We start from the raw sequence: 72,089 nt of genomic DNA, 5'->3' as shown, positions 1-72,089 counted from the left end.
TGTTGGAATTCCCTGACAAATATGTGCAAAAAGCTGTACAATTTAAACAATACCATACTGGTAATGAGCAAATAGTTGTTTATTCAATTAATGCATGGAGCTGTTCCATTTTATACTAACTTCATTCATTCATTTGGTACTAACTACTCAGTTCATACAGATTTCAAGTATCCAAATATCAATGATGAATATTGCATAAGGTTTACACAGTTATCACCTGTTTGTTTTATATTCATGCTCAGAGAGGAGTAAGTTAGATCTTTGTATGCGAGTTATATGGCAATTAAATCAATGGTGTGCTTGTTTGTTACAGCCGGCCACTAGGGGGCAGCGGCTCATTAGAAGTGCTGATCAGCTTAGATGTGACGGTCACTGACAGTAACCTGGGCTTATTTTAGCCAACGCGATGCTCACCAAATAACGTTATAATTAATATTATTATCGACATCACCATGGCAGAGAGAGATGGCACACACAAACTACCTCAGGTTCCTCCAGCTCACCGTCCCTCCTCTGCCCTTCTGCCAGGCTGGCTACCTGAGGCTGTGTTGAACTTGTGCCGGCTGCACTAGTATTATTGTGGATGACGACGTTGAAGCAGCAAACATGTCTGTTATTTTATTATATTTGTCAGCATCCACGACCACCTCTAGTTTTCAGATTTTTTCCGCCGGCAATTTCTCCATGTTCTGTTTCTCCATTTTTCCTGTTTCCGCATCTGTTCTTCTAACACGAGAAACAGGTGAGAGAGGGGGGGGGCTTATTAAGAGATGTGATTGGGCCGCAGCACGCATAATGGGCCGCTGTTCCCAGCCTATTGGGGGGGGGGGGGGCTTATTAAGAGATGTGATTGGGCCGCAGCACGCATAATGGGCCGCTGTTCCCAGCCTATTGGGGGGGGGGGGGGCTTATTAAGAGATGTGATTGGGCCGCAGCACGCATAATGGGCCGCTGTTCCCAGCCTAGTGGGGGAGGGGCTTAGTAAGAGATGTGATTATTGGGCCGGCCCCGGTCGTTGACCAAACGGCCCACTCGCAAATAGTTACCGAGGTCCGGACCTCGGTGACCTCATAGCTGGCTACGGCCATGGGTCTGAGTCTACCATGACACCAAGACTTAACTCACTCAAATACAGTTAGCAGCTGGATAGACCACAGATGGAAATTAGCTTCTGCTAAATCTGGTGCAAACATATTTTCATGTAACAATGATGAATTGTCAAAAAAAAAAAAAAAAAAATCATTTTTTTTGTATTTTTTTTATTTTTCTTTAAAATAGATTCGGGGCTTTTCAGAAAACATTCGGGGCTTGAGCCCAAGTAGCCACCCCCTAGCTCCGCCCCTGGGCAAGACAAATTAAAAACATAAAGCTGGGACAGAACTGGGGAGAAGATTGAAGGACACGACAACTAGATGGTATGTAGGACCAGGACATATCAGGTTAAACTAACCTCTCTTGTGTTGCTTGTTCTGTGTTTGTCAAGTAGCTTACATCGCTTAATAGTGAATTGAGTATCAATTAATTCAGTCTCTCCAATACAATAATTATCTTGTCATCATATTTACAACAACTTGTCAATAATGATTAATTGTTGGTGTTACATGATAACGTCAAAGCATTATTATTGTAAAATAAAAAATATATATTAAAAAGAATATCCATATACTGTAGGTACTCATCAATAAATACTGCAAATATAACAGGATTTTGGCTAGCCCCTTTCGTGACTTTCGGTTTGCAAGCCTGGGGCTTTTGTGACCGGAGTCACTTGCTTTTACGCCCCGATTACCCAGTAAGGAAACGACCAAGCGTCATCAAGGGGCTCGCGGTGTGTCAAGAATACATCAGATCTGAATTTCAAAGATAGCCAGCGTACAATATGGGTCTAACACAGCTTCACGATGGGGTCTGGAAGCTCGGAGTTGCTAATAAACAGTTTAAAACATTGTTACTCGACGAGTGGTATTTACAGACCGAACGTCCATCTCCGCCGTTGGTGTCACAGCGCATGCGCACCAGGCAGCTAATGCCGCGTTCACGTTACTGGGAAGAAGCGGAAGAACCAGCTTCCGACTGGGAAAAACCATTCACGTCAGCCTCCTAGTGGTAATTCCTACTAGGACATATGGGATTCTTTTATAGACCCGATATCTCCCACTTCGCGTCACGGATTGCGGAAGTATGGATGTGGGCGTTTCATCCATAGATATATATAGAGTCAAAGCGTGAAGGCTTCCTAGTTGTAGCAACGAGATGTCCTCTGGTTCTTCCGCTTCTTCCCACGTAACGTGAATGCGGCATTAGCTGCCTGGTGCGCATGCGCTGTGACACCAACGGCGGAGATGGACGTTCGGTCTGTAAATACCACTCGTCGAGTAACAATGTTTTAAACTGTTTATTAGCAACTCCGAGCTTCCAGACCCCATCGTGAAGCTGTGTTAGACCCATATTGTACGCTGGGTATCTTTGAAATTCAGATCTGATGTATTCTTGACACACCGCGAGCCCCTTGATGACGCTTGGTCGTTTCCTTACTGGGTAATCGGGTGTCACAAAAGCCCCAGGCTTGCAAACCGAAAGTCACGAAAGGGGCAGTATGGCCATATTGCGCAGCACCTCTAGTTATACTTGCAGTCAACATGTTAGATTACTAAAGTACTAGAGTATTCCTTGACATACAATGTGTGAAGTCCACTCCTAAAATTAAAACTATTATTATTATTAATAATAATAACAACTATAATAATAATCACAATAATAATAATAATAATAATAATAATAATAATAATAATAATAATAATAATAATAATAATAATAATAATAATAATAATAATAATAATAATAATAATACATAAATAAAATGAATGCTTACACACCACCATCAGATCTGTACAAAGTAGTATTATCATGAATTATTCCTAGCGGATCAATAAAGGAATATCTTATCTTATCCTATTTGCAACACTTTACTACAGTTAAAAGTCTTTAATTTCTCATTTTCATTCCGAGGAGGTAAAATGTTGCCTCATGAATGACCGCGTTGACAAACATGCATTAAGCCATGTGTTTGAAATGAGCAGATATATATTTTCGTCTGATGACTTGACAGAAGCAGCAGTGCAGGCTGAAAGAGGTTTACCTAACGTTTCTGAGTCATCCAAGAATGTAGCGGCTACTAAGTCAGGCTTTCAAATGCCTTCGAGAGCTCTTACTTCTGCTCAGCCCTGTTCTTACATCAGGCTTTAATTACCAAAGCCAATGGATCACTTTCTCTGCTCTGAATTGTGAAAACCTCCTTTTCTCATAGTATTTGTGTGTGTGTATATATATATATATATATATATATATATATATATATATATATATATATATATATATATATATATATATATATATATATATATATATATATATATATATATATATATATATATATATATATATATATATATATATATATATAGTACTGGTGTCTCCTCCTCTTCATCATATCTGTTAGTAGCAGTAGTACTGGTGTCTCCTCCTCTTCATCATATCTGTTAGTAGCAGTAGTACTGGTGTCTCCTCCTCTTCATCATATCTGTTAGTAGCAGTAGTACTGGTGTCTCCTCCTCTTCATCATATCTGTTAGCATATATATATATATATATATATATATATATATATATATATATATATATATATATATATATATATATATATATATATATGTATATAATATATATACACTTATTCTTAAAAAAGAAATTGCATAAATGTCCCTTCGTCCCCATTTGTACATTGGGTGCATTTGGAATCTTGTTTGAGCCCCATTCGGCACAGTCTTATAGGAGTCAAGTATGTCCTGTGAATATAGTTAAGATTGATTTGTTGATGATCCGGGTTCCTTGATGTAAGTCGGACATTTGCCCAGGCTCCTTGCCAATCAAAGTCATTTTCCAGGTCTGGTATATCCCTCCTCCAGACAGAGTCAAGTTGGAGGGTTTCATACGAGGACGTTAGTAATTGATGATAAAATTCTGAAACAAAACCTCTCGATGTCTCTCTTGAGTAGAAGAATTTGTGGTATCTGTGGTGTTCAATTGGTCTGTCTAATGGAACACCGTGAGACTTCAAACATAGCTCTAACTGTTTGTGAAAAAGCCATGTGGACTTGGTGAGATTAAATTTTTTGCGTATTTCTTTATCACTACAAAAACCCTGTTTGTTAAAAATATCCCCTAATGAGTGTATGCCTTGCTCTTCCCATATAGGGAATCTTATAGGTCGTTTTCCAATTAAGAGAGCATTGTTATTGAATAAGGGAGTATGGTTGTGCCATTCTTGTGGGTTAGGATTTTTTTTTTGTGATTCACGCCATATCCGGATCGCATGAGTAATTATGGGGCCAAATTTTCGTTCACAGTGCTTGATTGGTAGTTTAGTGTATGCTATGTCCTTCAGTCTATGTGGGGCTACTATGTTTTCTTCTATTTTCCTCCAAGATGCTAATGCTTGGGAGTCAAACCATGTTGTCAATGGACTTAATGAGTACGCCTTAAAATATAGGAAAAAATCTGGAAATGCCATGCCACCATCTGCTTTATTTCTCTGTGCGGTGGATCTTTTTATACGTGGTGGTTTGTTATTCCAAATAAATTTGTATGTGGAGGAGTGTAATCTTTTCCAGTAACCCTCTGGAGGGGGTAACGGTAGCATTGAACAGAAGAAGTTGATTTTAGGTAGTACATCCATCTTAACTATTGATATCCGTGCTTGTACTGTGTTCTTAAGTTTTGCCCATCTATCAAGGTCGTCTTTGATTTTGTTTTGGATTTTTGTGTAGTTGTGCTTCACCGTTTGTCTTATGGTAGGGAATATTTCCACTCCCAAGCATCTGAAATGTTTTACCATCGGTATCTGTCCTGGGAGGGTTGTATCTTTTTTTGCAGGGGTGTTAAGTGGAAGGAAAGCCGACTTCGGCCAATTTATCTTAAATCCCGATAAATCACCAAAGTCCTCAATCAACTTGAGCAGATGAGGCAATGTGGTGTTGGGGTTTTTCATGAACAATATTACATCGTCCGCATATAAACAAATTTTTTGTTGTGTGCCCTTGATTACGATAGGTTCTATGGATTGGGATTGTCTTATATATTGTGCTAACGGCTCTAATGATAGATTGAACAGACCGGGACTAAGAGGACAACCCTGTCTGGCAGAGCGTGATACCGGAAATATTTCAGAGATGATTGTGCCTGTTATAATCATGGCCGATGGGTCTTTGTATAATACTTTAATCATATCGATGAATCCTTTTCCTAACCCCATCCTTTCTAGCACTGCCCACAGATACGACCATTCCAGCCTGTCAAAGGCCTTCATAGCATCCAGGGACAGTATCGCCTTAGGTATGGTGTCCTCTTTGTCGGCATCAAGTACGTGCAGTATACGTCTTATGTTCTCAGTGATCAGGCGGCCTCCTATGAAGCCAGTTTGGTCCGGGTGAACTAAAGACGTCATATGCTTTTGTAATCTGATGGCTAATACCTTAGAGTACAGTTTGATATCTGTTCCGAGGAGGCTTACAGGTCTATAACTACCGCACTCGTTGGGGTCTTTGTCTTTTTTAAGGAGGACTGTTATGAGTGCAATATTGTCGGTTTTATGGAAGTTCCCCTCCTTGACTGAGTATAAGATCATATTTAGTAATAAGGGGCCAATTATGTCCCAACAAGAAAGGTACATTTCTGATGGGAAACCGTCTCTTCCTGGAGCCTTACCACTTTTCATTGCGGTTATGGCCATCTTGAGTTCCTCTAGTGTGATCGGTATTTCTAACTGTTTAGCGTCATCCTCTGAAAGTTTAGGGAGAATAATTTGATTAAGAAATGTGTCCATTTTGTTTTGATCGAAGGTCATTTCTGATTTATATAAATCGGAGTAGAATACTTTGAATGTATCGTTTATTTTTACCGGATCTGTTACAAGTACTTGTTGTGCTCTAATGGTAGTTATATCTGCAAATGTTGCATTAATTCTTAATCGCATGGCTAATAGGTGGCTGGGTTTGGAACCATGGGAGTACTGCTGTTGTCTTGTGCTGCGTATTTGTATTTCCGATTGTTGTCTGTATATGTCATTGATCTCTATTTTTAGTACGTTAACTTGATTTTCTAGTCGAGTTGAGTTGTTGTATTTCAGAGAATTAAATAACGTTGAGTAAAGCGTTTCCAGCTCATCCAGTTTTGTGTTTTGATTCTTGCGCATTTTGGAGGAAAAGCTATCCGTGAAGTCTTTGATCATTCCCTTTACCGACATCCATATTATTCTGGGGTCTTGCACCGAGTTTGCATTCTCCCGTTGGAATACTATAAGAGCTTCTTTGAGTTGTGTAATGAATTCCTTGTTGTTAAGCAGCAACGAGTTAAATCGCCATCTTGGGGCTCGGGAGGATAGTATACCAAATGTACCTTTAAGGAGTAAATAACAGTGATCTGATAGTGCGTTGGGTATCATTTCCACTTCATAATTATCAAATAGTCTCTGTGATGCAAAGACATAATCTATTCTGGATAGTGTCTTATGTCTCGCAGATCGACAAGAGTACTTTCGGGTCGTTAAGTAACCGCCATAAGTCCTTTACACCTGTAATCTTTGACCAATCCTTTAATGCCTTCGATGAATTCTTTTGTTCGCTGGAAAAGGCGAGGTAAGATTTGTCTATCCTTGGGTTCCAGATGGCATTAAAATCCGCTCCTATTATAAATGAGTAATCGGGAATGTCTAACATTGCATTGGTTAGTGTAGTGAAGAAATCTTCTTCGTACAAATTTGGGGCGTATACCGCTATCAACGCTATTTTCCTGTTCTTATGTTCAATCTTAGCTATAGTTATCCGACCTTCTACATCAGACCATACTCCCTTTAGTACAATATTCAACTTACGTTTAACGACTATTGCTACACCCCGAGTTCTCGTACCAATAGAGGAGTGACTGATATTATGGTATATGTTGTCCGCTAATTTACCTATGTCTTTCCCTAGAATGTGTGTTTCGCTTAGCAGAGCAATGTCCACATGTTCTTTTTTCATCAGTGTGAGCACGCTTTTGCGTTTAAGTTGGTTATTTATTCCCCCGGTGTTCCATATCATTATATTCAAACTAGCCATAGTCTATACATGTTGCATTGTAATTTTTGGTAATGCTTCTAGAGTGCGAGGCAATACTAGATATACATCCCACTAGTGAGGTCCCGTTGAGAGCCGAGCTTAAAAACATACATATATACAAATAAAAATCCCCTACCCTTCCCTCCCACCGAGAGTCGTACAGGATTGTGTTCCATGAACACAACCTTTGCGTATGACTCTCTCCCTTGCACCACCGGATATCCCAGAATGATCCAATTATCCTTAACATTCCTATGTATACCATAGGATCTAACACTCTAAATTCTACCATAAGTAGAATGTCGACTGTGGCTTGGCCACTTACCCGTAAAAAATAAATAAATAAAAATTTAAATGAGATAAACTAAAAATAAAGACCAAAAATAAGCTTCAATTGTCATGCCTTAATCACTTACATTTTATATGAACTTGTAATTTATAGTAATTTATAGTAACCCATGAATAATATGAAGGTATTGAACTGAAGAGAGAGCCTCAATAAATCAGAGAGAGCGGATGAAAAAGAAAGAAAAAAAAAACAAGTAAAAGGAAGAGAACATTAACTTAGATCTTAAAAGAGCATTGCTATGCTTAAACATCTAAAGTATTAATTGGAGAAGTAGTGAAATTATTTCCCATTAATAAAAAAACAAATTTTAAATACGTATATGCATCATTTCCCCCGACCGGGGTGGGCGATGATCGTTGTGTAGAGTGATCTTTCAGCCGGCCGGCTATGATGGCTCTGTGGTTTTGCATCTAGATAGCTGTTGATTATTCCCCCGAGGGGCTTCTGGTAGAATGAATGACCACGTATTGCTGATATTCCAGAATGCTCCATATATCAAAGAATGCTTCGATGTTCTAGATTATTCCAATATGTCATTTTTACATTGTCTGAATGTTCCAGTATGTTCTGGAGTGTTCCAATCTTAAATCCAATATGTCCGCAATAATATACACGTCGGGGAAAGCATTCAAAAACTCTGAGCACGTAGGTCTCTCTGTCCCAAATCCTCGATTATTAAAGGTTGTACTATATGGTGACCTTGCATAACTGAGATTTAAAAGGCCATTTATACACTAATCTGCTCCTGTTCAGACAGGAATTTGGCTGCCTCTTCAGGCGATTTGAGGAGAACTTTTGCTCCTTGTTTGTCGACGGCGCGAAGTATTGCAGGGTATATTAGTAGGGGTCTGTATTTCCCCAGGTATAGTTGAGACATCACCGTCTTGAACTTGGCACGCAGTTCCACTACCTCACGACAATAATCTTCAAAGCAGTGTATTGGTACCTCCATGTGTTTCAGATTGCCTTTCATCCTGCGAATTCCACGCATAATCATTTCTTTTATTCTGACTTGGCGCAGTACAACTAATATCACTCTGGGCTTAGCGTTGTTGTCACTGGAGCGTGGTCCCAATCTGAAACACTCATCCACCTCCGGTATTTTAGGTATTACATTTATGCACATGTATTGGGACTGCACACCAGTTAAGGCATTCTGGAAAGATGTGACCCAACAAATATCAAAACTCGTATCTTGGAATATACCTGTACACCCCTCGGTATTGCTGTTGAATGATGTTTTTGAGTTTGCAGTGAATCCACAGCTAAAGAGATTGGTTTTATCGGGTATCACAGTAGCCAAAAAGCTGATCGCATCACGCTGGTTTCAACCGGAAAAAATGTGCCGTAAAGTTTGGTTTCTTACATATCTCGATGTAATTTACCATGAAATATCTACAGCAAGAATTCTGGGTCTCAATGAATCCAAAATGTCAATGTGGTTAGAAGTGGTGGAGAGAATAAAAGCTAGCTTATAATGGTAGTGTCTGGTTAGGTGCGAGGGATAGTGGAGGTACTTCTCAAGGTGGGGTCCGGGAGGGGGGGGTTCGAGCTGAGCATATGTATGTAGGTTTTTTTTTTAGATAACAGGTATTATGGGTATATCTTATATAAAACAACTAACCAAAAGGTGATCCCATTGGATGTGCCCTGACAATTAATGCTTGTATATCTTATCGTGTGTTGTCATGTTTGTTTATATGTTTGTTTTAAAAAAGAATAAAAAAATAAAATACAAAAAAAAAGAAATTGCATTTGGCCTTTGGTGCTCTACAGGGACAGTCTGTGCAAGTGTGCTGGGAACTCAATGGTCCTTTAATTCCTACCTACCCCCTCGTCCCCATCACACACAGACACACACTAATCCACTCTACCCCACCCCTACTGTGCTGGGTGCGTACCCACAGATGATCAAACACACCCAGTGTGATTTGAATTTAATTACTGGGATTTTCACATGCTAGAATCACAACCTTGGGCAATGTTGGAAATGCCAGCTGTGCACGCCCACTGAGAGAGGTACAAGGCATTAATAAACTATACCTGCCAAGTAATTGTGTGCCTTGGGTTGTCAGTGTCACACACTAGGCAATGTGTGGCGGCTGTAATTGTGAAATGGAGAGGCTGGAGGAGCGGGTAATAACAGCTAATTGGTAAAACTCTTTCCTTTTTTCCCCACTGACGTCCAGGTCCCAGGACCCCCCCTCCCCCCAATGGGAATTACATTTTCAGCTCACAATGGTGATGCTTGTGATTATGTTCTGTTTATCATGTTCTGTGTCATGGGTATACAGTATGTGACATTCTCAGCCATTAATGTTTATATTTGGCTTAGTGTTCTGCGTGTCAAATGAACAATGGATAGGGTCTAATAAAATCTTCATTATTTTTTCTGGATTCAGATTTTCTACAAATTTTACATTTGACTACCAAGTGAGTATAAATTAAACATTGCTAAAAGTAAAATCTTCTTTGCTAAAAAGTGACACTTTCCCTCTTTCTGAACTGGAATTTTGATTGTGCTCACAGCATGTAGGCCCCTCTCTGGTTTCAGTCAAGTTGTTGTCCTAATATTAAAACAATGAATACATAATAAATAAAATAAACTATCTCAACACCCCCCTTTAAACAACGTGTCTTTCTCTCTATGTTGCTTGTTCTCTTAAGTGTCTTTCTCTATGTCTCTTGTGCTCTCACTTTCTCCCACACAACACAGACACACAACGGTAGTGAATCATGCCACATTAGTTAGACAGATGATATCTCTACCACTCGGATGTTGCTTTTCAGTTCAATTCCCCTCTCAATAAAATTTCATTAGTGGCGTATAACAATCTCCGCAAGGCAATTTGTCTTTTAGAGTACCGTATTCTACAAATGGGAGATGGGTATAACAATTAAGGCAAAGCAGGCTTGAGATGGCAGTAGGAGCGAAGAGAGAAACTTTTTTCCAGGCAGATTATTATGCTGATGAAGTTTCTTTCGTTGGTTATATTTCATAAATGCTTGTGTGGCTGTTGAATTACAATAGAGCCCCCCTGCCCTGTTGTGCTGCTGTCAACACAATAATTAGCAATAGTCCCTGACGTGTACAGCAACACAGAGGACGATGACCAGGGCTCTCAAACACAATGCCCTACATTAACTCTCAGCTCCCATAATCCACATGGGCAGATTTTTTATTTTTTTTCACCTGGAAGGATGCCAGCCAGAAGGATTTCTCTGATGTTGACAACATTACACCCCCTCATTCAAACATGTGGCTCAGCTAGTCCTGCTGAATATTACTCATTGGATACACGCTAACATTTTCTGTGTTTCTCCTTGAATGTAGGGTAACAAACAAATGACGACAAGTGAATATTTATGATAGCCTACTTTGTTCATCTGTATCAGTGGATTAAGGGAGCCCATTTGGGGAGTGTATTACAAAGGACCAGAGAGGAATGCGACACTGCCTTTGCAGGGTTACACTCAATGTTTGTCCTTTCATTCCTACTGATATCACAGTGAAAACCACTCACAGTGAATACCACTCCCAGATCTGTCACTCTCTTCTCTCGAATATCATGCTGTATCTGTCTCTAATCCTTTCAATCTCACCATTGTTACACTCTATCGCCCTCCAGGTCCGCTCGATCACTTCCCAGATGAGCTGGACATGCTTCTAAGCTCCTTACCGGAAGATGGTACCCCCCTCCTTCTATTGGGCGACTTCAACCTGCCTGACTCATCTCAGTCGGACACAGTGGTCTCCCTCCTACAATCCTTTGACCATGCCTCCCACACACAAAGCAGGCAACTCCTTGGATCTCATATTTTCCCGTAACTCCAGCATCATTAACACCACGGTAACTCGCCTGCATGTATCTGACCATTCCTTCATATCCTTCTAACTAACTCTCATGCTTAACCGAAAGGCCTTCACCCCAACTCAAACCGTCTCACTCAGACGCAACCTGCCCTCCCTATCCCCCTCCACCCTCTCCTCTGACATACTATCCGCTCTACCTTTGAGTGACACCTTCTCTGCTCTCCCCACAGAGATGGCAACCTCCACCCTCCTCTCAGCCCTCGCAACCTCCTTTGACAAGCTCTGTCCCCTTGTTGAGAAACCTGCCCGCCGTTCCCCACCCAGTCCATGGCTGACGGATGCAGTGAGAGAACAAAGACAGGTCCTGAGAGTGGCTGAGAGGAAGTATAGAAAGTCACGCCTCACTGCTGACATCGACACATATCACAACCTCTTGTTAACATTATCCAAAACCATTACTAATGCCAAAGCTTCTTTCTTTCACCATACTGTAGGATCGAGGCCTCTGCCAAGAACCTTCGCAAACTGCATGCTACCATGTCCTCCCTCCTCACTCCACCCCCCACCCCCTCCTCCCTCATCTTTCTCTCCCAAAGACTTTGCAATCTTCTTTGAGGAAAAAGTGGAGAACATCCGCAGCTCCTTCACCCAACCCCCACCCATTCCAAATACTGAATCGAGAACCTCATCCTTCACTCTGTCATCTTTCTCTCCCATTACAGAAGCCGAGACCCTGACACTGGTAACGTTGAACCGTCCAACTACATGCCAGCTGGATCAGCTACCCTCCCCACTCCTCCAGACCATAGCACCAGACATCCTCCCATTCCTAACTGCAACCATCAACTCCTCCCTCAACACGGGGGTGGTCCCCACCTCCCTAAAACAAGCCAGAGTCACGCCGCTCATAAAAAAATAAAACCCTGAACCCCACCGTCATAGGCAACTATCGTCCTGTCTCTCTTCTCTCCTTCCTTTCTAAAACACTTGAACGTGCTGTATCCAACCAACTTACTGCTTATCTCTTACAGAATGACCTCCTAGACCCTAATCAGTCAGGCTTCCGGACTGGCCACTCCACAGAAACGGCCCTCATTGTGGTCACAGAGGCACTTCACTTAGCAAAAGCGAAAGGCCTCTCCTCTGTCCTGATTCTCCTAGATCTATCTGCAGCCTTCGACACAGTCAACCATCAGATCCTTCTCGCGGCCCTCGCAGGAATGGGAGTGGCTGGCTCTGCGCTGACATGGCTGACATCATACCTCAATGACTGCTCCTACCAAGTGTCATGGAGAGGGACCCTGTCGGCCACCCGCCCCCTGCGGACGGGTGTCCCCCAGGGCTCGGTTCTAGGACCCCTTTTCTTCTCCCTTTACACTAAATCACTGGGTAACATTATCACGTCTCATGCCTTCTCGTATCATTGTTATGCCGATGATACTCAACTCTTCCTCTCCTTCCCTCCCTCAGATATCCACGTCTCTGAGCGGATCTCGGTCTGTCTGTCCGACATCGCCGCCTGGATGACGACCAACCACCTCAAACTGAACCTAAGCAAAACAGAATTGCTCCACCTGCCGGCCAAATCCTCCCCCTTGACCAACCTTTCCATCACAGTCGAGAATGCAGCTGTGACCACGTCATCCGACCGCCAAGAACCTTGGTGTTGTCCTCAACGACCAGTTGAACATCTCTGCTCACATCGCAGCGACAACCAGAGCCTGCAGATTCCTCCTGAGCAACGTCAGAAGGATCCGCCCCTTCCTGACAAAAGAAGCCACCCAACTCCTCGTCCAATCAACAGTCATCTCCCGCCTCGACTACTGCAATGCACTGCTTGCTGGCCTCCCGGCCACTGCCACCAAGCCTCTTCAACTCATTCAGAACGCAGCGGCCCACCTGATCTCAAACCTACCGAAGTCGGCCCATGTCACCCCACTTCTTAGGGACCTGCACTGGCTCCCCATTGCTGCACGAATCCGCTTCAAGGCCCTTGACCTGGCATACCGTGCGGCAATAAAATGAATGAATGTTGATTAGAGCCTTGACGTAAGTGGTTGTAGCTATGGCTGTGGGGGTGCTGAAGACATGATCCAATATACCTTTTTATTAGTGGTGGGACTCAGTAATTTTTTTTTAATTAATTTGAGACTTTATAGTTAATTAATCGCATTTTAAATGCGTATCAATATTTGATGCGAAAAGCAAATATCTAATAAAATCTTGTTTATTAGCTACTACAAAGACCAACAGATCAATAATAATATATATAGCGCACTTTCGAGGTAAAAGTAAAACACAGTACTTTCAAGTGCATTCCAGAACAGTTGACCATTGGAAAAAAACGTCTTGATTGATCAAAATGTATCAAATTTTTTCAATATTCTGTATGAACAAACCAGACTAAGATAAAGGACCAGAGCACTGTTAGCCCCCTCGTTATCCTCTGAAGCAAACAGCAGGAGGCTCTCCTTCTTTGCTGGCTCCTCTGTCGGTTCTGGAGTGGCCCTGTTGGGTTCTTCTCACAACAGTGCCTCAACACTGGTCCACACCCCTTCCACACCCCTTCTCGCTCTCCTCTTGGTAGACACTTTAAATCCTTAAAGCGTGGGTCAGTCACATATCTGCAGTAGATAGTTTAGGAAAGTGATACATTATTGTACCAATTAACAGTTGATAAAAAAATTGCAACGTTTACTATCGTGATCAATATTCAGTACATTTAATTTAGGAAAAGCTATTTATTTTATATTTCACTAATTCACAGTCAATTCACAAAGCTTTAATGGACAGTAACTTGTAATACATCTCATTAACAAAACAGCTCTTGTTGTGGGTGGGTTTTTATTTACCTGCATATGTAACGGAGGTACCGCGTGTCTATCCACAGTAACGATGGACTGTGTATAGTGAAGTGGCTGTGGACGTTAAGCGGTACTGCAAGTAAACTCACTCCCCAGAGGCATCCAGATCCATTAATAAGAGGTGAATTCACCTCTTGGTATAGTGGTCTGTGATGCCGCCCGCGGCACGGGAGACCGGGGTTCAACTCCCACTCGGGGCATGTCAAATGAGACCGGTCACAGTGGTGCCCAGTGACCCGGATGCCCTGGGTGGAGTAGGTTAGGGGGGTGAGTGTAACGGAGGTACCACGTGTCTATCCACAGTCACGATGGACTGTGTATAGTGAAGTGGCTGTGGACGTTAAGCAGTGATTACTAAGAGGTGAATTCACCTCTTGGTATAATTGTCTGTGACGCCGCCTGCGGCGCGGGAGACCGGGGTTCAACTCCCACTCAGGGCATGTCAAATAAGACCGGTTACACATAGTTCAAGGAGGGTCTCCAGCTTCTGTATTACGGCAATCCAGCGAGCCAGTGTGTTTGTTACTTCGTTAGACGTGGTCTGACTCATCTTGGCTCTGAACCCTGTCATCTGATCTAGTGTGGGTTGGCAACCCTGCTTGCTCGTACTAGGGCTAACGTTAGCCTGACCAGCGTTATCTCTAGCATCCATGCTAGCTGCGCCATGCTTAGCATTGAGGTGATACCGTAGGCTTGAAATGCTCCGGTGATATGCAAAGTCTTTGCAAGCACAACCGTTCTCATATCTGTTTTTTTTTTATTATATCTAAATATCCAATTCAACGGGCCAAGCAATGCAGTCTCAACTTGTTCCATGTAGCCTACAACTGTCTGTAACTTGTAATACGCTGTGAAACTGTATAAACGGTATGCCTGGAACTCGTCCACTGAGAAACTTTTAGCTGTGTCTGGAGTGCAAACAAATTATAAAGTGCAATAAAATGCGTATATTTTTTTTAACGTTTAATCTTTTCTGTTATTAATTAATCTAAATGAATGCGATAAAGTACCAGCCCTACTTTTTCGCTTTTCCGCACCTATACCCCAAACTCTGCATGTGCAGATTGCCCAGGGAATCTCTCTGGATTGTCCAGGGACCATCCCTGGGCAATCTGCACATGCGCAGGTTCATGGACCAGTGGACCGGTTTCTCTCCTGAAAATACCGGAAGTGCTGCAGTAGTCTATGGCATGGAATCCTCTCTTGACTGTTTAGCAGGGGTGTAAAAAGTACCCAGAAAATATACTTAAGTGAAAGTATGGGTACCGTCTCAAAATCTTACTCAAGTAAAAGTCAGAGTATCTGGCTAAAAACACACTTGAGTAAAAGTCAAAAAGTTTCTACTTTTAAATGTACTTAAGTACTAAAAAGTTAAAGTAAAAACTTTTTTTCTGATAGCAGGTGTTTAATTAAAGATCCCCGCTTTCTAGTCTTGCACAAGGACCAATCAGCATGCTGGGCGGATACATTTTCCATTGATGGGGATTTGATTGGCTGTTTTTAAATAAAATATGGCCGCAGGATTAATAACGTTAACGTTAGTTCGGCCAGAGAAACTAATATACTAATTAAAATGGTTGGACCTGCAAGATTTGTACTTTGTACTTTGTAGGTCTGCATTTTAAATGTAAGGAGTAAAAAGTATGTTTTTTTTTCTCTGAAATGTAATTGAGTAAAAGTACAAGTATACCAACCTAATAATACTAGAGTAAAGTACAAATCCCCCAAAACAGTACTTAAGTATTGTAACGAAGTACAATTACTCAAAGTACTTTACACCCCTGCTGTTTAGTATATGGGAATTGGATGTATTGTGTGGGCAATATGTGGCACTATATACTGTACCCTTGGGGGCTTTGAATCTCTGTGCTAACTATTGCAACTAGAGATACGTAAGGAAGGGGCAGGACCAGATAAGCTTTGCTTCATTCTGTCCCTTCTCGAACAAAACCATTGTCTTGAGCTATGCTGATTATTGCTGCCATGTCTAGGAAGATATATTTTATTTGTATTTAATTTGATTTAGTTTTATTTGATTTAGTTTTTGTTATTTTTTGTTATTACAAATGTGTGTGTTTGTTTTATGGTTGAAATGTTCAAGATAAATAAAGATCAAATCAAACCATGCCTCTCAGTTCACCTTTCATCCTTTCACTCCTAATGATGTACTTGTTTGCAACTTTGATTCAACTGGAGAAGATAAATTGGATTATGTTTTCCCCTAAAACATTTGTATCTCAACGGGTAGATTTCCTAGTGTTTGTAAATCTGCCCATGTGATTTCTTTACAAGAGATTATTTTAGATTATTAGAATAATTACTGCCCAATCTCCAAAACACCCTGCTTAGCAAAAACCCTGCAACATTTGGTAAACTAAAAACTAAAGAGCTGGTCATAGACTACAGGAGAGGGGGAGAGAAGCTGGACCCCATCACCATCGACGGGGCTTCAGTGGAGAGAGTCAGCAGCTTTAAGTTTGTCGGTGTCCACATCACCGACAAACTCACCTGGGACGTCCACACAAATCATGTGGTAAAGAAGGCCCAACAACACCTCTACCACCTCAGGAGGCTGAAGAAGTTCGGCATGACATCCAAGATCCTGAAGGCGTTCTACAGAGGGACAACAGAGAGCGTCCTGATGGGGTGCATCACTGCCTGGAGGGGGAACTGCACCGACCTCAACCTCAAGAGTGCTGAACAGAGTTGTGAGGACAGCACAAAAATCTGTGGATGTGAGCTTCCCTCCATCCACGAAATATATGACAAGCTGAAGAACAGTTTTTTCCCCCAAGCCATCAGACTCGTCAACAGAGCCCATTGACCCCCCCGACCCCCACCCCCCCCCCCCCCCCCGGACAACACTTGAGAAACACTGCTGATGCAAAAAAAAATTATTGCACATTGCATTCTACACACTGCTAAAATGTGCACATTGCTCATTGCACATCACACAACATACTTTTCTGGAACTGTACATAGCCATTTTGTTATTCAAATTTCATATAGTATAATATCTACATCGTGATCTGCAATGCACACTTTTTTAGAACTATAGTAATCTTTATTTTAGTCATCTTATTTTATTCTATACAAAATGTATTGTATTGCACTGCACACTTTTTAGAACTGTATATAGTAATCTTTATTTTATTCTATGCTAAAATTATTGTATTTTTATTATTGGAAGCTGCTATAGTCGAGGGACCACAATAAATAGATTTTCACTCTTCTTGCTGTAAAGTACTGAAATAAGTGACAATAAAGGAATCTGAATCTGAATCTAAACAACCAACCAAGTATTGTCTTTCAAGTCACAGTATGTCCCGATTGTATGATTGTTGCTCATATATGTGCACACATACAGTATTAATAATTTACTTTATTGAATATTATGTTTTGTAATGTACAGTAGGCTGACAAAAATACAACAAGTTTCCCCTTTCTCCTGTAGTACAGGGAAGTTGTCATCAATCTAATTAGCATACATCATCTTTCCATTTGCAACAAGGCTAACAGTAGCTTTACTCCTAAAGCCAGCAGCCAGCAAACAAGTTGTTATTTTCCATGGTTACTGTCATCCTTTAACTTGCGCTAGCACAGCGTACTGTGAAGATAGGTGACAAACCAAAACTAGCATTACAAGCCTAACATTACTCCTAAAGCCAATAGCCAGTCAGGAAGTTGTTCACAGGGTCCATGGCGGCGATGCACAGGATGATTTAACATTATTACAGAAGCTGGCAGAGAGGAATATCATCTGCTTTTCTGGATCAATGGAACAAACTGGATTTGGTTATAAAGGTATAGCTGCTGTCAAAGGAGAGTGGAATTAATGTATATTGCTATTGCTTCAGACAGGTAAGAAGTTATATAATAAGCTAATACTTACAGAGGCTGACAGAATAATTGTGGTGACTTGGAAAACGTATCTGATAGGTCATCGGTCTCCTAGCTTAGCCCAGTGTGTGTGTGTGTGTGTGTGTGTGTGTGTGTGTGTGTGTGTGTGTGTGCGTGCGTGCGTGCGCATTGGAGCAGATAAAGTGAATAATGTTAGTAGAGGAGAGTTCCTCCATTTTCATAGTCAGAATACGATTTTAATAGACTTATGCACTTTACACATGTAGATAAATCTGCATATGTACAACAATCAACAATCAACAATTATTTCGAGTTTTAAAATGATGTTGTTAATAAGTATGACAATTATTGGAGGGAATTGTCCGCTATTGAAGGATTGAAGGTATTGCCGGTTTGCACAGTGTTCCACATATCTTAAAAGCATGTTGTAAATTAGTTTAGCAGAGCACACATCATTGTCTCATCACATGATTGAAATTATATTTCTCAAGAGAATATGCTACATTTCAAATAAATGTATTCTCACTCACTGTGCATTTGGCACTCTCTATTGGCAACATTTAGGAATCCTTGTTAGTAGAGTAGACCCAGTAGGGTCCATTTGATAGATTTGGTAGTTTATTCCATGGAAGCAAAACTTTTTTTAAGTGGAAAATAAAGTGGCATTTGAGCTGACAGGCATAAGCAATCGAGCTGGTAGGCATAAGCAATCAACCGTGATCTGACTGATCTGATCACGCACCCAAGAGTATCCTGAGAAAAGGCCAGGGCAGCCAAATGGGCTGAAATGTTGGTGGACGCTTATGATACTCAAGTTCGATATGATATATACATTTGACTATTTTAGGCCAGTTTTCAGAACCTTTAATGCCCCAGCCTCTTAGAATGATCTTCAATACATGCAAAAAAATCAATACAATTTAAAATCATGTTCACAAACCTCCCTGCTTCAGTAGCTACGTAACTGTTTTTAAATTTGATTTTCCTTTAAATGTTCATGTGTTTCCCTATTGATTCAATGTCTAACTGTCTAAACTGCTAAACTATATTTGTGTTTTGACATTTAACATTCTGTAATGAGGGGAAACCTCAATGACTCATTTGAGAATAAATACAGTTTTGAATGAATATCTATGATTATGTCACACTCTTTTGACTGGTAAACCTCTGACAAATATTTTATTGGGTGCAAAGGACATTCAACCACATGGCATAAAAATGCAAAACATCAATGTACTTTAAAGCAACAATAACAAAAGTGAGTCTTACTTTGCCAAACCCTGCCCCACTGTTGCAAGTGGATGCTTAAAAACTTGCTTTTAAAAAGCAATTCAAAAGGGTTTGAATTGTCAGCAAACAAAAGCACATATGGTGCTAAAAAGGCCATTCAACATTTGAACAAAGCATTGCTGCTAATGATTCTGCATCTTTAAATAATGAGTCCAGAGACGTGCAGATGGGAATGCCCTGAGGGTTTGAGCTCCCCTCCCCCATTGGTCAAAGTGCCCCTTTTCCATTAAATAATATTAAAAAAATCGATCATAATTGTTATGACAGTTGTTATTATTACATTCTGCATATACTTAGTACACAAGTAAAATAGTTACATATAAAAAGAAATCTCAGCCATGAATTCCCTCTCTCAACATTTTTAATTGCATTGGATAAACTCTGGTTGCTACTGGTAACAACTGGCCATCTGTAAAGATACCAGCAGCAGCATACTGTAGCAAAAAAAGAAACAATAATAATGATAATAATAATTTGATGTAAAATCCAACATATCTACCTACTATATAGCAACTTTCCACCCACATCTATCTCCCTGTGTTTGTTTTATACTTTCTTTTTTATTTGAGCCCTCATCTCTGAAGTCCCTGCACGTCCCTGAAGGAGTTGCTGATGAACAAAAGTCATGAGCGTAAAAAAGCAAGAGAAAACACCCAATACTTTCTACAGGAAATAATTACTTGTCAGTATTACATTGAAACATGAACAAGGACACAACGTGGAACAAGCACAACATGTTTCGGACATATTCAACGAGTCATCAAAGCGTTTGTGACATATTCAACGAGTCAACATGTTTGTGACATATTCAACGAGTCATCAAAGCGTTTGTGACATATTCAACGAGTCATCAACATGTTTGTGACATATTCAACGCGTCAACATTTTTGTGACATTCAACGAGTCAACATGTTTGTGACATATTCAACGCGTCAACATTTTTGTGACATTCAACGAGTCAACATGTTTGTGACATATTCAACGCGTCAACATTTTTCTGACATATTCAACGAGTCAACATGTTTGTGACATATTCAACGAGTCATCAACATGTTTCTGACATATTCAACGAGTCATCAACATGTTTCTGACATATTCAACGAGTCATCAACACGTTTGTGACATTCAGCGAGTCATTATAATGTTTGACTGTGCACTTTTCTTTTTAAACATTCTGTGTTGTCCAGTATCCTGCTGTATCATGTTTCTCAACAACTCCCCCATGGGGGCCATGGCTTTTGTACTGGAGTCCATAACTGTAGGTAAGGATGTCCCCCAAGGAGAAAAAAAGACAGAAATTCTAGAAGAAATACCAAAGTTGATCCTTTGTTGTCCTTGTTGCCTCTCTCAAGTTTTCTTTTTTTCTCCAAAGGGGGATTTAGTGCCAGGCGTTGTGGTATCAATGTCATTTCACCATTAGTCAGATATGAACAGCATTGAAGACACATCAATCTACAACACGACATTCAGGATTAAGTTGCTGGCAAAGAATTAAATGCATTCACGTTCATCAAGTCATAGATGGTCCCCTTGGTCTTTTTTATACAGTATATATCTTGCCCGTGAATTTAAACCTTTCCTCTTCAATGACAAGGTCAGAAAAAGGAGAAAGAACAGCACAGGCAACTTTTATGCAACATTCATATGTCCATAGAAAGCTGTGACCTATTATGCTTAAGCTTGACTGTGTTCTGCACTCAAATAAATTATGATGCACAACCAAAAGCATCCTCTCGGTCTTAAGAAGCGCCTACTCACTTGCAGCTGCTCGATAACAAATAGGTTTCATCCACTCTCACAGCCTATACCTCATTCAAAACACAGATAAGTACTATACAGATGAGGGATTAAGGACCTTCCGCTAAGGTCACGCCCGGTCCCTCCCTCCCTGTGCAGGTCGCTGGGCTCGGCTGCTCCAGAGCCCTGTCTCCCGGTCCTGGGCAGCTGTTACGACTTTGCCTCTCCAACCTGAACGCGGCCCGCCAGCAGCTGCAAAGCTGATCAGGATGTGGCAGCGGCTCAAGGGGGGAGAGACGTATTAAGCGTAGATTTGCAAGAATGATAATGTCCTCCTCCCTCGCTGGTTAATCTCTGTGCCTTTTACACGCAAGGAAGAGCGTCACCACCACCACCACACACATACGCACTCTTACATAATTTCATTGTGCATACATACCTGTACATGCTCGCTGGAACACACACACACACACACACACACACACACACACACACACACACACACACACACACACACACACACACACACACACACACACACACACACACACACACACACACACACACACACACACACACACACACACACACACACACACACACACACACACACACACACACACACACACACACACACACACACACACACACACACACACACACACACACACACACACCGTGTCTGCATATAATGACAGACAGCATGCACCGGCACGTTTATCCTCATCTCACACTCACACATGCATAATGTTCTGATCCCTCATAGTGATCAATACTGACTGCCTGACAGTCCCCTCTCTCGCCCTAATAGACATTCACTGTTATCCACGGTGCCTCGGCCTCAGCACCCCTGTTGCTCTTCAAACAAGAAGATAAGCTCACATCATATTAGTACTCTGCCATGCAACTCAACAACAGTGTTCAGTAGCACATCTAAAGACTCACTATCACCAAGACAACAGCGCAGCGCTGGCAGTACAAGGAACATATCCGAAAGGGTCTCTTTTTTTATTATAATTTTCTTTTTAAAGGAATCAATAAAAAGCGTATCTAGTGAATGGAAAAGACAGAATGGCAGTAGAATCAGATCAGTAGAATAATTGGAGCAATAGAGTCCACAAAGCAAGTCCTCAGGTGAGCAGCCCAAAATGAACCCTCTCTATATAGTATGTCTAGAGAATCACGTTGAAAATGGGCATGAACTTGTGAACCATCAAGCTGGGTCAATGAGACCAGACCATGTAGAAAATGACGAGACCCGTGCACCAAAACTCTCATTCTCCAGGGTCTAACAGAAGCAGCAGTCAAGAAAAAATGTATTTGTTTATCAATCCCAAGTGGCCACGTTGGACTTTGTCACACTAAGAATCCTTTAGGAATCGAAGGCGCGATCCTCACAGATCTCCAGAGCAGCTTTGGTGGCTCCGCCCAGCACTTCCACATTAGCATCAATCCAAGGAATCACGTTACCGGGCATGTAGGCGGAGCAGTTAGCCATGCCCATGATATCCACAGGTCGCAGTACCCGGTCCCACATGTTGAACTGGCTCATCTCGCCCACAAAGGCCTGCGTGGCATCAAAGCGCCCACCTACTATGTCCTGTGGGGGGTGGGGGTGGGGGGTGGGGGAGACAAAGAGAAAATTAGGGTTCCATGACGCATCTTAGAAGGCTTCGGTTAAACTCATTTGATTATTATTGATTCCTGCAACAGGAACTGACTGCAGCATCCTATGGCAGTTTCAGATGGGAAGTGATAGCCGCCCAGAAATCATTCATTTTCAATGGGTGAGCAGACAGGGAGGGAGGGAGGCGCGGGCCATCTGGCGGGGGGAGCCACAAGCTGGACCCATCCCACAGAACTGCCACATTCATATTTGTCACACACACACACACACGCACGCACGCACGCACGCACGCACGCACGCACGCACGCACGCACGCACGCACACACACACACACACACACACACACACACACACACACACACACACACACACACACACACACACACACACACACACACACACACACACACACACACACACACACACACACACACACACACACACACACACACACACACACACACACACACACACACACACACACACACACACACACACACACACACACACACACACACACACACACACACACACACACACACACACACCAGGGGCGTCATTTTGGTATGGCAAGGTATGGCACTCGCCATACCTTGGCAAATTAAAAATATATATATATTTTTTTTTTTTTTTTTTTTATACATTTTTTTTTATGTTGATTTAGAATTCGAATGTCAACATTATGAACGAAGCTTCGAACTATTCGGTACAGCCCTAGCATGTTTTGATATTGTCAATTATCTCAGTTTTACTAAGTGACTTTTACTATGCCACACAAAAAAAGGAAAATGGACATACAGACGTTTTTTTTTATCAAAGGGCAGCAGAGACAAGTGATACAGGGACACAGGTAAGGTCTTACAATGGCTTAGTGATTATAACAGTGCAGTTCAGCATTCAGTAACCCATACCTTTTGTGAATGAGTTTTTATACTACATTCTGTTGAACACACACCTCAAAACCGTACCTAAGGAAAATTGGCTCAATTGCAAGACAAATAATAGACAGTTATGATATTACATTTTGCATAATTTGTATGCAAAATATTGTGGTTCCCTGCTTTAGTCTGTTGACACATTTCTATACAAAAAATGCTTGTGTAGTCCTGTGTCATACCTAAATGTCATATAAGTGAATTGTATAGAAACAACTCACCAAAAGTGACTATTACGCAACTGATTTGACAAAAAAAATCCACCAAGGGGGGGAAACACCCCCCTTCAACCCCCCCACCCTCCCTAATTGCCATACCTTGGCTTTTACTGAAACGACGCCACTGACACACACACACACACGCTCGCTCGCTCGCTCGCTCACTCACTCACTCACTCACTCACTCACTCACTCACTCACTCACTCACTCACTCACTCACTCACTCACTCACTCACTCACTCACTCACTCACTCACTCACTCACTCACTCACTCACTCACTCACTCACTCACTCACTCACTCACTCACTCACTCACTCACTCACTCACTCACTCACTCACTCACTCACTCACTCACTCACTCACTCACTCACTCACTCACTCACTCACTCACTCACTCACTCACTCACTCACTCACTCACTCACTCACTCACTCACTCACTCACTCACTCACTCACTCACTCACTCACTCACTCACTCACTCACTCACTCACTCACTCACTCACTCACTCACTCACTCACTCACTCACTCACTCACACACCTGCCAGCAGCCAGAGTTTAAATGCCTTGAACTTCTAAAGTTAAATGTGCTGTGCCTCAGTCACAGGAGGAGTGAAGTGAGGCTGGGTGGGTCATGTAGGCGTCCTCTCCAGCCTGACATGAGGCTGGGTGGGTCATGTGGGCGTCCTCTCCAGCCTGACATGGAGGAGTGAAGTGAGGCTGGGTGGGTCATGTGGGCGTCCTCTCCAGCCTGACATGAGGCTGGGTGGGTCATGTGGGCGTCCCTCTCCAGCCTGACATGGCCGTTAAAGATGCACTAACTTAAGATTTCCAATTATTTGAAATGAGGACCATGTAGACTTGCTAGCCAGAGGGAACGAGGAACTGCAGGACTCAACCACTAAATTACATGCTTATTCCACATAATTATACAAGGTCGGGTCTACACACTATCATTTCAAATCATCGACAGTATTAGTTAATACAGTACATGTGTAATGAGAAAATGTCATTTGATCATTTATTTTAAAGTTGACTGTCCCTCATTTTACACAACCTCCTGCAAGTTGACTTTAATGGCAGTATTCAAACACAAAGCCATAAAGCCCTAATCCACCTAATGAGACCATCAAAGCTCATGTCATGTGTATTAATAGAACTCTATGGGGGTCATTCATACATCTATAGCGTCATGCATTGTTGCCATGGAGCTATCCGGTTGAGTGGTCCATTAATGCATCTCCCAGAGGGGCAGCAGGGTATTGTTTAGGGGAAGATGTATGAGGTAATCCAGGTAGGCTGGTCATAGCGTGCAAAGAGTCTCTCCACCTGCCGTCCCCTACTCCCCTCTCTCTGATCTGCGCTACACACACACACGCACGCACGCACGCACGCACGCACGCACGCACGCACGCACGCACGCACGCACGCACGCACGCACACACACACACACACACACACACACACACACACACACACACACACACACACACACACACACACACACACACACACACACACACACACACACACACACACACACACACACACACACACACACACACACACACACACACACACACACACACACACACACACACACACACACGCGCGCGCGCGCACACACACGCACGCACACACCTCCACCTCCCCTAATTCCCTCTCCCCCTCTCCAGTGATCTCACCTGCTCCTGCCCCAGGATGATAACCCCTCCCGGCTTAATTGGGTGCCATGGGGCCAGGTTGTCCCCGGTGCCCAGGCGCTCTCCATCTTGGTAAGCCTCCCAGAAGCCGTCCCTGGTCGTCCAGGTGATGCATATGTGATGCCAGCGCCCGTCACTCACCGACAAGGGGAGCTGGGCCACCTGGGTGGGGGAGGAAGGGTGTGCCCCGACCGGACACAAAGAGGTATGACATGGGGGATGGGAAGAGTCGAGAAAGGCGAACGGTTAATTGTGGTGTGGTAGAAAAACTAGAGCGGCAATTAGGTGAGCGCTTCAAAGAGACTGCACTCTGCAGAGAATTCACCGGTTGAACCAATGTGACATAAAAAATGTAGATTACCCAGGTGACATCATCAAGGCATGGATCATCATCGTTCAAAGCTGCACGTAGCCAACAGCAAAACAGTGGCCTCTTGTGTTTTCTTTTGTGCTTTGTTCAGAGATCAAAGCAAAACAACTGGTTGCTTCTACTGAGCCACCGCGATGACATCACCGCCCATTGAGGATACCACACAGCTGCACCGGAGAGTATGAGAGGAGAACTCATTAACTTTTCATGGGGAAACATTCTAAGCCTCAAACTACTCCACTATGCATTTCTGCCCTCAAAAGGCATTTCTGTCAGTGTATGTTGTTCCAGCTAGGCATAATCCTGTCGTTGGGGGAGCTGTCATGAACACTAATGAAGCCAAAGCCAATCACAGAGGCTATTGACCTGATTAAGCAGCCTAGTGGCGTCTTGAAGCCAGTTGCAGTATGGGATCAATAGGGCATGTGTTTCTCAAGCCTGCCAGTTTAGGAGAGCTGATCCAGGATTACTATCAAAGTTTAATTGACCCTCTCATTATTTATCATGTTAGAAGCAAAGCTGAGATATTCTCAAAAACTCAATATAAGCCAGGTTAGATTCTATAAAGATGTAGAGCTTCATACCAAAACACTGACACCATAAAGCAAGGTGTGCTGCAAACTGCCATTCATCATCCTGGAGATGTGACTAATACCTTTTAAAATATTGCTTGCTGAAATGATTGTTTCAGGCATGGGGTTCACATGCATGGTAGGCAGGGACTACAGATGAAAACTAGCTCATTAGCTAATTCTGGCACATTTACATTGATGTCGGTAACTGAAGATGTTGATTAATGTGCACTGTCCCTGGATAAAATAAATAAACTAAGATGGAAATGGTAATTTAATGGTAATTAAACTCTAACTAGCTACAGGCCAGGTACTGCAGCACACATGCAAAGCTACAGTGTGCAGAGCTTTGGCAGGAAGAAGTCAATAAAACCCTGCTGCCTCAAATCACTGGTATCCCTTAGTGTCATCTATTAAGCATGCATGGCTGCTGGGAAAGTATTGATAATAGTTATCCCTCTATCAGTTTAGCTAAAACCGGGCTTTTCGACAGCAGACCACATCAAAGCAGAACCACCGTCGCCATCATTTGAATTTGAATTTAGAACAAACTAATCCACATAGATTTACTCGTCATCTTTCTAAAAATCTACATTTGGAGAATGCTGGGACAGATTTGCAAAGGCTTTGCACATCAGATTACTACAGACACACAGTTTCAATAGTGTTAATGTACAAAAAAAAATTATTTAAACTCTTGTCACGGCCGTCTAGTTGGAAAACAGATGCCATTAGCCAACTGGAGAGTTTTTCCTTAACCTGAACCTACCAGATTGAAAAGAGCTTTCAGGCAATGAGAACAACAACTCAATGCAACCAAATAGACTGAAACGACAAGGAATTCGCTTTTATTTGTCTAGGTTTCAAGGACATGTTCGTATTTGAAAACACATCTGTTTAAACTAGCTTAAGACACGTTACGCAACCCAGGTTTAAATAGACACATTACTCAACCCAGCTTTCAAATAGACACATTACTCAACCCAGCTTTCAAATAGACACATTACTCAACCCAGCTTTCAAATAGACACATTACTCAACCCAGCTTTTAAATAGACACATTACTCAACCCAGCTTTTAAATAGACACATTACTCAACCCAGCTTTCAAATAGACACATTACTCAACCCAGCTTTCAAATAGACACATTACTCAACCCAGCGTTAGAATAGACACATTACTCAACCCAGTTTTCAAATTGACACAGTACTCAACCCAGCTTTAGAATACACATTACTCAATCCAGCTTTAGAATACACATTACTCAACCCAGCTTTTAAATAGACACATTACTCAACCCAGCTTTTAAATAGACACATTACTCAACCCAGCTTTCAAATAGACACATTACTCAACCCAGCGTTAGAATAGACACATTACTCAACCCAGTTTTCAAATTGACACAGTACTCAACCCAGCTTTAGAATACACATTACTCAACCCAGCTTTAGAATACACATTACTCAACCCAGCTTTTAAATAGACACATTACTCAACCCAGCTTTTAAATAGACACATTACTCAACCCAGCTTTCAAATAGACACATTACTCAACCCAGCGTTAGAATAGACACATTACTCAACCCAGTTTTCAAATTGACACAGTACTCAACCCAGCTTTAGAATACACATTACTCAACCCAGCTTTAGAATACACATTACTCAACCCAGCTTTTAAATAGACACATTACTCAACCCAGCTTTCAAATAGACACATTACTCAACCCAGCTTTAGAATAGACACATTACTCAACCCAGCTTTCAAATAGACACATTACTCAACCTAGCTTTAGAATAGACACATTACTCAACCCAGCTATCAAATAGACACATTACGCAACCCAGCTTTCAAATAGACACATTACTCAACCCAGCTATCAAATAGACACATTACGCAACCCAGCTTTAGAATACACATTACTCAACCCAGCTTTAGAATACACATTACTCAACCCAGCTTTTAAATAGACACATTACTCAACCCAGCTTTTAAATAGACACATTACTCAACCCAGCTTTCAAATAGACACATTACTCAACCCAGCTTTCAAATAGACACATTACTCAACCCAGCGTTAGAATAGACACATTACTCAACCCAGTTTTCAAATTGACACAGTACTCAACCCAGCTTTAGAATACACATTACTCAATCCAGCTTTAGAATACACATTACTCAACCCAGCTTTTAAATAGACACATTACTCAACCCAGCTTTTAAATAGACACATTACTCAACCCAGCTTTCAAATAGACACATTACTCAACCCAGCGTTAGAATAGACACATTACTCAACCCAGTTTTCAAATTGACACAGTACTCAACCCAGCTTTAGAATACACATTACTCAACCCAGCTTTAGAATACACATTACTCAACCCAGCTTTTAAATAGACACATTACTCAACCCAGCTTTTAAATAGACACATTACTCAACCCAGCTTTCAAATAGACACATTACTCAACCCAGCGTTAGAATAGACACATTACTCAACCCAGTTTTCAAATTGACACAGTACTCAACCCAGCTTTAGAATACACATTACTCAACCCAGCTTTAGAATACACATTACTCAACCCAGCTTTTAAATAGACACATTACTCAACCCAGCTTTCAAATAGACACATTACTCAACCCAGCTTTAGAATAGACACATTACTCAACCCAGCTTTCAAATAGACACATTACTCAACCTAGCTTTAGAATAGACACATTACTCAACCCAGCTATCAAATAGACACATTACGCAACCCAGCTTTCAAATAGACACATTACTCAACCCAGCTATCAAATAGACACATTACGCAACCCAGCTTTAGAATACACATTACTCAACCCAGCTTTAGAATACACATTACTCAACCCAGCTTTTAAATAGACACATTACTCAACCCAGCTTTTAAATAGACACATTACTCAACCCAGCTTTCAAATAGACACATTACTCAACCCAGCGTTAGAATAGACACATTACTCAACCAGTTTTCAAATTGACACAGTACTCAACCCAGCTTTAGAATACACATTACTCAACCCAGCTTTAGAATACCCATTACTCAACCCAGCTTTTAAATAGACACATTACTCAACCCAGCTTTCAAATAGACACATTACTCAACCCAGCTTTAGAATAGACACATTACTCAACCCAGCTTTCAAATAGACACATTACTCAACCTAGCTTTAGAATAGACACATTACTCAACCCAGCTATCAAATAGACACATTACGCAACCCAGCTTTCAAATAGACACATTACTCAACCCAGATTTCAAATAGACACATTACTCAACCCAGCTATCAAATAGACACATTACGCAACCCAGCTTTCAAATAGACACATTACTCAACCCAGATTTCAAATAGACACATTACTCAACCCAGCTTTCAAATAGACACATTACTCAACCCAGCTTTAGAATAGACACATTACCAACCCAGCTTTCAAATAGACACATTACTCAACCCAGATTTCAAATAGACACATTACTCAACCCAGCTTTCAAATAGACACATTACTCAACCCAGCTTTCAAATAGACACATTACTCAACCCAGCTTTAGAATAGACACATTACTCAACCCAGCTTTCTAATAGACACATTACTCAACCCAGCTTTCAAATAGACACATTACTCAACCCAGCTTTCAAATAGACACATTACTCAACCCAGCTTTAGAATAGACACATTACTCAACCCAGCTTTCTAATAGACACATTACGCAACCCAGTTTTCAAATTGACACAGTACTCAACCCAGCTTTAGAATACACATTACTCAACCCAGCTTTTAAATAGACACATTACTCAACCCAGCTTTCAAATAGACACATTACTCAACCCAGCTTTAGAATAGACACATTACTCAACCCAGCTTTCAAATAGACACATTACTCAACCTAGCTTTAGAATAGACACATTACTCAACCCAGCTATCAAATAGACACATTACGCAACCCAGCTTTCAAATAGACACATTACTCAACCCAGCTTTAGAATAGACACATTACCAACCCAGCTTTCAAATAGACACATTACTCAACCCAGATTTCAAATAGACACATTACTCAACCCAGCTTTCAAATAGACACATTACTCAACCCAGCTTTAGAATAGACACATTACTCAACCCAGCTTTCTAATAGACACATTACTCAACCCAGCTTTCAAATAGACACATTACTCAACCCAGCTTTCAAATAGACACATTACTCAACCCAGCTTTAGAATACACATTACTCAACCCAGCTATCAAATAGACACACTACGCAACCCAGCTTTCAAATAGACACAATACTCAACCCAGCTTTCAAATAGACACATTACTCAACCCAGCTTTAGAATAGACACATTACTCAACCCAGCTTTCTAATAGACACATTACTCAACCCAGTTTTCAAATTGACACAGTACTCAACCCAGCTTTAGAATACACATTACTCAACCCAGCTTTTAAATAGACACATTACTCAACCCAGCTTTAGAATAGACACATTACTCAACCCAGCTTTCAAATAGACACATTACTCAACCTAGCTTTAGAATAGACACATTACTCAACCCAGCTATCAAATAGACACATTACGCAACCCAGCTTTCAAATAGACACATTACTCAACCCAGATTTCAAATAGACACATTACTCAACCCAGCTATCAAATAGACACATTATGCAACCCAGCTTTCAAATAGACACATTACTCAACCCAGATTTCAAATAGACACATTACTCAACCCAGCTTTCAAATAGACACATTACTCAACCCAGCTTTAGAATAGACACATTACCAACCCAGCTTTCAAATAGACACATTACTCAACCCAGATTTCAAATAGACACATTACTCAACCCAGCTTTCAAATAGACACATTACTCAACCCAGCTTTCAAATAGACACATTACTCAACCCAGCTTTAGACTAGACACATTACTCAACCCAGCTTTCTAATAGACACATTACTCAACCCAGCTTTCAAATAGACACATTACTCAACCTAGCTTTAGAATACACATTACTCAACCCAGCTATCAAATAGACACATTACGCAACCCAGCTTTCAAATAGACACATTACTCAACCCAGCTTTCAAATAGACACATTACTCAACCTAGCTTTAGAATACACATTACTCAACCCAGCTATCAAATAGACACATTACGCAACCCAGCTTTCAAATAGACACAATACTCAACCCAGCTTTCAAATAGACACAATACTCAACCCAGCTATCAAATAGACACATTACTCAACTCAGCTTTCAAATAGACACATTACTCAACCCAGCTTTCAAATAGACACAATACTCAACCCAGCTATCAAATAGACACATTACTCAACCCACCTTTCAAATAGACACAATACTCAACCCAGCTATCAAATAGACACATTACTCAACCCAGCGTTAGAATAGACATTACTCAACCCAGCTTTCAAATAGACACCCAACCCAGCACAACCCAGCCCCAACTCCTACAATCTCAAAGTCTTTGATAAGTTTCTTTATATATTGCATTTCTACCGTGTTGCTACATATTTTATATGTTTGCACTTTGAGCTGCTTCTTGTATGAAAAGGCCCTATAGATATAAAATAACTGTAACCTTTAACGAGGTGCTGCATCTTCTTTTCGGTTTTGAACATTTCACTCTGGGCTGCCGCTCCTCCGGCAGGGGGAGAGACAGACGTGTTCTGCAGTGGCGTGTGGATAGAAGCGGTGAACACCAGATCCAGGCAGTGTGCACTTCCTCTATCTCTCCTTCTCTCTCTTTCTCCATTTACTTCCACTAAAACAGCATGCACAATGTGCCCCAGTGGACCTTGTTACCACAGTGAACACATTCAACACATGTGCTGTGCTACATACAGTAATTATATTCAGTCCTGTCTCACTCTCAACACACTCTCCTACCACTCACTTCCTCCCTCTCTCTCTCTCTCTCTCTTCTGCACTCTCTCACCCCTCGCTTCTGCTGGATTTTCTTCTATGTCTCTGCAACGTTGTTGTCCCCCCAATCCCTGCCATCCCTCTTGCTGTCTCTCTCTCTTCTCCTGTCCTCCATCCTGCATGTTGTCCCTCTGACTTAAACACATGTATAATGCACAGCGAAGAGGAGAGTGGTGGGAAAGACCCGTCTTTTAAGATAAAACACGAAAAAAAGAAACCAAAAAGAAAAGCGTTCTCAGCAGGAGGGAGCTTTCTAACTCGTTGCCAAACAACAAATCCAACAGTACGTGACTACAGTACCATCCGCAGGCCTGCGCCGCCACAAAGAGGAGAAGACACAACGATTAGCAAAGCCTAACGCACACGTCAGTCACAATGTTATTTTTTTTATGGCATACCATTGAAGACAGTAAAAGCCATGAAATATTCATCCTGTGTTTCTATTCGGTTTGTTTCAAATCATCTCGAATCATAAAAGCCTTCGTTAGCCAGATTGAAATGACTCAGTGGTACACAAGAAAGAACAAAGGTCGAGATGCAGCCTTTGAATTAGAACGCCACATTCCCTGTCGAGTTGCCGTTGTTGCATGTGCCCGGAATATGGGTCAACAACGATATTAAAATGTTTACAAGGTTCAATATAAACTATTCATAACTGACGACCAGTGAATGGTCTCAGCTATTCCTTCATTGTATATATAAACACAATAGCTCCTCACCACACAGAATAGACCCAACACTACATGGCCTTGTTAATATTCTGTACATTTTATCTCTATGGATTTGACAATCAATTCCGTGAATCTATGTTATTATAGCCACTGAAGAAAGCCAAAGAGAGGTTAGAGAGGCCAACTAGTGACTTGAAATCACAAGCGGAAATCATTGCACCACAAATAATAATAGGAGTAATCATAATAGCAGTTAATCATAACAGGAGTACTCATCTTATGAGGAGTTAATCATAATACGAGTAATCTAATAGGAGCAATCATGATAGGAGTAATCATAATAGGAGCAATCATGATAGGAGTAATCATGATAGGAGTTAATCATACAATTAGTTAATCATGATAGGGGTTAATCATAATAGGAGTTCATCATAATAAGAGTGGTCATAATAGGAGTTAATGACAATAGAAGTTAATCATAATAAGAGTAATCATAATAGGAGAATGAATATAAAATGGTCTCTAAATAACAGACAACCTTTTTCTTGATCCTCCACTCAACTGTCCTGATCAAAAAAAGAGGGTGGGTTTGAGATCGATACACTTCCATGGCAGTACTGGGCAGCACCCAGATTTGACTGACATCTGTATAACGCTTGAAGTATCAAGGGGTCTAAGTTCTGTTCTGATATACAGAACAGCTTAACCTACTCTGCGTTGTGTGTTTGTCCGGTACCAATTCCCTTGTACTTTCAAAAGGCCAGGAAATGGCCTTGTTCGACGGCAGAGAGACGGCGGTTGAAATGAGGAGGCAGAGAATTTTGCTAAAGTTCACTTTTTATTTCACAAGCAAAGTGAAATAACAAAAGGCTTGAATGAAAAATGGTGCTATGAAACAATCAAAGCATGAGACTGTGCCCTCAGCTTGTGTTCCAGACTAAGTCGCTACTAGCAAAGTATCTATCTCGTCTCGTCTCCTCGTTGGTTCGATGGTTTCCGTCTCAACTCGTCGTCCTGCACGTCCAGTAGGGGAAAAAACATGCGTCCGGTCGTTTGTGTTCGTTCTGTTTTTTTTCTGTCTCACAGCACCCCCCTTTTTATCCATGAGCGAAATCCCGGCGTGACGTCACCAAGTGACCTCACCCCTATGATTTTCACCCAATCGCAAGCCTTCATAGTTGGTATTTGAAAATGAGGTGGCCTCTAAGCAGACCAACTTACTTACGCCTTTTTTAAGTCAGAGAGTTGAATTGCCTAAACTAAACTTAATACCTTTTAGTATTTACGCTTCAAGATATATCCAATTGATTTGAGATTGATTTTCTAAATACAGACATATTACTTTTAACTAATAGAATCTTTATATGAGATGAGAATCACCGTCTGTTACCATCAAGCCCAGTTTCAAACCTAGGTAAAAATCCAGTTTGGTTTATATAAAGGCTTGATTGTAACCTCGATGACTTTCTGTCATAAAGACAGCATTTTCATATCATTCTGTTCAGCATAATTAGTCCAACCTAACAGTAATATTTACAGGTATTTCACATTGATGTTTCATTCAGGATATGAGCATTCATTTAACAGTATGAGTTCTTCTGTAATCCTGAAACTAGGTCCTCCTATGTTCCAGCGGCCTATTTCGGTGTGACACTAGAGCAGGGGTCAGCAACCTTTTTGACATGGAGTGCCTGTTTGAAATATAGTTGTAACTAGTGTGCCTCAACAATATTCCATGCATCGTAATTTCTTTTTTCTCATAATCAGGTCTTTTTAATGATAATTTTTACATTATTACATCATTATTGTTATTGTTATTATTAACAATATTATTATGATGGTTGTATCAACCCTAAATCTGAGTTGGGGGGGGGGGGGGGGGAATGCAATGCAGACAAACAGCTGCATACAGTGCGACCATTTCACTCACATTTGCCCATTCATTTTTGGACACATCACACACCATCGGTGTGTGTACTGTACGTGTGCTGTCATAGCTCCACCTACAGGCCTAATGGAGAACACCAGGAGAACACCAGGATGTGAATGGAGGGTGAATGTGAGGTATATCGTGTAAATAAGTTTTGATTGATTGTAAGACTACACTGTAAAAAAAATTATAATAATAAGTTACCAGAACTTACAAATATTGAGTTCAGTTACTGTGCATTAAGGTTTTCAGTTTTCAATCCATAATAAGTTAACAGAAAAATAAGTACACAACCACATTATTTCAACCTAATAAAACTATGTTTATTGTCATTGTTTTAAGAACACAAGTTGACTTGGTTAAGAACACAAGTTGACTTGGTAATACTCACATTGAGTAAAAAAAATTGCTTTTAACATGTGCAATGTTCAATGAAATAGACAAATAAATAATAAAATGTGTTGATTAATCCCACTGGTCACAATGGTGACCGTAATAATGTTTTTGTTATAAGGCTCTGCAAATGTTACTGAATGATGTAGCAATGTATTTCCAGCTAAATTGAAATAATAAACAAATAAAGGGTCTCAATTAAATATGTGGTAGTAAAAAGAACCTGTGGGAGGATTTCAACAAGATAAATGCGACAACAGTGCAAATTATTTCACTATAATATTTCAAAGCAAAAATAAAAAAAAAAAAAAAAAAGTATAATATTTTTTTTATTTTTTTATTTTTATTTTAAATTTTTTTATGCTGCCCCCTGTGCCTATGAAAATGCCCCCGCGTGCCTATGCAGGCACGCGTGCCTAGGGTTGCCTACCCCTGCACTAGAGACCCCACAGATAACAGAGTCATGTGATGTGCCCCGCTCATTGTTTTAGCTGTTGGCCCACACCCATTGTAAACATTTCTTACAAACTCTCACATTTCTACATTTCTACTGTCTCTCACATTCCAAGCTGCTTCCCACACACCCTGTATAAACAGTTTCTGTTGTAATCCTGTACCTAGTTCCTCCTAGTAAACAGCTGCTTGAAGGAGACATGTTCTTTTGTCATTCTCAGTAGATCCCAGTATAGTTGATTTCAAACTGTTACACTTTGACTGTTTCTATAAGACTAGACACATGATCCATTCATTTTGCACATGATTTAATGATTAGTTACTGAGTTCCTTAACCTAGAAAGAGACATCCTTTTCTCTTATCTGTATGAACACAAGTTTCAGGCAGGATGTAGCTTTGAGGGTTTTTACAATCTAGTGATCTTTTATGACTTGCAGAGGACAGCTGTCTTCTGACCTTCTGTGCTTAAACCTTTTCTTTTAGGAACATTTTCCAGTACATTTTAGGATTTATGGTTATCAAATAATACTACACGCTCCCTATTTATTATTATTATTAGATGCCACGCACATCCCGGCAATGGCACTTTGCTTTACATCGATGACGATCGTTGTGCCTGTGTTAATCACCATAGGTGGATGAATGAGGCAAGGACGAGTGAATGGACCTACCTTATCATTAACTAGCAGCTCAATGGGGTTGTTCCCCCATTCGATGAGCACTATTTCGTTCGCCTGGCCTGGTACGCCATAGGAGAACGGGGTGCCGATGCCAGGGCTGGCGCTGGACTTGATCCACATGCACACGGTGAAGGCGTACATCTCCGGCAGGCTCTTCTTGATGCGTCCGTACAGGTAGTTAGTACGGAGCGGGAGAGACACCTTGAAGTCCTCGGGGGACTTGAATGCATTGTTACCTGTTGATAGAGAGGTCGATAGATTAGACTAATATTATAGTATGTTTATGGTGATTATTAGCCTGGTGTTAGAACCTGCTTGGTATTCAGTACTGATCACAACACGTTCTGAAGCTCTTATGATGATTATGATGATAAGAAGATGATGATGACGATGGTGGTGGTGATGCTAATGATGATGATGATGTTCATGATGATGACGATTGTTTACATTTAATGGAAATGATGGATGAAGATGGTGATGATAATGGTGAGGAGGAGGAAGAGGGAACGAAGGAGGAGGGGGATGATGAAGACGGGGAGTGGAGAAGTGTTAACATGCTTTAGAATCACTCAGGCTAGCCTTATATCAACAAACAAGCCAGTGAGAAACTGTCTAGATTTGTCAGTTAAAGCGAGACCACAAGAGTAGAAAATGAAACACGAGGCAGTCCACAATGCACAAGAAAGAGAATAATCAATACATCACGAGTGATCAACAGAAAGTGTGCATGTGCGAGAGAGATGAAAAAAATCATCCTTAGAAGAGAGGATGCTAAAGAAATAGAGTTGAGAGGAGTGATAAACACACACACACAAACACACACAAACACACACACACACACCTACACACACACACACACACACACACACACACACACACACACACACACACACACACACACACACACACACACACACACACACACACACACACACACTGCTGCCATAGTAACAGTTGATATGTTTCTTAGCAGCGGTTTCAGGCCAAGGAGACATGCTGCACATTCTAAATAGTCTTGGCATTGGGAGTATTATCATTGGACCCTGTCTATTGTCATCACCAGCAGGAGTGGTGGCTGCTGCAGAGCTGCAGTACTGTCTGTTTAGGCTTCATCCGATGTAGAAATACTGAACCACAGCATGTGACATGTGGTAGCCTGGTGGGGGTAGCCTATACGTATAACGAAGGTTATCCTACTATAACCCTAGTTATATGAATATGGCTTTACGCTCTGCTCCATTGGAACTGTCCCTTTAATCATATGCTATCATGAAAACGTTCAACCACATGCACTCACCTACACCTGCCTGACCACGCCCACATCCGCTCAATTATAAGCGGCGTCATGGGCATACTACCAGCTCCTTCCACAGTCTTTCACCGCCGAAAAGGAAGACACATGGGGTCCTCAGTGAATCAGAGCAGAGAGCTCGCCATATTCATATAACTAGGGTTATAGGATAACCTTCGTTATATTTCATATGGCTTTACGCTCTGCTCTATTGGAACACAAGAGCGGAGCAGAGCGGAGAGCCCGACAGATGTACCCGCTGAGGTCCCCTACAACCATCAGAATACCGGGGAGGATCCGGGCCCCCCCGCCCCCCCTAGTGAGGGACGGGAGGGAGACCGGACCCGACTGTGCGAAGAGGGAACAGTACCTCAACGCACAGGGAGAGCAGACCGCGGGACTCACCTTTGTTTAGAAGGGCCCGCGACTACTCGGTCGCGCATCCCGCACGCCACCAGGGAACGGACGTGAAGCAAAAAACCCAAGCCACAGCCCCCCAACATCGCGGGGTCGGAGTAAAAAAACCCAGACCCAGTGGCAAGGCCGTAGCAGCGGGGCGCGGAGGAGGCCCCAGCCCCAGGCCACATCCCGGGGGCCAGGACCCCCCGAAAAAGGGGCCTGGCAAGGTCAACGAGGCTGCGGCATCGAGACCCCACCAGACGGTCACTGGTGACACCACCCCCCACATCGCCAGCGTATCGGACAGGGCCTACAATAGGTGAAGGCCCTTCTCCACCTGGCACGCCATTCCGAAGCGCTCCAAGGAGGCTTCCCCCCCACAATGTCATGGGGCCAGCTGGCGCACCGGGGAAACAACCCTCCAAGGAGGTTGATCCCTCAATCCAGGCCGACAGGTCTTAACAAGAGCAGAACTCGACCTGCACCCGGAGCACTGCGGACTAGACAGGCGCCTAAGGGGCTAACTGTAAGAACAGTATCCCGGCGGAAAGGGTATTCGGTATGCCGTGCACCATGGCACAATCTCATGGGGTCACAAACCTCGTGGAGTCGGAGTTAGCCAACTCCTCCAGCAAACAGATTCCACCACGAACCCTGACCCTGCCAATTTAGCTAAAGACAGAAAGGAAAACACTATAGGTATTTTTTTAGACTTATCAAAGGCATTTGATACAGTCAATCACAATATCCTCCTGCAGAAGCTCTCACATCTTGGAATAAAAAACAATGCACTGCTATGGTTCACCAGTTACCTTAAAGATAGACGTCAGTCTGTATCCTATAATGGGATAAATTCTCCTTTTCTTCCTTTACTTTGCGGTCTGCCCCAAGGTTCAATTATTGGGCCTTTGTTATTTTTGTTATATATCAATGACCTCCCTAACGTCTCAGACAGGCTGTCGAAAATTTTATTTGCAGATGACACGTGTGTATTCTATTCACATAAAGATCCGGATACCATCATTAGGGTCATAAATGAAGAACTTAACAAACTATCAATTTGGTTTAAATGCAACAAATTATCACTAAACATTAAAAAAACGAATTTCATTTTATTATTTTATTTTATTTTATATTTTATATTTATCTTGATATAATGTAATTTTGCTTCCTGGTGAATGCCACATGCAAGCCCCTTGAGGGTTTTTAGGCAATTCTCCTACACATCCCTTGTGGACTATATTGTATTATATATGTAACTGTTTTTATATGTGTAAATAAACAAACAAACAAACAAACAAACATGCAGGGGCATACTCTCGGTCATCCAGGGTCAGACCCGGGCTCAACCGGAGAGTCGACTGCTACCAACACACCGGGGAGACAACCACCCCCCTATGTTTATTAACAGAAAATGGTTGCTCCCTTAACCCATTAAGAAACCCCGGAAACATAACTGCGTGTATACACAGCAGTGGAGGTTTCTCTATGACAACACGTGAAACACAAATTCACTCATAATTCATAATAATTATTAATTTACATATATATATATATATATATATATATATATATATATTAAATGAATAGTACAAACACCATGCCATCTTTCAAAACATACCGGTAATCTTAACCAGCCAATGGCATGGTAAAAGCTATAACAGATATACACCCATCAATGCGTTCACCTGCTATTAACCTCAAAGCCATCAAGGTCAAGCCAAAGCAGACCTCCTCTAAAGAAGTCCAACAAATAAAATTAGCCCTCCTAAATGTCAGATCACTGAATAATAAAACATTTTTAGTAAATGATCTGATTAAAGAAAATAACTTAGATTGCATTTGCCTAGTAGAGACATGGCTAAATAATGACACAGCTACATCAATAATGATAGAGGCTTCTCCACCAGACTATAATATAATATTTATCAAATACCCAGAAAAAATAGAAGGGGTGGCAGAGTTGCAGCAATTTTCTCCTCAAAACTCTTGTTTAGAATCACGGAACTAGGCAAGTTCATGTCGATGGAATATCTTGCCATTGAGCTCAAAACAGAATCAACCATTATTGTCACAATATACCGACCACCCAGACACTCACCAATATTTATACAGGAGCTCTCTGAACTGATCTCATTATGTGTTACCGGATATGATAAGGTGATCCTAAATGGAGACTTGAACATCCATTTTAATAAGAAAACAGACTCCAAAACTATAGAGCTAGAAAATCTACTGGATAGCTTTGACCTAACACAACATATAACAAATGCAACTCACAAGCTTGGAAATACATTAGACTTAGTTATAACAACAACTGGGCTAAGCATAACAAATGTCTCAATAACTGAATTACCTGTCTCCAACCATCACTGTATATTTTTTGATACTCAAATAACCCTTACTAAAACAAAAAAATAAATCATAGTTAAAAAGAGGCTCCTAAACGACAAGGCTGAATCAGATTACATGAACCACACAATCATGACAGCTCTCTAAATGAAATGGTAGAAAATCTCAATGATGCACTGTCATCTGTATTAGATTCTGTCGCCCCACTAAAAATGAAAAAGAAAAAAACCAGAGCCTTGCCCTGGCTGAACTATAATGCTGTCAACAAAGAAAAAAGGAAATGTCGTGCAGCAGAGCGAAAATGGAGAAAAACAAAAACCACCATATGCTGTGATATATACAAAGATGCTTTAACTGCTTATAATAAAACCATCCGCTTAGCAAGGAAATACTACTTCTCTAAAATCATTACAGAAAATGCTGGAAACTCCAGAATCCTTTTTTCCACTATTAATCTACAACTCAACACTGCCCCTACACCTCCTCAGTCATCAACGGTTAAGTGTGAAGAACTTGCACTATTCTTTAACAACAAAATAACCTTGATCAGGGCCAGCATTACTCATGATGGAAATAAAGCTGATTGCAGCAAACCGTGCAATGTAACCATGAGAAGTTTCACATGCATCACATTAGATGTACTCTGCAAAACTGTCTCAGAATGTAACTCCTCCACCTCAGACATTGACCCTATACCTACAGCTTTCTTCAAACGGGTGTTTAATAGTGTTTCAAGCCCTGTGCTAGATATCATAAACACTTCCCTTAGAGCTGGTATTTTCCCAGATGCCTTCAAAACAGCAGTTGTAAAGCCATTACTAAAAAAACCTAACTTGGATAGTAATGAAATGGCAAATTATCGTCCAATATCCAACCTACCATTCATTAGCAAAGTACTTGCAAAGATAGTTTCAGTTCAAATAAATTCCTTTCTTGAAGAAAACAACATCTTAGAAGAATTTCAGTCGGGATTCAGAAAATATCATAGCACTGAAACTGCCCTCACCAAAATAATCAGTGACCTCAGGCTAAACTCTGACGAGAATAAGATCTCCATCCTTATCCTGCTAGATCTCAGTGCAGCATTTGATACAATCGATCACGATATTCTAATCGATCGTCTTGAAAACCTTGTCGGTTTCTCAGAACATGTGCTAAGCTGGTTCAAAACATACATCAGAGTGAGGAAATTCTATGTTAGACTAGGAGAGCACATGTCTGATATATACGACAACAACTATGGAGTTGTACAAGGGAGTTGCTTAGGTCCTTTACTCTTCTCCCTTTACATGTTACCGCTGGGTGATATCATCAGAGAACATAATGTAGATTTCCATAGCTATGCGGATGATACACAACTGTACATATCTGCTGAACCAAATTATACAGCGATTAGCTCCATTACAGACTGCTTACTGGCAATAAATAAATGGATGAGTAAGAACTTCCTGAAACTAAATGAGAACAAAACTGAAATTCTAATTATCGGCCCCAAAACTAAAAAAGAAACGTTAATAAAGAACCTAGGAGGACTAACCCCTTGGATCAAATCTGAGGTCACTAGTCTCTGGGTTATCATAGATTCAGAACTGAACTTCAATGCTCATATTAGCAAAGTAACGAAAACAGACCAGGCTGCAGAAACAAATTAGTGGGGGGGCATAAAATGTTCTCGGGGGGGCACAATGGTTTTTCAACACAGGTTCCCTTTTATACGTTTCAGCTGGGACAACGGCGCTGTGGCTTGCTTGGCGCTGCCCACAGTGCTGAACTAAACAGCAGAGAGGCAATTGAAAAATCTAATTTCTCTCTATCTTAAGAACATTCACTTATACAAAAACAGACTGAACGGATATATATATAACAGACCTGCTGGGGCAGCGGACTGAGAGCAGGGGACACAAACAGGCTGGATAAGATGGTCAGGAAGGCCAGTAGTGTAGTTGGGGTGGAGCTGGACTCTAGCGAGGGTGGCGGAGAGGAGGAACCTACTGTACACCTACTGTAGACTTCAGTATATATATATATATATTTTTTTTTTTTTTTGTTAAGATTTCTTTTTTGGCGTTTTATCGCTTTATTTCTACTGGGCAGTCCAGTAGGGAGAGACAGATGAGGAATGGGAGACAGAGTGGGGGGAAGACATTCTGCAAATAACGACAGGTTCGGGAGTCGAACCCGGGTCGGCCGTGTCGCGGCTGAGCGCACTATGTGGTTTGCCACTGGGGCACCCCGACTACAGTATATTTGTACTGTATTTATTTACTGTATCTTTTATTCTATTTGTATTCTATTTCATTTTATTCTATTCTATTCTTATGCCATTTGTTTTGTTATTCTTATTCGTGACTTGTTCTGTCTAAATGTTTAATGTTGAGTGATTTGCAGTGTCAAATTTCCCTCAGGATAATACATTTCTATTCTATTCTATATCTTTGAAAAGTCTCCATTTATTCAACACTTCTGAATTCACTGACAAACTGAACTGAACTAACTAAAATAAGGTGCATAAAAAAGCAAACAAAATTCCTCCACAGGCTACTCACCATCATTAGTAGAGCGGCAAGCGGCGTTTGGGGACAGAGTGAAATCTTCTTAAAACACTGCCCCTCCACTCATTCCTGAACTTTTTTGTTAAGTCCTTCTCAAATGCCAACTGAATTAAATTGGCCTTGCGTCGATGAAGCATACTAAGGCGATGTTCTGTAAAGACGTTCTTGAGGGTAGAAAACGAATTCTCACAAAGTGCCGTGCTAGCTTCAGTAGTGTTGTTGTTGACATCAGTCCCCACTAGGGCTATCCCCGACTAAGGATTTGGATAGTCGACTTTGATTGACAAAAATTATTATTATTTCTTTTTTTGTTTTTACCAGGGTGGGCACAGCTGACTCAGTGGGCGGGCCCGGCCCCCTAATGCCCGCCCATGGCGCCGGGTCTGAACGAAAACATCGTTCTTCCATCTCAGAAATATAGCAAAAGTACGACCATTTATTAATCAGAACGATGCTGAGAAGCTAATTCATGCATTCATATCTAGCCGGTTAGACTACTGTAATGCACTTTTCACAGGTCTCCCTAAGAAAACCACAGAGAGGCTTCAGCTAATCCAAAACTCCGCAGCCCGACTGCTAACTAGAACCAAAAGGAGAGAGCACATTAGTCCAGTCTTAGCTGCTTTACACTGGCTTCCTGTAACATTTAGAATTGACTTTAAGGTCCTTCTCCTTACATACAAAGCTCTAAATGGACAGGGACCTATCTACATCACCAACACTCTAATAAATTACACGCCAGCAAGAACACTGCGATCATCAGCTGCTGGACTACTAGAGGCTCCCAGAAACAGTCAAAAGAGGATCGGTAATGCAGCCTTTATCAACTATGCCCCAAAACTGTGGAACAAACTACCCCAAAACATCAGGGAAGCCAACTCGCTAGACATTTTCAAAAGACAGCTTAAAACCTATCTCTTTGCTCAGGCATTTCAATGACTTACCTGCACTATTCTTACCCTGCCTACTTTTCTATGCTAATTTTATCTTATTTTACACTGCCTATCAAATTCATGTGTCGGTTATCACACTTTTTACTTCTTACTGATGACTATTTTTAAACTGAATCATTTTAAACTATTTTTCACACTTTTTACTGTAACCTTGCTATTTACATTTTTTACTGTTGTTGTATGTCCGTTCTATTTAATAATTTTTTGACTATTTTTAAACTTAATCATTTTAAACTACTTTATTATATGTATTACTGAATAGAGAGCCTATTAGGATGCTAGATCCTAATGTGAAACACTGTGATTTACCATACCCTGCTATGCTCACCCATGCCTGTATTTTTACTGTTGTGAAGCACTTTGAACTGCAACCTCTGTATGAAAAGTGCTATACAAATAAAGTTATTATTATATATATATATATATATTTTTTTTTATTATTATTATTTTTTTTTTTTATTCGAAATGTTTTCATCTGTAAAAAATGCCAGTGAATTTTTTTTCTTCTTCAAAAATGGCCAAAATTGACAGCTCTGAGCAGGCCTGCACTGCAGTAATGACTGCAGTAAATATTCGTGCAGAATAACTGCACAGGTTGACCCAGGATTAAATAAATAATAAATAGTAGCCAATCAAAATAGGCTATTAACGTCATCTAAGCACGGTCCGTGCATTTAAACTCTTGCCATTGAATGCGGGATTGAATGATTGACAGCCTTGACATCCAATCAGAGTATGGCTCCTACTCTGCAGCTATGTAGCTACACGGAGGTTGAATGATTGACAGCCTTTAGTTCCAATCAGAGAATGGCTCCTACTCTGCAGCTCTGTAGCTACACGGCTGTTTCTCCCCTCGCGGGATTGATTGATTGATTGAACATTTTATTAACAGAGCAGCCACATTCGAAACCTCTAAATTAGTGTATCTAACATTTAGCACTTTAATAGCAACTTATTTTTCGCCGGCGGGACATTTACTGAGGACCAGCACAACACACCTGTGGATATTATGATTTAACAAGTCTATCTGTCCAGGAGGATGACAACATTATTGCAGATACTGTAAGCAGGCAGCCTAGCAGTTTCTAGCTTGGATGCTAATAACTACTAACGTTATCACGCTAGCTTGGATGCTAACTAACGTAATTAAGCTGGTCATGGTTCATGGTGAGCTGTTTGTGTTATAACGAGACAGCAAATTAATGAATGAATGAAAACTTTATTTGGGTGAATCGCTTGGGTGACTGTCTGAGTGACCACCTGTCGGAGTCGGAGTCCCGAAAATGGAACGTGTGTCACGCATCAACAGAACAATGTTTAGTGGATTTGGACAGCATCCTCACGCAAATGAAGGATCGATTAGATCACAAAAGACTGCTGCTGTTTGTTGCATTGCTGGATTTGCAACTGCAGAGGAGGTCATTGAACGTTTCATCAGAAAAGAGCGAAGGATGGATTTCATTTACAAGGAGCGACAGGGACACTATTTCCTCCTAAGAAGTAACGTCGTCAATGGTGAGTGAAATTCTTTTTTTTTCTCTCTCCTCTCCTCCCCTCCTCCTCCTCCTCTCCTCTCCTCCTCTCCTCTCCCTCTCCTCTCCCCTCCTCCTCCTCTCCTCTCCCTCTCCTCCCCTCTCCTCTCCTCTCCTCTCCTCTCCTCTCCTCTCCTCTCCTCTCCTATCCTCTCCTCTCCTTTCCTTAATCAGAGTTTCCAACGCTATAGGTCTATATGACAGGCGTTGTACTCTTAAATAGTAATGTATATTTTTAGATTTGGTATGTCATAAATGTCTGGATGTAGCAGTACTGTCTATATCTCTGTATGTCATATATAGATGTAGCAGTACTGTCTATCTGTATGTCATGTTATGATGAATTGAAAATGGGGGACCCTGATGTAAACAAGACGAAAGTCTTTCTCTGATCTGCATCCCCTTAAGAATTGTGTGTATTGAGCCGTACTGTATTGTACCCATTCTGCAATCTGTTAAATAAAGTTTTCATTCATTCATTCATTCATTCATTCATTCATTCATTCATTCATTCATTCATTCATTCATTCATTCATTCATTCATTCATTCATTCATTCATTCATTCATTGTCCTTGTGTTACATAAAACCCATCTGTGGCCTCGTGCAGAGGAAGGTGGTAAATACATGTTAAGATATTCCAATGTACAGTTTTGCATACCATTGACTCAGAATGGTCTGTTTTATTGAAATCGTCACAGCAGTATAGTTTGTTTATACTTCAGAGGTATGATATTTAAACATGGTCCCCAAAATGAATGGAAGCGAATGAGGAGCCTGACACCTGGGAGGAATGGGGGTGTTGCAGCGTTGGGGATGTTTAAAAAATATAATTTAATATATAATATAACATAATAATTTGTGCTTCACCTAAACATTTGGTCAGCAGCCTCCACTGATACACAGGCTATACAATGCAGTTCAAGGCGTTTCAGGTTTAAAAAGGGTTAACCCAGGCCAACAGGTCAACGAGGGCAAGGCCCGACCTGGGCCTACACAGGGATGCATAGAGGAGTTGACAGAAGCAGCCTCCCCGACAGCCCCCTCCCATCCCCGGTTTAGCAGGGAGGGAGGGGTGAAAACAAATGGAGAAGGACCAACCCACCTAACATTGTGAAAAAAGGTACAACATAGTATGGACCAATGCACACCACTGTTAACACATCTTGTGCCAAGAACGAGTTACGCCGTTTTTGCCCGGCATGCGTTGAACGCCAAGAACGACTTACGCCGTTTTTGGGATCAATATAGTTTTTTTTCGCCATGGCATTCATAATTCATCCAGCCAACCTCCGGACTCCAGCGGGACCCTGTATGAGATTGCAATGCCTCAATACCGCCGCCTGGTGGATGGTCGGGCGAGTTACACTCTCTTGTTACGGGACTCTAGACAAACCCTATAGTGCATTTGGATCGCTTTCTAAACTTAATAATCTATATGATTTTGGCGTTTATTGCGCCATACAAACCGGAAATGGATGTAGGAGATCGGCGTCAAATAATTGGGATATTTTTCCTCCGGTGAACGGCAAGAGGACACTAACGTTATTTTCAGCCCGATTGTTTATTCATTTCACTGCAAACCATCTGATCAACGTATCAACCCATAGTAAATAAAGCCGTTACTGACGATCAAGGAATTAGGAACGACCCCCCCCCCCCCTTTCCTTCACGCATGATGAAGCATAATGTATACAGATCATATACATTTAAATGTTTTAATATAGCATGTATAGGAAAGAAACGCCAATCGATAATCTATCATATGCGTCAGGGCCTATAACTATACTGTTTTTGGAATTACAGCAGAAAAGATTAAAAACATACTTATATTCTAGAAGGTATTAACACAACAATGTATGAATGAAAAAATATAACGTTCCCACATCCTGAACGATAGATAATCGATGTTGAATGGGCCATAGTAATGTCAATATAGCAATCAAATTTAAAAAGTTATAGCCCTGCAAAGAAGGTAAACATCTCCATAGGCTTTCAACGGTGGCATACTGGGTATATTGATGGATATAACCCATGGCGCCCAATGTGTTAAGGGCAACTTGTAGTGGCATCTATATGACACACACATTCATGTCATCAACCCCTGTGACGTCCGGCCCGCCCTGGCATTTTCCCCCTGGAAAAGCTCAGGGTCCTTCGGGGTACCAGAACTTGTCGGCGCCCCGGCGGACAACAGGTTAAACTGATCCGGTCCGGCGCGACCAGGACAAGTCCCGTGCCCTTGTCATGCCGCCGCCCCCAGTCACAGAGGGCGCCACCAAGACGGTCAGTACGCGAACGCACCGCTCCCGGTGGCCTACCCAATGGGCGTGAAACCCCCCTGCCAATCTACTCTGTCATCTCCCCCCGGAGATGTACGCGAGTCCTCGAGTCTAACCTAGTGCACTGGTGCTCGGTAGAGATAAAAATCTCCTTCCCAGCCGACCGCATAAAAAACGTTTTTATGATGTTGGGCAACCAAGGCTCGCCGGTCCCAAAAGGCTGATTCAATCATTGAAAAACACCCTGGGCCAGCGCTGATCGGTCTCGTAAGACCAAACACTGACACAGCGTGTATGCTCGTAAAGAACCCGAGAACAGTGACGGCGAATTTCTAACAAGAAAGAGCCCCACAATGTTTCCCCTCGCTGTCTGGGACGAGCAGCAGGAAGCCTGTACTAGAGACACAGACACGGGATCTTATACGACGAGCCTGGGAATAAAAACTGCGTCAATTCTGCTCTTTATGTAAAAGGGGAAGACAGCGGTTTTCCCAGAGAGACCTCAACGTGAGTGAAACAATTGAAAAAGGTTCATGTAACAGATTGGACTAAGTAGACAAAACAGCCCAATATACACTACTGTTAGAGAGCAGAGCAGAAGGACCAACAGTCTCGACTGCATCGCATCATCTATCCTTTACAATGACAGCGGTCTGTAGCACAGGCCCTGTAACTCACGGACATGTCTCTTGGCCAATAAGAAAAACGCGCCTGTGACGTCTTCAATGGCCGGGGAAATCCCGTGTCCCACTATCCTAATTTGGTGTGGGAGACAGGGAACCCCCCCTCCCCCATCCCTGTGACGAGAGGGAGACTGATAGGTAGAAAGGCACAACCTCTCGGCCAATCAGTTTCGTAAAGGATATAACTATATCCGGGGGGGTATTTGTCCACCCCCCTCAACCACCTCACCCATGATACAACGCAATAAAAAAGGCAGAGCCGTGACACCAGTTGTATAGTGCGCTAAATGAAAGCACATACACTTGTAGCATAATAGCTTTACATCCTGCACGCCAACCACAGCTGATAACCTTGTTTGTGTAAAAAACGGGTTTTATCCACGGCTCTGGCTTATGTGCGAAAAAACTTGCCACTCGCTATTTTTTTATCTTTACCCTTAAGCATAGAAAAAATACCAGACTGAAGAGAGGGACTCAAAAAATCCTTGGTTTACATGCTACTATGTACAACTCTGTAAGCTAACAATAGCACACCAGTTGCGGACTCAAATGCTACGTTTTATCCTAAAGCGTATTTACTGTACATGAAACACACAACCCTCATCGTACAGCGAAGCCGTCAAGTTCACTTTTACCACGTAAGAAAGAACACTGGCTTAGGTAGAGAGAAAGGACATAAGCCCTTGGCTAAGTGCTAGAAATACAGGCCTTGCAAGTTATACAAAACAGCAACCAAAGCAAATTTCGGAGAAAAACAGTCCCCCTTTAGGAGAGACCCTTTATGTTATTACAGTAACCAAAATCATTTGGGGGGGGGGGGGGAGCAGAAAGGGTAATGAAATGATTGGAGCGTGCACTGTTTGACGAGTGCTTTACAGGAACACACACCATGCTCACCCATGCCCCTCTGACATGCAGGAGCTTGGCCGAGAGCGTTCTGCATTATGCGAGAGCGTTGGGCATCTCGACAATGGTGCGCCCCCCTGTCCTACCTGTACCCCCGGGTCGCAGGACGACTGGCAGCAACAATGGTGGTCTCCCCGTTGATGAGGCCTCTTGCTGGCGGGGCCAGTAGTGGCGACGGCTGGAGTCCTGCTCCGGCGTTTCGCCCATATCCTGCGGCCGGCCGTGGTGCAGGCTGACGACATCTTCTGCCAGAGACGCCGCCGAATCAGAGTGTCCAGGGCCCGCTACCTCCCCACGGCTACCGCTAACGGCTAGCTACAGGCTAACGGCTAGCTACAGGCTAACGGCTAGCTACTGAAGCTGCGTAAGGTGGAGTGCAGGCCTGGTCACTCCAGATAGCCAACTGCCTAGCCCAAAGAAAGGGCAGACAACGCTCGCCTCCCTCACAGGACAGCGTTGCCAGAGATACAGTGGCGTCGGCAGCGGAGCCCCGTTTGTACGGGCCGCTGCCGCCCTAAGCTCGGGTACAAAAAACACGCAACTCCCTTGCATACTTTCCTCCGTCTCGCTCGCATCCCTCGCAGCAGGAGGCTCAACTCACTTTCTCTTTCTGATAGGCGGGAGCCAACGTCCAGTGTGGATGGCAGTAGGGCATCCCGTCTCGGAGGTGGGACTTGAACCCAGACTCGGAGTACGGGGCTCCCAGGAAAACAAAGCACACTATGCCCGAGGGGAGAGAGCTCTGTCTTCGTGGGACGTCAAACAAGAACTCCCCGCCCCCTCCATGTAATCCTAATTGACCATTGGACGCTACAGGCTAACGGTTAGCTACCAGCTAATGGTTAGCTACAGGCTAACGGCTAGCTACTGTAGCTGTATCGGACGCGTGTATACCAAACCCAGCCGCATTTCTCGGAGACGCTCTCTGATTGGCACTGACTGACGCTCTCTGATTGGCCACTGACGCGTTTGCCCAATCTGTGACGAGCTGTGTCTTTGCCCATTTCCACGTCAAACAGCCTGCAAACTACCTGGCGTTCTATCGCCATGCTCTAAGACAGTGGTTCCCAAACTGTGGTGCGCGCACCCCATGTGGTGCGCGAGCGCCCTCTAGGTGGTGCGTGACATGAAAAGGCTAATGGTGGTAAATAAAAAAAAAAAAAAAAAATTCTTTTTTTTTTACAATCAAAGTTCATAAAAATCTTAGTCAAACCTTTAGTATTATGGATATTAAACATTCTGGCAGAGTACAACATTTTAATTAAATAAAGAAATTCCCTATCCATAGTCGCCGTGGGAATTAGATAAAATAAAAAATAAAATCTGTGCACGGAGACCAGCAACAAACCCGTTGGGGGGTGCGTCAGCTAGGTCGGGAGGTGACAGGGGGTGCACGGCCAAAAAAGTTTGGGAACCGCTGCTCTAAGACAAACTCTAACCTTAACCAACTTCGAAAGAGTGCCTAAGCTTAACCGTCGAAAGAACTTGCCGTCACGCTCTAAGACAAACTCTAACCTTAACCAACTTCGAAGAGTGCCTAAACTTAACCAGTGTAGAAACAGGCGTCGGCCAATCAGAGAGCGTCTCCGAGAAATGCGGCTGGGTTTGGTATTCACGCGTATCAGACGCGATGGAGAAGTAACGGAGGAATCCTCGCCTGGAGCCGGCTGTTCTGCGGGGCCGTATGCCTGAGCAGCCGACCCCGCACAACTGACATCTCCGTTTAGACCGTCCGCCCCCGCCGCTCACTGCCAATTGACGTGAGCGAGCAGAGGCGGAGAGCCCGTGCCGCAAGACACCACCCACCAGAGAGACCGTCGGACCAGCCGACTGCCTCCCGCAGCAATTGTATCCAGCTGCACAGCCGGAGAGCAACGCTGGCAGGGGAACTGCCCAGCGACGTGCACTCCCCTCCGGGCGCCGCTGAGGCTCACCTGCCTGCCACAAACGTGGAGCCGGAAAGCCCCACTACGCCCCGAGGAAGCCCGAATGTGAAGCGCCGGTGGAGGTCAGAATAATCTTCTAGACTCTCCGGTGGTGACGACATTATTCTTTCTTTCTCCCGAAAAACAAGAGACAATGCCAACACAGCTCCTATAACTAACTAACTACTTCAGCACTGATCTGAAAAAGGTGCACTGTAGCACGGACTTCCAGGTGGTAAAAGTAGGGAAGGAGCTAGTAGTATGGCCATGACCCCGCTTATATGTGAGCGGATGTGGGCGTGGTCAGTCAGGTGTAGGTGAGTGCACGTGGTTGAAAGTTTTCACGCTAGCATATGATTAAAAGGACAGTTCCAATAGAGCAGAGCGTAAAGCCATATGAAATATAACTTAAGTGTATCCAAATGTCGTTTTTTATGTGCTTTTCTTGAGGGCTCCATGCTTGTGCTGGCTCATGACCAGTGATGCCACTAACGCGTTACTAAGTAACGCGTTATTGTAATCTGATTACTTTTCCCCGAAAATTGTAATCTAACGCGTTAATCTTTACAAGCCAGTAATCTGATTGCAGTTAATTGTCCAAGTGGCTGTGCGTTACTATTTCGTTACTATCTCATCATAATGCAGGCGGAATGCAGTATTTTCTTTCGTTTTTGACAGTCAAATATACGTTTGGAAAGCTTTTCCTTGTATTGGGGAGTGACGTCACAGCACGCAACCTCGCGTGTTGAGCCATGCTGGTGGGCGCGGCTGTTATTGTTATTATCAGGCTGACCTGCGAGCTAGCAGGGAGACGCTCGCGCTCGTAACGCTTTCTTGCACTGGAAGTTCACTAGTCTACTTAACGTTTGTGTAAGCTAAGCCGGGTGAAAAAAACATTCACTTTGCGGAAGAAACAAAATACTGTCTACCGCATATGGAATATACAGCACAGCACGACCATCGACTTCTACAGGACTCGGAGCTGCACCAGGCTCACCAGCCAAACAGTATGTTCCACCTTTGAGTTAAACATCTTTTGCATTGCACTATTCATGAACATGGAACACCATACTGCAGTATGTAGGTTGTCTTCCCTCCCCGCCGTATGTATATTTCCCTCCCACCCACCCACCCACCCCCTCCTAATGTACAGTCCCCTCCCCATCATATGTATATACTCTGTCAGGATCTAGGGGTAACAGTACTGTATATTTGAATACCGCTTATGTCACAAATGTATCAGTACTAAATACCTATATGTCCCTATGCCATAAATGTCATGTATGTTGTGTATGTCATAAATGTCTATATGAATTGAAAATGGGGGACCCTGATGGAAACAAGACAAACGTCTTTCTCAGGTCTGCATCCCCTTAACAATTGTATGTATTGAGCCGTACTGTATTGTACCCATTCTGCAATCTGTTAAATAAAGTTTTCATTCATTCATTCACACAATAATAAATAATAATAACGTAGAACCATATCTGAATGGGGCAGGCCTCAAAGGTAGGCTACATATCAGCCTACATGTGGTGTTATTGACCATTTATCTTTTGTGAAATCTATAGATCTATAGATAGCAAGATAGGCCTACCTGCCCTATTAGTACATTTTACTCAAACTGAGTACATTTTACTAATTTTTTTTTGTCATTCTTATGTTGTGGCAGCAGCAGGGACGACGACTTCGTAACCTAGTTACTTTCAAAGTAACTAAGTTACTCTGATAATCAAGTAATCAGTAAAGTAACTAAGATTACTTTTTAAAGGAGTAATCAGTAATCAGTAATCAGATTACTTTTACAAGTAATCTGTGGCATCACTGCTCATGACAGGCACATGCTGATTAGCAATTCCATTGGGCACAAGGTGAATTATTTCCAACTGCGCCTGTTTGGTAATTTTGTGACTTGAAGGGAGCCCACTTGCACCGCACGTGGGTGGAGTGGTGTAGCGGGGGAGGAGGGGGGGGGTCAATACAAATCTGCTTACGCAGTACAATTTTGGTATCTATTTTGTCATAAAATCACGCCTCTGCCCGCTCGCACCACATGTAAGTGCAGATGCTGGAGCTCTGAGCTGTTATCATGCCGATAGCCTAGCACACAGGAACATCTGTTCAACAAGCCATTTTTATGGATGTTACACAATGCATCCCACTTTGAGGTAAATCCCTCAACTGAATGGATGGCCTTTTAATCAACACATCACAACAAGCTATTTAAGCTTTACACTTGTGGTTATTGAATTCATGCGTGAATCTGAATCAGTCGATACAGATAATAACACATGGAACACCTCACGACACTAGTTATTCTACCTAAAAGAATCCAATGCAACAATGAGCACAGCGCACTAGTGGAGAAAAGGACCCGTCAGGAGAGTGACAGATGACTAAATAGTAGTCCTCGAATTCCGGTAGAAACCTAATTAAGAGTAGTAGTGTGTCTTCTCAATCTACTGTCTGATCTGCAGTAGAACACTCCTCACAGTGGCAGAATTAGTCTACACACCTGCGTCTTCAAGACTGTGAAATGTGTGAGTGACAGGAGATATGTTACATCTTGTGAGATAGACCAGCCTGTAGAATAATGATCCTGTCATATATATTTTTGGATTTATATTTACTTACTGTAAATATGACAAAACCAATTAATGAAAATGATGGTTTTGATAGTTTATCAGTGAGCTGGATACAATCCTACCTGGAGGGGAGGGAACAGATGGTGGAAGTAAACGGTACCCTATCCCCCCCCCTCACAGTGAGCTGTGGTGTTCCACAAGGAAGCATACTAGGACCGCTACTATTCCTAATTTATGCAAATGACATGTCGTCAGCTTGTGACTGCAACTTGTTCCTGTTTGCGGACGACTCAGCCCTGCTGGTCTCTGACAAGAACAAGTTACAGGTTGAAAAAGCCCTCAGCTCGGAACTAGGCAGAATCTGCATATGGCTCGCCGACAACAAACTATCATTACACATGGGCAAAACAGAGTCCATTCTCTTCGGTTCAAATAACAAACTCAGCAAGACCGACGGCTTCTCGGTTACAGTGGGTGACAATATTATCACAAGGAAAGATGAAATTACCTACCTGGGTTCCATCCTAGAGGCTAATCTTTCCTGTGACAAAATGGCATCCAATGTAATAAAAAAAGTCAACCAACGAACGCGATTCTTGTACCGGATCTCCTCTCTGGTAAACAAGAATACCCTGAAGACTCTAGCAGGAGCACTCATTCAAGGGTACTACGACTATGCTTGCACCTCATGGTACCAAAGCACCTCAAAGGCACTAAAAAACAAATTACAAACATCTCAAAACAAGCTAGTCAGACTACTACTTGACCTGACTCCTAGAATCCACCTCACCCCTGCCCACTTTGACAACCTAGGATGGCTTAGAGTAGACGACAGAGTACAGCAACTTGCAATGGGCCTGGTCTACAAGATACACTACGCGACCAAGGTACCCATGTACATGTCAAAATACTTCCCAAAGGTCAGTGAATACCACGATCACAACACCAGAGGGAGCTCCACAAATCATGTAAAACCCAGATTCGGCTCAAACAAGGGACTAAACACGTTTCGCAATTATGCCACATCAATGTGGAACGCCCTACCCAAAGCTGTAAAGGAATGTGAATCACTACCCACTTTCAAAAACACTCTCAAAAAACACCTACGTGAGACTGCAATTCGAAACTGGCCTCTACAAATGTCCTAACCTAGTTGTACAGTAAATGACCAAGTAAGGCTTTGTCAATATTCCAATGTACAGTGTAAAATGTGTGTGTGTCCCCTACCCAACCCCCCCCCCCCCCCCCCCCACCTCCAATGTACAGCACTCACCCAACCCCACCCAACCAACCTCCTCCAATGTACAGTTTCTACGCCAAATGTATATACACTCCTTTTCTGGACACTTTTGTATCACAAACAGTACTGTATTTGCAAATCTGATATGTCATAAATGTATAGATGTAGCAGTACTGTCTATCTGTATGTCATGTATGTCATATATGTTATGATGAATTGAAAATGGGGGACCCTGATGTAAACAAGACGAAAGTCTTTCTCTGGTCTGCATCCCCTTAACAATTGTATGTATTTGAGCTGTACTGTACTGTACCCATTCTGCAATCTGTTAATAAACTTTTCAATCAATCAATCAATCAATGGTTTCAATAGGTGTAGTAGGATATGGAACACATCAAGTCTATGACACTAAAATAAATCATCCATTCATTTATAATCGGATGATGTGGGATGTATAGCCTAATATATAATATAATTGTCTACATGCCCATATTGCCATTGGGTCTCTTTGGCCTTGGTTGAAGTTATTCTAATGTAGCCAGGTATGTGTTGTTCTTAAGTGAGAGCAGCTGATTTGATCATAATTTAAACGTCCCATGCATTATAAATGGCCTTTTCCAGTGTTTAGCATTGTTTCTTAGCAATGGGGGATTATATCAATGTGGTCTGTGCGCGCAGTAGGGTGACCAGGTGTCCCCCTTTTGGTTGTACTGTCCCACCATTTGACCAAATGTCCCGCGTCCCTCATATTGAGAGGATGTCCCTCTTTTCGAAGCCAAAAAAAACATGCGTCTAAAAGCCCCTCCCTACAGACAGTAAACGTAGCAACCCGCCTCTTGTCCACACACATTGCTCTGATTGGTTATAGTACTTTAGCGCGCTGCTTGCCTGCTTGTGACGTGACTGAGTCGTGACGCTACCTCATATCGCAGATCTGATTGGTTATAGTAATTTAGCGCACTGCTCTGCTCGTGAGAGTTGAACTTGTGACGCTACCTCATATTGCAAATCTGATTGGTCAAAAAAAACACAACAACATTACAAGCGAACTAGTTCAAGATGGAAAGCAGTAAAAAGAAACGGACCTGCAGTTACAACCAAGACTGGCAAACGACACATGACTGGGTGAGGCAGATGGCAGGCAATCCGCAGCAGGCTTTCTGTGTTTTGTGTCATAGTTCGTTTTCAATTGCGCATGGAGGAGAATACGACTTGAAGCGCCACAGTGGACGTGAGTCTCACTTGAAAGTGGTTCACCAAAAAGAAACATCCAGATCTATGGATACGTTTCTTTTTAAACCAAACAATGATAGCCAGACGGACAAGGTCACTGCAGCTGAGATAACAAGTGTCTATCACACAGTACAACACTCCCATTCATACAGGTCAGCCGACTGTGGTATGAAACTAGCTCCTGTCATTTTGCCAGACTCAGTTATTCTAATAAAAAAATGTACATTATCTATCTGTCCCACTTTGTCCCACCAAAATCTTACTGTTGTCCCACTTTGTCCCACCAAAATCTTACTGTTGTCCCACTTTTGGACTTTTTGCATCTGGTCACCCTAGCGCGCAGGAGTGTGTGTAAAAATGTGTGTGCGTGTGCCGCGGGTATGGTCTTCTCTCACACACACGGAGCATTTACACAGGTTGTGTGTAAATGCTCCGTGTGTCCCTCTCTCTCTCTCTATCTCTCCCTCTCTCCCTCTCTCTATCTCTCTCTCTCTCCCTCGCAGTTGGGAGCACTAGCTTATCACTGTCAAAATATCTTTGCGCATGCTCCCACTCGCACGCCCGTATTCCGATCCATGCAATAATAATCACAGAGGTATATATTGTCATTTGAAACAAGTTACCAATGCATTGTCCCGTGGCATTATGCCCCCCGCGGCGAAATTAATTAGTCTCCCCCTCAATCTCTCTCTATCTCTCACTGTGCCAGTCGCAGACTGTGTGGTTGACTGTCACTCAAATCGCTTATTGGCGGAGCCCATCCAATAACAGCCTGAATTCCAAAGGGAGAAAAATTATGCTTTTGAATACTTGATTATAAATATAAAACAATGAATTTTTTTTTTTTTTATTATTACAGATGTGTTCCATAGACTCACAGGAATTGTGTAAAGTTGCCCAAATAGTGCAAGGAATAGCAATGCATGTCCCCTTTAATAATTGAAGCTAGCCCCAACTCCACCTGCTAAAAATGTATTCCTCCTACTCCAGCCCTGCACTACGCACATGAATGCGCTTGCTGCTCTGGTAATCAAATTACCAAAGATAAGTTGGACACAACCACGTGTGCCAGTGCCCAGAGCTTACACCTGCACTTGGGCCTAGATGTTCCTGAACAACCTTGAAGCGGCTAACATCAACTACATTTTTTATCTTGGAGAACTACCCACACTAAATTACCCACATTAAAGACGTATTAACTCCTGGTACTCGGGTGCTCTAAAGTGACATACATTACTACTGTGTACCATCATTACCTACTTTGCTACCCACTGCAGCTCAAGTGCTATACGCAAGGATCATACACTGATCAAATCTAAGCTAAGTAAGGAGTTCGGTGACTATGAGGCAGGTGCTGGCTTCTGAATTCACACAATGAAGAATGCAAAGCTGTTTTCTATTCCAACTTCAAAGCACGAGAACAGAATTAAAGCAGAATGCCCCTGAATTTAAACAATGTTCTAACTTAGAACACTGGTCCCAGGTCAGCGAGTAATAATCTCCAAAAATATATTCACTAAACCTTGTTTCTTCAACACAAAAGCAATCAGCCAGGGGGACACAGGCCCTAACAGGAAAGAGTACCCAATGGCTGATGATGAGATCATTTCCCCAAAAAAATTTCTCCCCTTGAGGGGCCGTAAAAAGTTTATCGCTATGTCCTGTTATTTTGACATCTATCATCAAAGTGATACCCTGGGGTCTGGTGGGATCTGCACTCCAATACTACTTGAAATTAATTAAGCACCACCGTTGCCTTCCAAGCCTCGTTTTCCAGATCGAGGTGCTGCTCCAAGAAAGGCTCTGGGAATTTTCCACTAGGATGGCCTAATTAGTGCTAAATCTGGCAGTGAAAAAAAACGAAAAAGAAACAGGTGCCAAAGTCTAGCTGAGATCTTCCAACGTTCTTCCAACTCTTTCCTATAGGTACGTCATGGATGTGTTGTGTGGTAGAGTGGGTATGTAGGTATTGTTGTTTTAGGTGCTGCACAAACCAATCTCGTTGTACTGCATTGTGCAATGACAATAAAGCATTCTACTTTCTACTTTTTCTACTTTACTTTTCTCCAGCTCAGTGATCCTCTCCAGAAGAGAGCTGAGGGTGTTCTCGGTGCGCTGGCGATGGGCCGCTGTCTCGTTATACAGCTGGCTCTTCTCCTCCTCCAGCTCGGAGACCTTCCGGAGGAGCTGGCTCTCCAGGGACCCCAGACGCTGCCGCAGCAGGTCGCGCAGCTCCGCCGGCAGGGGAGACACGACCAAGACGCCCCCCGCCGTCGACGACGCGTTGCTGCCGGGGAGACGCAACTGCTGCTGCTGTGAGGCCAGGAGGAGGGTGGGGGGGGATAGATGAGAAATAGAGAGAAAGAGTAAGAGAGAAACAGAGAGAGAGATGGAGAGAGTATGTGATAGTGGGAGAGTGAATGAGTGAGAGAGTAAATGAGGGAGAGTGATTGAGAGAAATAGAGAGACAATGGGAGTCACAGGGATATGAGACAGACAATGACAGGGAGGGGGGGATAGAGAAAGAGAAAGAAAGAATGAGAGAAACAGAGACAGCCAGAGAGAGAGAGAGAGAGAGAGAGAGAGAGAGAGAGAGATGGAGAGAGTATTAGATAGAGGGAGAGTGAATGAGTGAGAGAGTAAATGAGGGAGAGTGATTGAGAGAAAGAGAGACAATGAGAGAGACACAGGGAAACGAGACAGACAATGACAGGGAGGGGGGGATAGATGAGAAAGAGAAAGAGTGAGAAAGAAACAGAGACAGCGAGAGAGAGAGATGGAGAGAGTATGTGATAGAGGGAGAGTGAATGAGTGAGAGAGTAAATGAGGGAGAGTGATTGAGAGAAAGAGAGAGACAATGGGAGTGACACAGGGAAACAAGACAGACAATGACAGGGACATTTAATCCTGTTAATCCACACTCAAACAGGCACTCTGTAAAAATACCTAGATTGAGGGTAGACAGACATAAATCTTCTCTATCATTTGGGTCAAAATAACCTTTTAGCACTCTTGTCGTTAATTATGGCCGCAACCCACGGGCGCGTCCCCATGGGCGAATTTGACTCTGTGACCTGGCAAACCAACCACCATGGCATGGATGGGTATTAAGTGAAGTGAAGTGAAATCAAGTGTTCCTTGATTAATCCCCTTGGGAGGATTCGGCCAGACACCAGGACTGTGTAATGTGACAGTGCCAGTTCACACCAGGCTTCCGCACAGATGGCTTTTGAAAAGGGCACAAGCGCAACAATAGGCCGCCATTCACATAGCGTCTGCATGACAACTTTATAGCGCAAATAAGAGCATCAGGTGTTCATGATTGAATATGCCGATGACATTGCCCCTGCTGTTGAACGTACCCCGAGAGTTAAACACTTTCTGACACTTCACCGTGGTGATTTATCTCGCCTGACACAATGGCACAACATACTGAATAATCCAAATGCCGCACACAGCCCCGCCCATCTTGCCTATTGGCCAGGCTGAAGCAAAGGCTCCAGGGACTTTAAATGCTCCTTTTCCACCCAAAGTCTGATTACTCATAAGGCGTGTGCATACAGTGCTGATCCCACTTTGAATAGAGGTCATTGCACCCGGGGGAATCAAATCCTATCAGTAGCATTGATCTTGCAATAGCCAATATGTAAAACAGGTTAAAATCGATAGAGATGTGATTAAAAAAGTACCACAATATGCCATCCCCCACTGCTGCAATATATCCCTCCCTTATTCGATTGGGTCACTAAAGCTCTCAATCAAGCATTAATGTGCAGGGTGGTGGGGGTTAGGGTTAGGGTTGGGGGGGGGGGGGTGGCTGTACAGTATAAACAATAATTGCATTAATCTATAAATAGGCTAAGCATTAATGTGATTGTTTATCTTATAAGGTTGTCACGTTGTGAAAAACGTGTTTCTAATGCGTATATAGCACAGCAGCCAATGCTAAATATCAGTCATTATACATGCAGTGAACATGACCTCGGGATCAGTTGAATGTCACTAAGCCATTTTACATCAATTCATACACTAGAATTAAGAAGGGGCTGCCTGGCTCCCACACAAAGCTTTGAATGTATATAAATAATATTATATTCAATTACCATCATTATAAATAGGCCAATCTCTGCAATTTTCTTCAAACGAATAACAGCGTCAATGACGCAGGTGAAAAATGCCTTGTGGAACGAATTTCATCAGTAACTTTGCATAATTAGTCACATGATTGCCGGAAAAAACATGGCGTATAGAACACATCTCATTACTTATTCAAAAAAGAAGAACTATCACTGCAACACACGCATAAAATATTTTACACCGATTTGTGTTGCTCGTTTATTATTTATGACTCAGAGATTGGTATCCGCAATACAGCTTTGGTTATTCTATGCAAGGTTACGTGCTCATTAGGTGACCCTTTGATCTCGGATTTCCTGTGTGGTCTGCAGCGGAGACGCGTATTGTTACATGGTTATGTGTAATTGTGTGTCTTGCTGCATTGGCAGTAAACGCTTAAACCCCCGAGAAAATAACAATTTTTAATATTCCGGTAGTTTATAATCACTCCTTAGATTACACATCAATGTGCGTTCTTGAGAAAAGACCCATGGTTTTACGCAGTTATGCGCTCCATCTCACCTCCAAGTTCTCCAGGCGACCTTTGAGAGTCTGCATGGTTTTACCCAGCTGGTCAATGGTCTCCCCGGGATCCCGGGGCAGGTCCCCCATTGTATTCTTCCCGTAGTCCTTTCGCCTGGAGCCTTGACCCCGGGACTTGCCCTGCGACGACTCGTCGGCGGCCGCCTCGCAGCGGGCCAGCTTGGAGTTGAGCTCCTTGATGGTGCCCTGCTGGCTGACGATAGTTTCCTTCTGTTGGAGAATGGTCTCCCGTAGCTGGATGATAGTATTCCGCAGCTCGTCCTCCACGGGGCTGGAGCTCTGGACACGGTTCCCCGTGGGGCCATACCCGCACCCTGGCTCTGCGCCTGGGGGGATAGCGTTGCAGACGAAGCGGCTACCTGTAGCATCCTGGGCGCGCACCGTGCACCCACTGACCAGGTATACAAGTCCAATTACCAAAGTGATCATAGCGACTTGATTGCAATAAATCCAGGTGTAAAAAAAAAAAACAAAAAAAACAAAAAAAAAACAAGAACGTTCACTGACTTGCAGCCGTTTGAATCCCCGTTGAATGGATTCAGATCAAAGAAACTTCTCTCTCTTTCAACACCGACTTATCAGGTGCTTGTGGGCATATTTCTGGACTTCGGAACTGACACGAGAGCATTTAAAAAACCTCGTCAAGTCTCAAAATCACGACATAAAAATTACTCCACAGTCACATATTAACTCACATGATTTGACCTGTTTGAAAATCGGAATCAGAAAACCACAATTACCTTCCAAATGTGAAAATACTGCGGGTATTTTCCAGTTTGATCCAAAGAAAGTTCAAACTAAAGCAGTTAAATGTTGAGGGGGGGGGGGTCCTCAGTTGGTTGCAAACAACTGTCTCTCCCCTTCTCTCTCCGGTTGGTGCGTGTGTCAGTGCGTGGTGCTGAAAAGACAGCGACACTGGAACAGATTAATATAGGAGGCGCGCGGGCGCGTCCGCTCATCATCTGTGCGCTCGGGCAGTCGAGCTCCGGACGACGTCATCATTTGATCCCAGCAGATACGAGCACAGACACGATCATGCTTTTGTAAAATGTCCCCCGACTCTTTACCTGTTATAGTAGGAATAGTAGTAGTAGTAGTAGTAGTAGTAGTAGTAGTAGTAGTAGTAGTAGTAGTAGTAGTAGTAGTAGTAGTAGTATGCGTAATAGTATACACTCCATGCATCCATACAAAAACACTTTTAGATTAGGCACTTCACAAATCTTCCAGTTTCCCAGCGTGTCTTTATATAGCGTATTTTATCATCACTTAATTTAACACAGGCGTAACCAAGAAGGCACTTTATTAAATGCAGTAAATTCCAACGTTTGATGATTTTATGAGGAAGATTGTCTCTATATTGCTAAAGCTTCCCGAGGGCTGATATCTCCGGTCTCAATCCAGCCGCCCTTCCATGTTACAGAAAGGCCATGCTGTAAAGCGCGCTCGAACGCTCACATGCAGTAAACATTTAGGTATAGACAAAAACAGTCACGAATAAATATATATATCATCATTGAATCAGTAAAATTATATTAATTCCTATGGATATAGGCTACTGTTTTTTATTTGATTACCTACTATACTATTATATTACCAATGATGGTGTTGATTGGTAGATTCCTTTCTCAGCACAATCCAAGCTGTTCCATACACTAGCTCTGGTTAGATATAGCCACAAACCAATGCAAAGTCAATGGGGTCGAGCTCCTGTCTATACAGGCTGGCTGAGGCTCATGTAACAAATTAATTTAATTATTTAACAACACATTCATGATTGGACTTGTTTCTTTTTCTTTTTCACCACTTTCTAGCTCTATTTTAGTCCTATTTTAGCTATTTTTATCCCTGTGTACTTGTCCATCTTGTTTTTAACACATACTAATAAGTGTATGTTATGTATGTTATGTATTAACTGTTTTTTAAATTGCTGTTTTTAAATTGTTGTTATGCTGTTTATGCTGTAAAGGACATCTGAATCTCCCCTCGGGGATAAATAAAGGTTTTCAATTAAATTCAATCCACGTTGTGTGCACTGTGGAGTTGATCCAGCTGTCCTCAGCCAGCTTGCATGGGTTTGTGGCAATTGCACAGAGAATGACTCTACCAATCAACACCATCATTACATTACATTACATTACAGTACATAAGACTTAGGGCTATAGGGGTTCCAAAAATCTGAACTATCCTTTAACATATACAGTTCTCATAGTGACTCAGATACGTTTTTTCCATGACAGCGTGAACAGCACAAATCACATTGAATCTGATATTTTCAACTTAGATTTGGGCCACTTTCATAATGTGGTCCTAAATCAGATACATACAGGTCAGATTTCTTGGAATGTAACCTCAGTCTGAACAGTCATGTCGGAATTCATGTGACTTTTACACCATTCTAAATTGACATTCACCACAATTCTGTGGCAGGAGTCACTTGGTGAATACAAACATGGAGGGAGGTGTTTATCTTATTTGTGGTGATACTTCTGTCCAAGCAAAACTTGAGGAGATGTATCATAAGCGGTCTGTGTTTGAAAGCATATTTACATTTACATTTAGTCATTTAGCTGACGCATTATCCAAGTTCTGTACGACAAGTCATCAGGAAGGGCACAACTCTATCAGCTGAGTAACAATGTTCATCAAAGTGTTGAGTGCTATAGTGTAGGTTAGTTTATTAGGACAAGTGCATGACAGTAAGGTTAGTTAGGGTTCGATTTTTCTTTTCTTCAATTAATGGTTGTGCGTCTTTAGTCGACGCCGAAAGATTGGACGGGTTTCGGCTGTCCTAACTGGGGTGGGTAGTTCATTCCACCATTGTGGGGCAAGGACTGAGAAAAGGCAGGGTCTCCTTGATGATCCTCCCGGTCCCGGAGCTTGGATAGGAGTGGGTCTGAGACGGCCAGAAGATGCAGAGTGTAGGGGTCTTGAGGGTGTGTAGTTAGCGACCATTGACCGGAGGTAGGCCGCACGGTATGCCAGGTCGAGGGCCTTGAAGCGGATTCGTGCAGCAATGGGGAGCCAGTGCAGGTCCCTAAGAAGTGGGTGACATGGGCCGACTTCGGTAGGTTTGAGATCAGGCGGGCCCGGCGGGCCGCTGCGTTCTGAATGAGTTGAAGAGGCTTGGTGGCAGTGGCCGGGAGGCCAGCAAGTAGTGCGTTGCAGTAGTCGAGGCGGGAGATTACTGTTGATTGGACAAGGAGTTGGGTGGCTTCTTTTGTCAGGACGGGGCAGATCCTTCTGACGAATATATTGAAAGAAGAAAATGGCTCATCCTCATTGTCATCTGGTCACATTCCACATCAACTCCACTCTACATCAACTTATAAATTAAATCATAAACTGTGACTTCAGTGTCCTCCATGTTTACTTTCATTCATCGTTATTGTTCATTTCCGGATGCAGGAAATTCCAGCGTTCACACTGGAATCTGATATTGACCACATTTAAAAAATAATGTGAACAGCCAAACAAAATAAATCAGATCTGAGCAATACATCAGAATTGAGCACTAAGGCTTACAGTGTGAATGTAGCCAAATTGTTTTGCATGTGGGAGCCAGAGCCTTCTAAAAAGAGAGTTGCGACACTCTCATAGGCTTCCATTCAGTGGCGGCTGGCCACTAGGAAGCTCGGGCGTCGACCCCCCTGGTTAACCCTGGTTAAAAGAGAGAAGAATACGATTTTTTTTAGTTTTTTAGTTTTATAGCCCTATAAATAATATAAACATGTTTAAAATGAATAATATTTACTAATTTTAAGTATGTTTGTGTTTCCAATGCACAATATAACGTTAATATATCAAATATAAATAATCGTTTTCCTGTCTGATAGCCGCATTTCTCCTCGCCGCATTTCTCTCGGGCTAGACGCAATAGCGATTTGAGTGCGTGTGCACGCCGTGCACTGTTTCATCGCTGTATCCGTTGCAGCCAATCAGTGCGTAACGCGCTGTGCGTTGAAATATGATGTATTATGATGGAACACGGGCGCGTTTTGAAGCGGTCTAAGCAAGAGGCGTCTATAATTTCCGTAGCCGCATTTCTCGGAGACGCTCTCTGATTGGCCGACGCGGCGACGACAGTACTTTTCCGTACCCGCATTTCTCAGTTTTGCTTAAAAGTGGACGATAGAACGCCAGGTAGTTTGCAGGATGTTCGATGCTGTGTGTTGTGATGCAGTCTCGAGTCTGGACAGTGGGCAGTGGATATACATCGACAACAGTCTGGGGGACAGTCAGTGGACATACACTTTATCAAGCCCTCCGGCTGGACCACATTTCAATTAAACAAAGTGAGTTAATTCTCTCTCTCTCTCTCTCTCTCTCTCTCTCTCTCATTCTCTCTGTCTCTCTCTCTCTCTCTCTCTCTCTCTCTCTCTTAGCCACTCAGCTAACGTTAGCCGCTGTTAGCCACTCAGCTAATGCTAAACTAACTAACTAACTAACTAACGCTCTCTCTCTCATCACATCAGGGTCCCCCGTTTTCGATTCATATAGATAGTTTAATAGCTAGCCTTGGCTCGTTTAACAATATGCAAAATATGTGTACAGCCCTGTACTCATACTGAAGTTATTCTTGGTACATACTACTACACATACTAGGTCTGATTGTGTAACGAATCGATTCCACGTCGCGCTGTGTGTGAGAGAGAGAAAGAGAGAGAAGGAGAGATAGAGGGGGATACTAATTAATTCCGCCCCCCGTGAAGAATTCATGAGCCGCCACTGCTTCCATTGTTATCATGGTGAAGCGCCTCATGGGCCACCTATAGTTCCAAAGTGCCAGCCTTGAACGGCATTAATTTTCATTGTTTCCGAGGCACTCTCGCTGGTATGTTTATTAAATTACTGCATTTCCCCCCCCCATTTTAACGCATTAGCAGACCACTCATGGATTTAGTCAATAGTGGTATTTTATGTAGCCAGCTTTAGTTAATGTTTATTGTAAGTTAATAGCTGGTCAGATTCTAAATGCAGTTAGCTAACGTTACTGTAACTGAGGGGTACAATTCCCTGACTGTATTAATAAGTATGGTATCATTAAACCACTACTGTCTTATGTACATTACTACTGGCCATACAGTACACAGGTATATGAGATGAACACATCCACAATAACACGGTTTCACACAAATACTCGTTTAGAAGAATATTTATTAGCAGCGATAAGATTATATTACATTACTTTACTTAGAGTCGCGCTTGTAAGGCGAAGAATGTGCATGAATAGGTCAAGAGCGTAAGTCCATTAGAATATTACGCAGGAGATAATGAATACCACCTGTATCGTAGGAATTATATCTATGGTACACTAGTAGGGCAGCGGGAGATACTAGTAGGGTCCCTCCGGTTGTAGGCCAGCAGGGGAGAGGAATGTTCGAATGCAAACTCTGGATCAACAGGGAATCAATAAGCTCCAGCTACGGGAGGCGGTACATTACTCCCTTGATCGGTAGACGAAAGCAGCAGCTGTAATCCAAGTATGCGTGCAGCATAGGTGAAAGCCGGCCAGCCTCTCCTAGAGACGGGCTCGAGTGATGTTCCTCACGGGTAAATCCCACACAGTAGTGGGTGTAGACGATTCTCCTCCGCTCCAACAGCCACAGGAGCAAAGCAATAATCCAGCCGAAAAGGGCTCTGTAGTCGCCGGTGTAGGTTATCCAGTGTACATATCCACACGGTTCTCGTCTAGGGCTCCTCGGATGACGGCACCAGGTTAAGCCGCCCAGCCTGGATAAGCACACTAGCTCGGTACGAGGAAGCGTTGGTAATGCTGGTCACTGTAGAACGGTAGCCGCATGATACACTATACATAATAGACTATTACTTAAATAATAGAATAGGTCGAACTCGACGATACAGCGTTAAACTCTGACACTTCAGCTATCAATTCGCACGCGGTCTCAAGGCTCTATTTCGGGGCAAAAACGGGCCCACTTCACAGCACGTTGTATCGTGGTGTGAGGCTTCAACTTATTGGTTAACATACTGCTGTATTCACCTGCGCCGTATTTATACGTTAGGTGAACAATCTAGTACCAGCCTTATTTCTGTCTCGTATTCTTGCGCAGAGCCGGTCATGTCCAGGCATGTCTTTGGCGGTGACTTTGAACTAGACATTGGGGGGTATGGCTGTGGCGCCTAGGGGATCGCTGTCCAATAGGAGAACGAATATTATGGTCTGTACTAGGTAAAAGGGATATTCCGTGTATATGTACAAAGAATATACAAGGGATATCAAACGATATACAAATAGTATACATGGGATCTCAAGCAATAAATATATATATTCGGTTTAATCTGATCCTTCGTAACAGCCGCCTCCTAATTAGTCTGCACCTAATTAGATAAGCAGAGACAGATTAACCGCACTGTCCACTACTCAATGTCCGTTGTGAGGAGTAGGGCAATTCACAAAGTCAGTGGGTCATGGTCGTCATTAAGCGAGTCGGGGAGCCTTGGCAACTCTATCAGCCTCGCCACGGGCCGGGTGTATGTCCGCCCCTGGACGAGCACTTCTGCCGCTCTGACCTTTCCGTCGGCACCAGTGATCACTTTGCTTACGTGGCCGGCCGGCCACGCAGCTCGGGGTAGTGACTGGTCTATGATCATGACGACTGTGTCCACTTTTAAGTTGTCCCCGTCCTTGACCCGCTTCTGACGGGCTGGAAGGGATGGTAGGGGGGTTAGGAGGAAGCAGGCCTGAGACTGCTTTGATCTGTGCTTGGCTGCGCCTCCACCTCCTCCGTCTGTTTCTCTTGTTTGCTCTGTACCCCGTCTGAGGAGGGGCCGGTTCCGGCCGCCCCATCAAGGAGTCGCTTGGGGTGCTGGGTTCGAGGTCAGCTACGTCTGGAGCGCAGCTGAGGGGGGTGGAGTTCCGAACTCCCTCTTGTGCCCACGGTTCTCTCACAGGCCTCTCGCTTAATGTCAATAGCCTCTCAACGGGCTGTACGAGGGAGTGGCCGGTGTCGCTCGCCTTTGTGTGTAGGCAGCGTGTAGACGTGGGTTGACTGTCAAGTCCGTAGAGGGGGCCCTGGAGCATCCACCCCAGTCGGGTCTGAACCGCGACTGGGCATCCTTTGGGTCCGATGTGGGCCGCCTCAATTGGGAGAATGAGGTCCGCGTGGTCGGAGCCGATGAGCAGGGTCGGTGTGGCGCCGTCGATAAGCGGTATAGGTAGTTGACGTAGGTGCACATACTTCGCCATCAGCTGTGGGATGGGGTAGGTGTACTGTGATAGGCCTATGTCGTGGCTGGTGAAGACGTTGGTAATACTATACTGCTTCTCGGGCTGGTCCACCACTGCTATCTTGAAGGAGACCTTTTCACCTTTTATGGTCTTCTGGTCCCTTCTGATGGTGCGTATGGTCATGGTACCTTTGGCACCCCGCAGGCCCAACTGGGCTGCGGCGGAAGCGAGGAGGAGAGTCTTTTCAGACCCATCGTCCAGGACGGCGTAAGTGTCCAGGACCTTGTCCTCGTAGCTCAGGAGCACTCTGACCACTTTGATGAGCACTCGGGGGGTCTTGCTATGCTGGTCAATGTGGAGCACTCCTGTTGGTCGGTTGCTTTGGATCGTCTGGGGTGGTGCCGACTCGCGGTCGTCCGAGTAGCACCGTGACTCCCAGTGTCTGCTGTAGCAGTCGGGACACCAGGGAGCGGTCTGGTGGATCTTTGGTACTGGTGCCACCGCCTCGGCCTGGTACATTACCGTGACGGGCCCACTTTGTTGTCCTGGGGGACGCCTGTTGATGTCATGCAGGACCTCCAAGTGGGCGCCGCCGCACCTGCTACACTTCTTCTTCAAGCGGCACTCAGCTGCCATATGGCTGCGCGCGCAGCGGAAGCAGCGGCGGTGGTCCTTGATCCACTGACTCACCTCGTCCGTGGTCAGCTTCCCGAAAGTGTCGCATTGATACAGCCGATGTTCCCCTTCACAGTACTGGCATTCAATCTTCCACTCCTCTTTCGTCGAGGGGGTGTTGTGGTTCTTGTGCTGCGGTACTGATTCGGCTTGGTGCATAACTGTCACCGACCGGCGGTTATCGTTTGATCCCCGAGGTCCTAGTCTTGGGCTTGGTCCACTCCATACAAACGTGTCCAGTCGTAAGCTGCTGACCTCCCTGGTGAGGAACTCAGACAGGTCTAGGAGGGATGCCTCTGGGCCGTTGGGGTCACGGTGGTCTCTCTGCCGCCGAAAACGCTCTTGTCGGGCGGGAGGGAGCTTCTCTAATATCCTCTCTACATTAGAGTTAGCGTACAGTTCGTATATCCCTTTTTCCTTTTGGGACCCCAGCATCCCTACCAGGGACTGTACCTTGATAGAGAGGTCATCTAGTGCTCTGTTGTCTCTGGCTGGGGGGAGACGGTCGATGTCTCTTATCTCTTGTATCACGTAGTCCCATATGCGTCCATAACGTTGGTTGAGGGCTACTAGAGCCGCGGTGTATGGGGTAGTAGAGTTGGAATATGCCAGCGCTATATTGTGCGCTCTGGGCACCTTCAGGTGCTTGAGTAGGATAGCATACTTATACGTTTCATCTGGTACATCGGACATCATTGTCTCTAAGCACATTCGTAGCTCTGTGTACTGTGCTCGGTTCTCGTGTGTGAAGTCCGGGAACGTCGGTGTGCCAAGGTACGATGCCATGGATGGCTGGCACATCGGTGAGCGTTGGGGGAGAGGCCTCCTGGGCGAGTCTCCCCGTGCGTGTCGTCTTGGGCTGGTACTTGGTGGGTACCGAAGCCCGGGTACCCAGGTGCTGTTCCTCGGGGCTGGCGGTGCGTCAAACTCACCCGTGAGTTGAGTTGGGGGTTTGTAACGCAGGGCCTCGGGGCTGACGTCTGGGCTGTACTGGGCCTCCTGGTCCAGAGTACGTTGCTGCTGGTCGGGGCTGTACTGGGCCTCCTGGTCCAGAGTACGTTGTTGCTGGTCGGCTTGACATTCCTCCTCCTCCTCTTCCTCTTCCTCTGCTAGGTCCTGGAGTCTTCTGTTCAGTCTCTCGGCGTGGTCCGGTTCTTCCCGGTTGCTGGGTCTCGTATGGACCGGCCGGGGAGGGGGTTCGGAGACGTGGACAGGATCCTCCTGTTGGCGGGGTCCCGGGTCGCTTGGTCGGGTAGGGGAATGTGTCCTAGACCCTTGTCGTGATGATCTCCGGGAGCTCCGTGCGGAGAGAGGGGGTGTCGCCATGGCAATCAATTTGTCCATCGTCTGCGCCTGCAGCCGGTTGCGCTCTGCCTCGCGCTGGGCATGGGCGGCGTCGCGCACTGCTTCGCGCTGGGCATTGGCAGCGTCGCGCTGTGCATTGGCACTGGCATGGGCGGCGTGGAGCTGTGCATTTGCGGCGTCGCGCTGTGCATTGGCGGCGGCGTGCTGCGCGTCGGCGCGGCTTCTCTCAATGTTCTCTTACGTCTGAAGGCGTCTGGTCTCCAGTCTTATGCGGTCGTCTTCACTCCTTTGTTGCGCCTGGAAGCGCTCTCGCTCGGTTGCAGAATGTTCGCGTTCACTGAGGGCTTGCGCTTGGAGTTGTGCGTGAAGGCGCTCTCGTTGGTCTGCAGCTCGTTCGCGCTCGGTGGAGGCTGCCAGGGTGGCGATGAGTGCCTGCGCCAGCATCTTGTCCGCTTCGCTGGGGGAAGACACAGGCGGAGGTGATCGGCTTCTGGCAGTGCTCGTTGGAGATCCGTTCTCCTGTCGCGCTCCGAGGAGGTCCATCTCCTGGGTGTGCGTCTCTTCTGGTAGTGGGTCGGGTTCCGTCCCTGGAGGGCTTTCTTTATCCTGGAGCTCTCCGGGGACTACCTCGTTGTCGTCGGCGGGGGGTAAAGTCATGTCAGGTCCCTCCTGGTCCCCCCCGTGAGCTTGGTCAGTTACGTTAGAACCCACTAGGGTCTCTACTGGCGGGGTCGCCTGGTCGGTAGGGTTTGACATACTTTTACTATCCGCTTTTTCCGCGTTTAACGTCTGTATAAAGCTAGGTAGTAGACTGACAGCGTAGTCCTCTAGGTAAGAAGGTGGCTGTCGTCTGCGCGTCGGGCGATCTAGCTTAGGAGAACCGTTTGTGGAGTGTTCATCATTGGCCATGTTAATATTAATATTATATTAATATTACGCTAATTACCCTCCGGCTCGAAGGACCAATTTTAACTGAGGGGTACAATTCCCTGACTGTATTAATAAGTATGGTATCATTAAACCACTACTGTCTTATGTACATTACTACTGGCCATACAGTACACAGGTATATGAGATGAACACATCCACAATAACACGGTTTCACACAAATACTCGTTTAGAAGAATATTTATTAGCAGCGATAAGATTATATTACATTACTTTACTTAGAGTCGCGCTTGTAAGGCGAAGAATGTGCATGAATAGGTCAAGAGCGTAAGTCCATTAGAATATTACGCAGGAGATAATGAATACCACCTGTATCGTAGGAATTATATCTATGGTACACTAGTAGGGCAGCGGGAGATACTAGTAGGGTCCCTCCGGTTGTAGGCCAGCAGGGGAGAGGAATGTTCGAATGCAAACTCTGGATCAACGGGGAATCAATAAGCTCCAGCTACGGGAGGCGGTACATTACTCCCTTGATCGGTAGACGAAAGCAGCAGCTGTAATCCAAGTATGCGTGCAGCATAGGTGAAAGCCGGCCAGCCTCTCCTAGAGACGGGCTCGAGTGATGTTCCTCACGGGTAAATCCCACACAGTAGTGGGTGTAGACGATTCTCCTCCGCTCCAACAGCCACAGGACCAAAGCAATAATCCAGCCGAAAAGGGCTCTGTAGTCGCCGGTGTAGGTTATCCAGTGTACATATCCACACGGTTCTCGTCTAGGGCTCCTCGGATGACGGCACCAGGTTAAGCCGCCCAGCCTGGATAAGCACACTAGCTCGGTACGAGGAAGCGTTGGTAATGCTGGTCACTGT

The 72,089-nt window shown here is 43.4% G+C and overlaps 1 protein-coding gene across 1 annotated transcript; it reads right to left on the bottom strand.

Moving 5' to 3' along the window:
• Window positions 1-22,440: 22,440 nt before the first annotated feature.
• Window positions 22,441-61,589, bottom strand: nptx2a (neuronal pentraxin 2a; the record flags this gene model as incomplete). The annotated part of the gene is made up of 5 exons (XM_084328801.1): window positions 22,441-22,668; window positions 25,534-25,713; window positions 36,561-36,805; window positions 58,562-58,814; window positions 61,140-61,589. 5 exons carry the CDS (start codon window positions 61,587-61,589, stop codon window positions 22,441-22,443), a joined length of 1,356 nt encoding a protein of 451 aa, XP_084184927.1.
• Window positions 61,590-72,089: the final 10,500 nt, after the last annotated feature.

Source organism: Notolepis coatsorum (assembly GCF_963971535.1).
Source record: "Notolepis coatsorum genome assembly, chromosome: 14".
Lineage (NCBI taxonomy): Eukaryota > Metazoa > Chordata > Actinopteri > Aulopiformes > Paralepididae > Notolepis > Notolepis coatsorum.
This window is presented reverse-complemented; position numbering and strand designations above follow the sequence as displayed.